Consider the following 60948-nt stretch of genomic DNA (forward strand, 5'->3'; position numbering starts at 1 on the left):
GGCTCTGCACTGCAGGCACAGAGCCCAACATGGGGCTCAAACTCATGAACTGTTAGATCATGACCCGAGCTGAAGTCAAGAGTTGGACACTTAACCAACTGAGACATCCAGGCGCCCTATTTTTATTTTTAATTGATATACCAGAAAAATTTGTTCAGATAATGACAATATATTTGATTATGTATGCCTTTGTATATATGGATTGCTATAGACAGAATGTGTCCTTCTCAAATTCATGTGTGGAAATCCTAACCCCTCAATGTGATGGTATTACAAGGTAGGGCCTTTGGGAGGTGATTAGGTCATGAGGGTAGAGGCCTCCTGAATGGTATTAGTACCCTTATAAAAGAGACCCTAGAGTGTTCCTTTGTTCCTTGTTCCACGTGATGACACAGTGAAAAGATGCTGTCTACGAATCAGGAAATGGGCCTTCATCATACAGCATATCTGCTGATGCCTTGATCTTAGACTTTAAAGCTTCTGGAACTGTGGGAAATACATTTCTGTTGTTTATAAGCCACCCAGTATATGGTATTCTGGTATATAGCCCCTTGAATGGACTAAGACATATGTGCTTATGTATAAGTGAAATTAATGACAGAAATGATATAAGGGACTGGCAGAAGAAATTAGGAGTTTTTTTTTGTACTTGTACACCCCATGAAGTAGTATATTGTTATTTGAAAATGGATGTGGATTAATTGTAAATGTATATTGCAAACTCTAGGGAAACCACTAAAAAGTGTTTGTAAAGAAGTGTGCAGGGGTGCCTGAGTGGCTCAGTTGGTTGTTTCTGACTCTTGGTCTTGGCTCAGGTCATGATCTCATGGTTTGTGGGATCAAGCCCTGCATTATACTCCACGTTGACAGCAAGGAGCCTGCTTGGGATTCTCTCTCTCCCTCTCTCTCTGTCAAAATAAATAAACTTAAAGGAAAAAAGTGCATGGGCTCCTGGCTGGCTCAGTTGGTAGAGCATGTGACTCTTAATCTCAGGGTTGTAAGTTTGAGCATAGGTTGGGTGCAGAGGTTACTTTAAAATCTTAAAGATTTTAACCAACTAAACTAAGAAAAGAGAGAAAATGGAATCATAGAAAATGGTTAATTAAAATCACAAAATACAGGGGCACCTGGGTGGCTCAGTCAGTAGAGCGTGTGTGGGGAATAAGGTTAGGAATTCCCTGAATTTGCACCGATGGGTTAACAAGACATAAAGAAATAGAAAGCCACGGGATGAACACATCCAAGACTAGGCAAACAAGATTAGGTAAACAGGGCAAAGGCCCCCAGTATAGGACAAAGGTATAGGAATAGGAAATCTCAGGATGAAAACATCCAAGATTAGTAAACAAGATTAGGTATTCAGGGCAGAAACACCCCCCAATTTAGTACAATAGCAGAAAGCTTCTTTCACTGGAAGCAAGGACAAAAACAGGTAAACAGGGCTATAGACTGCAGCAGGAGGAAGTTGCCTGGAGAGGAGCTAATTAGCAGAAGAAAGGTGTCTTGTTGACCCTGAGGTAGCATACTCTGTCTTTCTTGTCCCCTAGACCAGTTTAGGTAAACAGAGGTGGTGCCTCATGTCTGCTGTAAACAACCTTCTGCCCAGGATTTAGTTTTGTATTGACCCAAACCCCTAACACTGCATATCTTCAAAACCCCCTTTCCCTCACACCCACAAGTTAATGTTCATGGTTTCATTGTCTCTTTGTGCACGTCCATCATGCTTGTAAGCCTTCTGATCCTAATAAAAACAGAGCAAGGACTCTTACTTGGGACTCTTGTCTCCTCTTGGACATTATTGTCTCTTGCATTTCAATCTTGCATCCGCTCCCTTGCTGGACAAGAGAGAACTCCAGACCCAGAGACTACGACAAGCATGCAACTCTTGATCTTGGGATTGTAAATTCAAGTCCCACCTTGGGTGTAGAGATACTTAGAAATAAAATCTTAAGGCGTGCCTGGGTGGCTCAGTTGGTTAAGCATCCAATTTCAGCTCAGGTCATGATCTCACGTTCATGAGTTTGAGCCCCGCCTCAGGTCTTGTGCTGACAGCCCAGAGCCTAGAGCCTGCTTCGGATTCTGTGTCTTCCTCTCTCTCTGCCCCTCCCCTGCTTGTGCTCTGTCTGTCTGTCTCTCAAAAATAAACATTAAAATAAAATCTTTAAAAAACAGACCCACAAAAGACAGAAAAATAATAGAAGACAAAAATAGGAACAAAGAACAAGGGCAACAAATAGAAAACAGTAATATATATGGTAGATATGAATCCAACTATATAAACAATAATTTTGAATGTCAATGCTCTACATGCACCAATTCAAACAGAGACTGTCAGACTGGATCAAGAAACAAGACCCAACTAAATGCTGTCTACCTGGAACCTACTTTATATATAAAGACACATAAAGATTAAAAGTAAATGGATGGAGAAATATATCATTCTAACATTAATCAAAACAACATAAGAGTAGCTATATTAATTCATACAGAGCCAACTTCAGACCAAGGAAATTTATCAGGGATAAAGAGGAGCATTACATATTGATAAGGTGGTCAATTCTCCTAGAAGACATACTAATCATTAACATGTATGTGTCTAACAACAGAGCACCAAAATACATGAGGCAAAAACTGATAGAACCTCAAGGAGAAATAGATGAATCCACTAACATAGTTGAAGACTTCAACATCTCTCTATCAGAAATGGAGCGATCAAGCAGGTAGAAAATCAGTAAGGACATGGTTGAACTCAACAATCCTATCAGTCAACTGGACATAAGGGACATCTATAAACTACTTCATATAACAACAGAACATACATTCTTCTCAAGCTCACATGGAACATTCATCAAGAGAGACCACATTTGGGGACAAAAAACACTTTATCAAATTTAAAAGAATAGAAATCATACAATGTCTGCTCTCAGACCACAATGAAACTAGAAACCATTAAACAGACAGAAAATTCCAAAATACTCAGAGATTAAAGAATACCCTTCTTTTTTTTTTTTTTTTTAATTTTTGGTGTTTATTTCTGAGAGAGAGAGAGAGAGAGTGCACAAGTGGGGGAGAGACAGAGAGAGAGGGAACACAGAATCCAAAACAGGCTCCAGGCTCTAAGCTGTCAGCACAGAACCCGACACAGGTCTCAAACCCCTGAACCATGAGATCATGACCTGAGCCGAAGTCAGACACTGAACCAACTGAGCCACCCAGGTGCCCCTAAAAAACACCCTTCTAAATATCACACAGGGCAAGTAAAACTCTCAAAAAGAAATTTAAAAATATTTTGAACTAAATGAAAAAACAATTTGTCAAAAGTTGTGGGATACAGTGAAAGCAGTGCTTAGAGGGAAATTTATAGCATGGGATGCATATGTTAGAAAATAAGAAAGATTTAAAATCAATCATCTAAGTTTCCATGCTAGGAAACTAGAAAAAAAGAGCTAATTAAATTCAAAGTAGGCAGAAAAAAAGAAATAATACAAATTAGAACAAAAAAGCCAATGAAATTGAGAATAGGAAATCAATTGAGAAAATTAATGAAACCAAAAGCTGGTTCTTTGAAAAGATCAATGAAATTGATAAGCCTCAAGCCTGGCTAACTAATTAAAAAGAGAGGAGACAGATTATTAATATCAGGAATGAAAGAGGGGAACCTCCTTAACTTGATAAAGACTATCTACAAAAATTCTACTGTTAACATCTTGTTTATGGTAAGAAACTTGAAGCTTTCTCGCTAAGATCAGAAAAAAGGCAAGAATGTCCCCCCTCACCACAGCTTTTTAACATTACACTGGAAGTCCTAGCTAATGCAAATAAAGAAGAAAGGGAAATAAAACTGTTTGTTCTCAGATAACATGATCATCTATGTGGAAAATAGCATGTACAAACAAACAAAAACTCCTGGAACTAATTAGCAATTATAGCAGGGATGCAGGGTAAAAGTTAATGCACAAAAAAGCAATTGCTTTCCTATATACCAGCAATGAACAAATAGGATTTGAAATTTAAAACACAATACTATTAATATTTTATTTTTTATTTGTTTTTTATACCATTACTATTTTAAATAATTCAAGCTTTATTTTTTCTTTTTAAATTTTTATTCAAATTCTAGTTAGTTAACATACAGTGCAATATTGGTTTCAGGAGTAGAATTCAGTGATTCATCACTTATATACAACACCCAGTGCTCATTATAACAAAGCATAATACTATTTATATTAGCATTCCCAAAATGAAAAGTTTAGGTATTAATGTAACAAAACACATACAAGATCTATATGAGGAAAACTATAAAAACTCTGATGAAAGAAATCAAAGAAGAACTAAATGGAAAGATGTTCCATATTCATGGAAAGGAAGACTCAACATTGTCTAGATATCAGTTCTTTCCAGCTTGCTCTATAGATTCAATGCAATATCAATCAAAATCCTAGCTAGTTATTGTGTGGATATTGGCAAACTGATTCTAAAGTTTATATGGAGGAGCTTTTGGTGGCAGGGTCTGGGGAAGGGGTGTCAGGTGCCATGTCTGACCATGAATGTGGCAAGAAGGAGCCCCTGAAGCAGCCCATGAAGCAGGCCAAGGACACAGATGAGGAAGATAAGGCACTCAAGCAGAAACAGAAAGGGGAGCAGAAGAAACTCAAGGAGCTAAAAGCAAAGGCTATGGGGATGGGCCTCCTGGCCACAGGTGGAATTAAGAAAACTGACAAAAAGTAAGCTGTTTTTTTATGCCTGAGACAATGTGATCCTTTTTTTTTTTTTTTTTAACGTTTATTTATTTTTGAGACAGAGACAGAGCATGAACGGGGGAGGGTCAGAGAGAGGGAGACACAGAATCCGAAGCAGGCTCCAGGCTCCGAGCTGTCAGCACAGAGCCGACGTGGGGCTCAAACTCACGGACCGCGAGATCATGACCTGAGCCGAAGTCGGCTGCTTAACCGACTGAGCCACCCAGGCGCCCCGAGACAATGTGATCCTAAATTCCATTCCTGTTCAAACATTTGGATTCCTTGTCATAGTATCTGTTGCCACCTATAGCTAGAATCAAGTGTTGTCTTAGATCCGTTTGTACATTTAAGAATAAACTTTTGTAAAAAAGAATCATAACAAAAATAAAGTTTATATGCAGTGGCAGAAGGCCTAGAATGGCTAACACAATATTGAAAAACAAAGTAGGAAGACTGACACTACCCAACTTCAAGACTTGTTATAAAGCTACTATAATGGAGATAGTGAGAATTGGCAAAAGAATAGATAATACCTAATAGACAGAATACAGAGCCCAGAAATAAATCCACATAAATATAGTCAACTGATTTAAGACCAAGGAGCAAAGGCAATAAAATGGAGCAAAGATAATCTTTAAAAAAAAAATTAATTAATTAATTTTGAGAGAGAGAGAGAGAGAGAGAGTTTGTGCGTGCACATGCAGGGAAGGGCAGAGATAGAGGGAGAGAGAATCCTAAGCAGGATCCATGCTGATGTGGGGCTCCAACCCACAAACCATGAGACCACCATCTGAGCTGAAGTTGAGTCCCATTGCTTAACCCACTGAGCTACCCAGGCACCCCAAAGATAATCTATTCAACAAATGATGCTGGGACAACTGGATATCCATATATATACAAAAGAATGAAGTTGGATCTCCTATCTTATATGATATACAAAGATTAATTCAAAATGGGCCAAAGGCCTAAATGTTGGAGCTGAAATTATAAAACTCTTTGAAGAAAAGAAGGTGTAGGGTAATGGTCTGGCTTGGACAGAGGAAGTCAGCAAATCAGTGTGATGGCAGAGGCCAGGCCACAGACGTTGATGCCCCTAGGCACCCCAAGCCAGCTCTTGAAGAGCTTGGGATTTCTTACCACCAAGTTTGTGTCAATTCTGTAGGAGGCAAAAGAGGGCATGGCATGCTTGACCTCAAGCTTAGGTAGCTGACAGCCTGTGTGTTACCACACAGGAAAATGGGTTGTGACTACTATTGGGTTGATAGGGTGGGTGTTTCCTTTTGGGGTGATAAAGATGTTCTGATATTAGATGTGGTGATAGTTGCACCTTTGTGAATATACTAAAAACCAGTGAAACGTACACTTTACAGGGGTAAAATTTATGGCATATGAATTATATAGCAATTTAAAAATTGGGGCTATAAATGAAGATCCATAGTGTTAACTTTCAATGCACACCTTTTATGTGTCGGGCACTGCAGTATTTATAAATTCTGCCTCACTGAGCTTACAGTTCGGTCAATAGTGCATATTTCACATTGATTTCACTCACTGTGTGAGTACCTACCATGTGAACCTTTCTGACATTCTGGGAGATTCCCAGAAGAATAACATCTGGTCCCTGAATACCTTATTCCAGGTATACACACAGGCGCGTCCATCAAGCTGCTATAGACGATGTTACCTAAAGTGTTAATTTCCGGCTAAAAGCCAAGGCAAAAATCTGTTACCAAGGGAAAGGGGCGCAATTTCATTAAAGGGAGAAGGGGGGAAAAAAAAGCCTACGCATCCATGATGGGGCGGTCCCAGGAAGTGACGCCACGCTCAAGTTCCGGTTCCGCCTGTTCCGGGCCACTGGCGTATCTCGCGTAACCGCGCTGTGCACGTGTGTTCTCCGGGTTCGTGTTGCGGTAGCCATGGACGCTTTGGATCGAGTTGTGTAAGTGCGCTGGGTCCCTTCTCTGGGGGACGTTGGGGAGTGGGACTCGTGTGGTGGGGACGAGTGAAAAAACCTCCTCTCCACCTGGGCTACTCCTCTCGTTCCTCCCGCTGTTTGGCTTGTGGTGGGTCGATCCATCCGCTAGCCTAGGTCTCTAGTAGTGCAGCTCGCTGGGCGATGAAGTGCCGGGAAGCCGGCTGGTGGGAGCTGCCAGGCGGTAGCACGGAGGTGTTCGCCGCTTTTATTCTAGCCAGTTAGAAAAGTCCTGGTTTCCCGAGAAGCGTGAGGAAGGTGGTCGAATGAATGGTTATGAGCACAAGGCCTCGGAATCTGACAGATGTAGGTGACAGTCCGGGCGCGTTCACAAAACTTTGTGACTTTAGGCCATTTAATCCCCCTAAACCTCAGTTTACTTTGTATAATAGCGTTCGTAATAATCGTACTTCATTGAACTGTGAAGATTACTGGCGAGAACGTATGTACGTAAAGCCTTTGCTACAGCACGTAGAAATGTTCATTACTTTTTTGTTCCCTTGAGTTGATGTTTGTTTTAAATGCGTTCAGAAAATATTTATTGGTCTTCTGAATAGTCCTGCTGTTATTTCTTGGGATTTGCCTGGATTAACATCTAATCAAAACAAATTCGTCTTTTAGTCATTCAGAGAATTTTGTGCATCTGCTATGTATTCCTCTAGGTATGGGGACTGCAAAGATGAGTAAGACTATGATCTGATGGGGGAACAAACAGCTGATACAACATAGAGGATGTTATTTGCATTAGTTGGTTAGTGAGAAGTAATAAACCACATGAAATATAGAGCACTGTTTTTTGCCATAAGACATACTAAATATTTTTTGATTTAATAAATAATGTGTATCTTTATCAAACAGTAAGTGATTGGAAGCTTTATTTATATTGCTTAACACTTTGTCTGCAGGAGAATTTTTAAACTCTGCTTGATAAATGAAGTGTGTGTATATTGCGTTTTTCTTTTCCTGCTCAAAGTGTCCACAGGACTGAAAGGAGGATGGTGGGTCGTAGTTATTTAAGAGAGGAGGAATTCTTTCAGTAGATGGCCAAGAACTGTTGGAAAAGCAAGATATAGTGGAAGCAGAACAGAATTTCTCTGAACAGAATTGTATAAAACCATTCTACTCCTGCTGTCACATCATAAAGTCAGAATAATGAATTTGTTTTCCCTTCATATTTTGCACAGTGGTCGAGATGAGTTTTTAAATTTTGCTCATTTTGAAGATTGGCTTACTTGCAAGTTGTGTGACCTTGGCCAAATTTACCTCTCTGGCTTCAGTTGCCTCATCTGTAAAATGAAGATAATAATTTTACCTGTGTGGTAGGGTCTTGGTGAAGATAAGCCTTAGTAAGGTAACTCTATAAAAGTGTCAGTCATTATTATTCCCAGTTGGCGGCAATAATGTTGGACTTTTTCAGCTGTGATGTTGGAGTGGGATAGTGTATACTTCCCGGTAGGTCTACGACCTATAGGAAAGATAAACAATGAGTAGCCTCCCTGTGTTTGGTAACTGTCCACAGATTGATCACTAGTTGGTGTGCAATGCTTTGTGTTAGGGTAAGAGTGCTGTTTGCTCTAAGGCTGAAGGAAAAATGATGGAATAAAAATAGCAACAGTCTTCATTGAGTCTTTTTTTTTTTTTTTATGAAAGGTTTAGAGAAAAAACAGTAATAAAGGAATGTTGGTGATATTAAAAAAATGAAAGCCTTTAAAAAAAATCAAAAATAAAGTTAACACTTACTTAATAGTAATAGCTGAATACCTTTTGTTAATATCTCCCTAAAAAGTGAGATTTTTGTTTAGTGGTGGAATCCTAACTGATAAATGTTATGTAATTGTTGATTTTTAAGAATTTGCATGTTAGTAAAGTCATGATTTTGTACTATGAGGAAAATGTTTTAAGTTGTTACAAATTGTGATTTTCCAAACAGAAAGCCAAAAACAAAACGAGCCAAGAGATTCCTTGAGAAGAGAGAACCGAAACTTAGTGAAAATGTTAAAAATGCTATGCTGATTAAAGGGGGAAATGCAAATTTACTGGTGACACAAGTACTTAGAGATGTGGTATGTATATAATAATTTTTTTATTTTTATTTTTGAAAGATTTTATTTTTTAACTAATCTCTACACCCATTGTGGGGCTCGAACTTACGACCCTGAGATCAGGAGTAGCACACTTTACTGACTGAGCTAGTCAGATGTCCCTATACACTTATTTTTTAAATGGTATTGGAATCATTTTAGGAAATTTTCAGCATACAAGTTTGGGCTGCTGGATACGTGGATAAGTTTGCCTTGCCTTAGAAAAAAGCTCAAGTTGGAGATAATTTGCCATGGCAAGACACTATCCACTGGTTTTCCTTAAAGCAACTACTGTTGTTCCTTTTGTTGTTGTTCCTTTTGAACTGATTTCAATGACTGGACTTTGGTTTACCCACATTTAAGGAACATCTCTAGTTTGTAAAGTGAAATAACTGCATATCACTATCTGTTTATTCCGTCAGCAACGCCAAGCAGTGCGCTAGGTGCTGAGGATTAAGAGTTACATAAGACACGTCTGTCCCTTCAGTGAGCTTAATGAGGGAGACAGGCAAATAAGAAATTATAACACTGAATTAACTGCTGTGCTGGAGGCATGTAGAGGCTAGGATAGGAGGCAGTTAAAATCCCATAGGGGTAGCCATACACAGAATGGGCTTCCCAGAGGAGACACTTCATTTTGAAGGAGGAGTCAGAACAAGGAGGAGGAGAGGAGGAGAAGCAGAAAGTCTTCCAAGGTTGAGGAAAAAACTTGTGCAAAAGGGAACGTGAAGGAGCATATGATGTGTTTGGGGAACTGCAAATAATTGGGGATGGCTAAAGGAAAGTGGGCTTGATGGAGCTAGAAGAACATGCAGGGATCAGGTAGCAACACGGAGTTTGATTGAGCTTTGTTGTAAAAGATCTGAGGAACCGCTGAAAGATTGGAGGTGGCAGGTATGATCAGTCCTTTTAATCAGTTTGACCAGGGAAAACTGAGAGCAAATGTAGCAACTGATTCAACCATTGTTTTCAGCCGGGTAATGAGTACCTGGAATGTGGTGGTGCCAGTGAAAATGAGAGATCATCAGAGAGAGTAGATGATGAGGGTAGAAGAGTTTGGGCATGAGTAAGAAGTATGAACTTCCCAGGTTTCTGGGTTGGGTTCTTGATAAGTGATAATGGCAAGTAGAGAATATATCATGTGGAGCAGGTTTGAAGAGAAAAGTAATATGTTCAGTTAAGTGATGAAGTTAAAAGCTTTATGTTTTTCCTACCTCTGTAGCCTCATGTCTAGCCCTTTGTGTGACACACAGTAGGTGCTCAGTAAATATTTAATCAGTGAATGAAATGCATAGTCCATGGAGATACCTAGTAAGTGGCTGATTATTTAGGCCTTGGATACAGCAGATAGATTCTTTGAGTTAAATCAACTAAATAATTGATTTTTAAACTTGACTAAACTGTTGACGTTTGTTAAACACAATAGTTCAGATAACTGAATAATCTAATACATGCTCATCCTTCTCAGTGTCATTGTGTTGATAGGATTCTGGCCCTGTATTTAAGTAAGTTCCAAGAATAGCACAATGTTACAGGTTATTACAGTAGTTAACATTCATATTGATGATTCTTGAGTTGTCACTGTGCTAGTGTGCATCACACCAAGGCAGGGAAATATTTGGTCAAGAATTACCAAAAAGTTTTCCTACTGAAGGGGTGCCTGGCAGGCTCGGTCAGAAGAACATGTGACTCTTGATCTTAGGGTCATGAATTCAAGCCCCAGTGTGGGTGTAGAGATTACTAAAGCAAATAAATAAACTTAAAAAAAGAAAAAAAAAGTTTTAGTACTTAAAAGATAGGTTTTACTGCTGGATTTCCTTTATCTATCAGCTCTGATAGTCAGTCATTTTCCTTTTCATTGTTTCCCTCATTTACTCCTTTCCCTAATGTAAGGTAATGCCTTAGATCTTTGTTATTCCTTATAGTAGAGCAGAACTGATCATACTGGTAACAACTGATTATTAGTGGATGAATGGAAAGAAATAAGAAAAAAATGAAAAGAGGGCTGAACGACAGGAACTTAAAAAAATTTTTTCTTAATGTTTATGTTTGAGAGAGAGGTACAGCGTGAGCGAGGGAGGGGCAGCGAGGGAGGCACAGAATCTGACACAGGCTTCAGGCTTCGAGCTGTCAGCACAGAGCCCGACACGGGGCTCGAACTCGCCAACTGTGAGATCATAACCTGAGCTGAAGTTGGACACTCAACCAACTGAGCCACCAAGTGCCTCGACAGGAATTTTTTTAAGGGCTGAATTTAAACTCTAGTTCTTATTGCCCTCATTGTAACTGTTTCTCAGCTCTCTCATCTCCAGATAACATTATTTCAATTTTGTCAGCTTTTCTTGATAGGTTTATTTATTTATTAAAAAAATGTTTTTAATGTTTATTTATTTTTGAGAGAGAGAGAGACAGAACTCGAGCAGGGGAGGGGCAGAGAGAGAGGGAGGCACAGAATCCGAAGCAGGCTCCAGGCTCTGAGCTGTCAGCACAAAGCCTGACATGGGTCTGGCTCAAACCCACGAACCATGAGATCATGACCTGAGCCAAAGTCAGACGCTTAACTGACTGAGCCATCTAGGTGCCCCAATAGGATTTGTTTTTATCTGCTTTCTTTTGCTTTTCTTTCTACTCTCAAATTGTTTTCCTGGAAAGAATAGAATAGGTAGAATTTAAAGAAATGAAAGAAATCATTTAAGTTGGATGGATTTTTGAAAGGGCATAGAAACTTTTTTTTTTTTTTTGAGAGACAGGGCACAAGTGAATGAAGGGCAGGGGGGTAGAGAGAGAGAGAGAATCTGGGGGGGTGGGCAGAGAGACGGAAAGAGAGAGAGAGAAGTGGGGCTCATGTTTTTACCTGAAGTGGGGCTTGTGTTCACATCAAGTGGGGGCTTGAGCTCACCTGATGTGGGACTGGAACTCCTGAACTGTGAGATCATGACCTGAGTCAAAGTCAGATGCTTAATCGACTGAGCCACCCAGGTGCTCAGGGCATAGAAACTTTTAATTGGGAAAGTGTAGTCTAAGTCAGAATATTAAGCTTATGTTACAGGTTTAGATAAGTGATCAAAAGAGAGCCAAGCAGAAGACCTCAGAATAGGATTCAGAGACCAGGTAATCTTGTATAATGACTGATATAATACAATTTAATTTTTATCTCTGCTTTTCAGAATGTAATTTATTTTGAAAACTAAATTATGTTTTACAGTATGCATTGAAAAAACCATATGGCGTTCTGTATAAAAAGTAAGTAATGATTTATTTTAACTCCTATTATTCTGTTATAAAGGTAATAATTACTTTATGGGAGATTTAGAAAAGTACTTTGTTTAAGAAATATGACAGGGGCGCCTGGGTGGCTCATTTGTTTAAGCAACCAACTCTTGGTTTCAGCTCAGGCCATGATCTCACGGTTTGAGCTTGCTTGGGATATTCTCTCTCTCTCTCTCTCTCTCTCTCTCTCTCTTCCCCCCCTCCCCCCTCTCTCTCCCCCTCACCTCTCCCCCCCTCCTTCCTCCTCTCTCTCTCCCCCCCTTCTTCTCTCTCTCTATCTCTCTTTGCCCCTCCCTGCTCATGGGCACTGTCTCCCTCTCTGTCTCAAAACGAATAAACATTAAAAAAAAAAAAAAGAGAAAATGACAGTTCCTTAAATACAGCTATTAACATTATTTATTTATTTTATCTATTTATATTTTTATTTAAATTTTTGAACATTTATTATTTGAGAGAGAGCGCATGCATGTGCACGCATGCATGTGAGCAGGGGACGGGCAGAGAGAGGAAGAGAGAGAGAGCGTGCATCCCAAGCAGGCTCCTCAGTATCAGCATGGCCTGACTTGGGGCTTGAACTAACGAATTGTGAGATCATGACCTGAGCCAAAATCAAGAATTGGATACCTAATTGAGCCACCCTGGAGCCCCTATTTTTTTATTTTTTATCATTAGTATTTTTAAAACTTATTTCTTTCTAGTTTGTGTTTTCATTTGTATTGAATATTCTTACATGGTTGTAATCTTACGTATATTATTTTGAGTGATTATAGATTTGAAGAAAAGTTGCAGAAATAGTAGAGTTCTCATATACCCTTCATCCAGCTTCTCTTAGTGTTATGTTTTATGTAACCATAGTACAATTATCAACAGTAAGAAATGAACATTGGTACAATAATGTTTTAACTGCACTATAGACTTGACTTGTTTGACCAGTTTTTCCAATAATATCTTTTTTCTCTTCCAGGATCCTATATTGCATTTAGTTGTCATGTCTCCTTACTCTCCCATTTGTGACAGTTCCTCAGTCCTTCTCTTTTTGATGACTTTGACGTTTTTGATGAGTACTTGTTAATTATTTTGTAAAATATACCTCAGTTTGTATTTGTTTTACATTTCTCATGAATAGATTGAGCCTTATGTGTTTTTGGCAAGGGTACCACAAAAGTGATGTGCTTTTCTCAATAAATGATACCAGGGAGTACAGGATGTCTTATGTTGGTAGCATTAACCTCGGTTAAAGTGATGTCTGCTTGGTTTCTCCACTATAAATTTATTATTTTTCCCTTTGTAACTAGTGAATGTTTGGAGGAAATATTTGGAGACTGTGCAAACACTGTGCAAATAATCCTCTTTCTCATCACACTTTTGCTTATTAATTTTAGCATCCATCAGTGACTGTTGTCTACATAGGGATTACTCTTGGTGTTCTAATGGTGGTTTTCTGTCTCATTCCTTCTACATTTATTAATTGGAATTTTGTAAGGAAAATCTCTCTCTTCTCTGTTGAATTACTCATTTATATTAGTGTGGACTTACAGATACTTACATTCTTTGAGTTATAATCCAATGCTGTCACTATTTTGTTGCTCAAATTATTATACCTTTTGCCATTAAGATCTCTTTCAGGGTGGCTCCTATGTTCTTTCAACATGCCCCTTGTGTTTAAGTCCTCCTTTTTGGTGCCACACGATGCTCCAAGCTCATCTTGTATTTTTCCTTGCAAAAGCTCTGGAATCAATCCCTTCTCTGTGGAGCCCTGTTTCCATATATTGGGGGCTGGTAATTTAGAAAACAGAGATCTGGGCACAAAGTATGCTTAGTTGCTACGGAAGTGTCATTGTCTCTAGATCCTCTTAGCAGACAGAGCTTGAAAATAAGTATTATGCATGTTAACCCATGCATACATGCACATCTAATTTAATTTTATGTATTTAAAAAAAACTCTGAGTTCATACTGATACTTCCTAAAAAAATCATGAGTCTTAATACTACTCCCAATTCCAGTCCACTGCCACAGACTTCATTCCAGCCTTTCTTCTTTTCTTATTTGTAACTGTGCTTCTTCTGACAGTAAGAAACCTGGCTTTCATGATTGATAATATGTTTATTGATTTGTAGGTTTCTAGTACGTGCATACTTTCAGAATGTCTAACCCTGTAAGAAACAAAATTACTAACTAAAGTATAGAATGTGTGTACAGTTCTTTGTCTTTAGCCTTAGGGTGTCCAGTTCAAATACTGTTTTCAAATGTAACTTAGGTTGGGCTTTTTTCTGCCTATTTAATGTGATTGTGTTATTACTTTATTTATTTATTAAAAAAAATTTTTTTAATGTTTTATTTATTTTTGAGACAGGGAGAGACAGAGCATGAACAGGGGAGGGTCAGAGAGAGACACAGAATCTGAAACAGGCTCCAGGCTCTGAGCTGTCAGCACAGAGCCCGATGCGGGGCTCAAACTCACGGACCGCAAGATCATGACCTGAGCCGAAGTCGGCCGCTTAACCAACTGAGCCACCCAGGCGCCCCGATTGTGTTATTACTTTAAACTACAGTTAGGCTCGTTTATTAGATTGTATTCTATTTTGAGTTTTTCTCCACTTTTCTCCCGGTTGTTGTTTGAATTTAAGTATGTAAAATTTACTCTTTGTGGTGTACAGTTTTATGAGTTTTTAAAAATGCATTAGGCTGTGTCTGCCACATGATATGGAAACAGTCATGATACAGAAACCATATCATCATCCTAAAAATTTCTTTGTGCAGTGCTCTTGAGGGCCACTCTTTCCCCTCCCCCCTGTAACCAGTGAACTGTTTCTTATCCTTATAGTTTTTCCTTTTTTAGAATGTTACATAAATGGAATCATACAACATACAGCCTTAGAGTCTATCTTCTTTCTTTAGCAAAATAATAAAATATTATTTGTGTTTTTGCCATACGTTACATTTAAAAAAAAATTTTTTTTTTAAACGTTTATGTAGTATTGAGAGACAGACACAGAGCATGAGCAGGGGAGGGGCTGAGAGATGGAGAGACACAGAATCTGAAGCAGGCTCCAGGCTCTGAGCTGTCAGCACAGAGCCCAGCGTGGGGCTTGAACCCACAAACCGCGAGATCATGACCTGAGCCAAAGTCAGACGCTTAACCGACTAGCCACCCAGGTGCCCCAACATACATTAAATTTTATATCAAGCCTTTTTCATTTATATTATAAACATTTTTCTTTAAAAAAAAATTTTTTTTTAATGTTTATGTGATTTTGAGAGAGATGGAGAGAGAGTGTGAGCAGGGGAGGGGCAGAGAGAGATGGAGACACAGACTATGACGACAGGCTCCAGGCTCTGAGCTGTCAACACAGAGCCCAACATGGGTCTCGAACTCACAAACCGTGAGATCATGTCCTGAGCAGAAGTCGGATGCTTAACTCACTGAGCCACCCAGGTGCCCCTAAAATTTTTCTGTTAGTAAGTGATCCTTTAGGTATTCTTTTCTTTTTTTTTTTTTAATATTTATATTTGAGAGAGAGAGAGAGCGTGCGCAAAAATGGGGGAGGGACAGAGAGAGAGAGAGGGAGACAGAGGATTCATAGCAGGTTCTGTGCTGGCAGCTCAGAGCCTGATGTTAGGGCTTGAACTCATGAACCCTAAGATCATAACCTGAGCCAAAGTTGGACACTTAACGGACTGAGCCACTCAGGTGCCCTAGGTATTATTTTCATTGCCAATATAATATCTATTAAATGGTTATACTAAAATTTATAACTTACCTTAATTTTATGGTTTTTATTTTTTGCTATTCTTATAAATTTTAGCAATTTTATTGCTAAAAATGTAGGTTTTTCTTTTTTGCTATTCTTATAAATTATGCTAAAATGGCCATTTTTACACAAATGAATTATCCTTTTGAATTAATTCCTATGTGAGATTTCTAGACATGAGATTACTTCATGCCCAATAGAGCATATTAATTACCGCTTTTTGGAAAGGTTGTCCTTTTAGCAGAGTGCAATATACAAGTTTCATAGACCATTACCCACTTTTTGTTTATGTTTTTAAGCTAAGAAGTCAAAATCATACTTTGTTTAACTTGCATTTTCCATGTTTTCAACAGGTCATATTTGCTTATTTGTGATTTATAGTTAGCTGATGGTTGTTAATCGTAAATGCTGTAGTTTTTCTTAGTTTGTTTGCCTTGCATCTTTAAAAATAATACTCTTTTTGGGGCGCCTGGGTGGCTCAGTCAGTTGAGCGTCCAACTTCGGCTCAGGTCATGATCTCGCAGTTTGTGAGTTCGAGCCTGCATCGGGCTCTGTGCTGACAGCTCAGAGCCTGGAGCCTGCTTCCAATTCTGTGTCTCCCTCTCTCTCTGCCCCTCTGCCACTCATACTCTGTCTCTCTCTCCTTCAAAAATAAATAAACATTAAAAAAAAATACTCTTTTTACTGATTATAAAAGTAATACATGCTACTCTTAGATAATTGGGATAATAGAATAATCACCCATAGCACTATGTACATTCTGACATGTTTTCCCTGTGTATATACATATTTTAATTGGTTTTATTTGAGTATGGTTGACACACAATGTTACATTAGTTTCAGGTGTAAAACACTGATTTGACAAGTGTCTCCATTATGCTGTGCTCATCATAGGTGTAGCTACCATCTGTCATTATTATGTTATTGGCTGTATTCTTTATTCTGTGTCTTTTATTCCCATGACTTATTGATTCCATTACTGGAAGCCTGTATCTCCCACTCCCTTCACCCATTTTCACATGTGTACAGATATTTTCATGTCTGTATGTTTATTTTATTCTTTGGACAAAATTAAGATCATGTACATTGATTTTGCTTCATAAAAATTATGAACTATTTTATGGAAACTTCATTTACATGATGAGAAATCAGAGATTATAAGTGAAAATATATAGTTTCTTACATGTTTTACCAGATTTTATGCATATTTAAGCAAAGAAAAAATATGTATTTCTCTCCCTTTTGCATGAAAGATAGCATGTTCTACTCCAGCTCCCCTACTAGTGTTCCTGGTCCAATACACCATTTATTTCTTTCTCTCCTGGATTACTGTGATAGCTTCTTGCTAATTCTTTTCTCTCTTGCCATAACTACATTCCCTTTCCACATAGTGGACAGAATAGTCCTTTAAAAAGAAAATTTGAGGGGTGCCTGAGTGGCTCAGTCAGTTGAGCATCCAACTCTTGATTTTGGCTCAGGTCATGATCCCAGGGTCGTGGGATTGAGCCCTGCATCAGGCCCTGTGCTGAGCGGGGAGCCTGGTAGAGATTCTCTAAAATAAAAAAAATTTTAAAATGATTATGATTTTAAAAAAGTAGTAAAAAGAAAATTTGTGTTCAGTCATGTCACTCTCCTGCCTGAAACTCTTTAGTGCTTCCCTTTACTATATTAATATCTACATTCCTTACCTTGACCAACAAGGCCTTACCTTGACCAACATAATCTGGGCCATGCCTACATCTTTGACCTCATGCCCCACCATTTTCCCTTTGCATGCTAAGCTTCAGTGATACTTGCCTTCTTTCCATTTCTTGAATAGTCTAAGCTTGTTTCCATCTCAGAATCTTTGCTTATTGTGTTCCTTCTTCCTAGAATATACCCTTAGCCTCAAAACTTTTTTTTAAAAAAATGTTTATTTATTTTGAGAGAGAGAGTGTGAGTGTGAGTAGGGGAGGGGCAGAAAGAGAAAGAGAGAGAATCCCAAGCAGGCTCTATGCTGAGTGGGGCTCAAACCCACAAACCATGAGATTATGACCCGAGCCAAAATCAAGAGTCAGACGCTTAACTGACTGAGCCACCCAGGCACCTCAGCCTCAAAACTTTTCAATGGCTCATTCCTTATCTATCACATCTCAGCTCAAATAGTCATTTTCCACTGTTCATAACTAACACAATACCCTATTTTATTTTTGTCACTACAATTAATTACTTTTTGAAATTTTTATTTTTCCACTAGAATGTAGGCTGTATGAAAGCAAAGATCTTGTTTGTTTTCTAGTATCCTTAGCTCATACAACAGTGAGTGACACATAATAGGCACTAAATACATATTTGAATGAATGAATATCCCTCTAACTTTATTTTTGATCATCTACTACAAAATTATCTTTTTTTAATATATTACTTAATTGTTATGGGTGAATTGCTAATTAAGATTATTAAAATTAAGGTAATCTTTTAAAAATATTTTTAGGAAAAACATTACAAGACCATTTGAGGATCAGACATCATTGGTGAGTACAAGAAACTCTGATTTAAGACAGCATATACATGATTGGACTAATTACTGTTCCTTTAGTAATTTGTGATTTTTTGAATTCGAAATCATCCTGTATGAGGGAATTTTGTTGTAAAGTGAAAGTGAAGTAAGATTTATTAATTTTTAAAGTTTATTTATTTTGGGGGGCAGGGTGGAAAGGCAGAGTGAGCAGGAGAGCGAGAGAGTCCCAAGCAGGCTCCCCACTGTCAGCACAGTGCCCGATGCAGGGCTGGAACTCCTGAATCAGGAGGTCATGACTTGAGCCAAAGTCAGATGCTTAACCAACTGAGTCATCCAGGCACCCCTGTTTGTTTCTTTTTGAAGTAAGACTTTCATACTTTTAAAACTATGACTAAAGTTTAAAGTTTATTTTGAGAGAGAGGAGAGAGCATGTGCATGTGTGCACGAGCAGGGGAGGGGCAGAGAGAGAGGGAGAGAGAAAATGCCAAGCAGGCTCCTTCACCGTCAGCGCTGAGCTGGATGTGGGGCTCAGTCCTATGAACTGAGATCATGACCTGAGCCAAAAGCAAGAGTTGGACATTTAACCAACTGAGCCACCCAGGTGCCCCCAGAATACAGTTCGTAAAGTTCTTATATTTATGCATTAATTGGGATTTCTTTGGTTTTATAGGAATTCTTTTCAAAGAAGTCAGATTGCTCTTTATTCATGTTTGGCTCCCATAATAAGAAGAGGCCAAATAATCTAGTAATAGGTAAATATAATTTACTTTCTAATGTTTGTGTTTACAGTCTGTTTTGTGACTCAGATTAATTGATGGTGTTGAGATTTCAGGAATAACAAGTAAGCTCTAAGCTAGTTTTAAAAATTTTTCTTGTGCCTTTGAATGAAATTTTTAATCTATCAGACTGCAGGTAGAGAATAGGCATGTAAAAATACTACTTTACCAAAAGTTGCCGATATTTTTCTAAAATATATGTATCTTAAATCAGTGTTAGAGAAAAAAAACAGTAGCATACCTACCCACATAAATTAACCCTTCACCAGTAAGAATTGACGTTTAACTTGGTATCGTCATTGGCTTAGGCAACCCCTTTTACTTCTTGTGGGCCTTTATTTACTCTTCTATAAAATAAGGGAGTTTGGTTAAACGATTTCCAAGATCCTTTCAGGGCCAAGATTGCAACACTGTATTCTAGGTAGAGTTGAAAGTTTAAGAAAGAAGGGGACATGTTTGGTGGGGTATAAGGAGAAAAAAAAAAGGGAGATAATAACATTTTGGACATGCAAATTAGTGGGTACATATAAGGTGTCTCTTTGGGAAAGATAAATGTTTAAAAGAAAATGTATTTTCCTTCTAGGTCGTATGTATGACTACCACGTGCTCGATATGATCGAATTAGGTATTGAGAAGTTTGTCTCTCTAAAAGACATCAAGGTACGATACTAATCATAAAAATAAAAGCATTTTGTAATGTTGTTCTTGGGCAATAGTGACATCTTGTGGTGAAGAGTACTATCACAGTTTGTAGCTTAACTTTGTTTTTATTCTAGTGTGCTCTGAGATAAAAGTAAATTTCATTTTATTTATGTTTTTGAGTGTCACTATTTTGGTGTAAAGACAGGAAGCTGGAAAATACACTATATTTAAAATTTTTTGTTCCTTTTCATGCTGTGGAAACTCCCTCATTTTATTTTTACTTTAAAAAGAGATATAAACATATAACACATATTTGGATCTTCTAGCAGTTAGATTCAGAGTGGTTTTTAACTCTTGTCTAGGCTCATAGTTTAAATGCTATCCTCTCCCTCAATTGTCACAGCACCTATTTTATGGAACCTCAGAAATACTGGAGTTTTCTGGGGCATCTGGGTGGCTTAGTCAGTTAAGTTTCTGACTTTGGCTGAGGTCATGGTCTCGCAGTCCATGGGTTTGAGCCCCGCCTCGGGCTCTGTGCTGACAGCTCGGAACCTGGAGCTGGCTTCAGGTTCTGTCTTCCTCTCTCTCTGCTCCTCCCCCACTGGTACTCTGTCTCTTTCTCAAAAATAATAAACATTGCAAAAATTTTTTTAAATAAATACCAGAGTTTGAAAGCGAGCCTTGTTCTAAACCTACGATACTTTGGCTGGTCCTACAGTATTTTGGCTGCTGGCCACCAAAATGCTAGTTCAGTCTTTCTCTTCAGGACTTACATCTTTGTGTCTCCGTTGTTTGCATGGATTATTAAATAGAAAGTAGTAAATAGGCAAGAAAACTATCCTAATTTAGCTCCTGGGTCCAAACTGGGCTTCTGTTCCCTCAGAACTCTACTTTAGCAGAATCTGTTCCATCAAATGTTCCATCAAGTAATTATTTTATTTAGATTTCATTGCTACCCTGTGTAAGGCTAAAATTACTTTTCCTATTGGATAAAGTTAGAGATTGAGGCCCAGGGGAATTCCATTGGTGATCTGGAGTCATACATATAGAACTTAGAAAGAAAGGATATTGAAGTTTGCAGTGGAAAGTTACATAATTGTTCATGTTTATGGGTCTTTGAAGGTCATGGTATAGTTGAAAGAATTGTAAAATGTGTCATGACTCCTTTTCCTAGTCTCCCCTAAAAAGAGGATATGCTTTCCAAGTTTGTTGTGTGTTTGCAAACAGGCTCTTCCCAGATGTTACTTAGCTACACCAGCTTCTTCAGGTACAGGGTAGAACAGTGGCCTGAGATTGGATTTCGAGACAGAACAATTGGATTGAAGGCCTGTGTTGGCCATTTAGATGACTTTTTTTTTTTTTTTTAAACGTTTTTTATTTATTTTTGAGACAGAGAGAGACAGAGCACGAATGGGGGAGGGGTAGAGAGAGAGGGAGACACAGAATCGGAAGCAGGCTCCAGGCTCTGAACCATCAGCCCAGAGCCCGACGCAGGGCTCGAACTCACGGACCGCGAGATCGTGACCTGAGCTGAAGTCGGATGCTTAACCGACTGAGCCACCCAGGCGCCCCTAGATGACTTTTATGACCTGATAAATTACTTGCCTGACCTTCAGATTGCAATCAAGTATTAAATAGGTATAATAATATCAAATGAGATAATATATGTGAAAATGTTTATCAGTGAATATAATGTTTTGGAAGGTGTTTGGTAAAGTATGTAAACTGTGATGCCTTGTTATGGTGGAGGCTATCATTTTATTACAGTTTGTCTTTAGGGCAGTGTATGAATGCTTGGAGAGGAGCAGCATATCTGGCTTGGTCACCAGGTAGTGGGTGTGAGCACTGGTTGATGCATGCATGCTAGCCCTTGGTGCTTTCCATTTTACTTCCAAAGCAAAGAAGTACTTGCGTTATTGTGTAGCTTCTATAACCACCAGGTCACAAGACCATTATCGTTTGTCAGGTCTCACGCTTAACAAGCACCATTTAAATTGAATACTAAATTTTCACTCATGGAGCATATCCATAACTATAATAATCACTAATTGATGACCATATGCTTACATTGGCAGTCCCTACCTACACTGTTAGCCAGAGCTTCACTTTTACCTCGTTATTCCATTACAACTTGTTTTTAGTTTGTTTTGGAATTGCATGTCTGTTATATTTTCTCTTCATATTTATTTCTTTTCTGCGTCTACCTCCTTATTTTTAAGACCTCTTCGCCAGATGTTTCTTTTCTCACTTGCCTACTTTTATTGCCAAGCCAAGCCTCATCCTCCTGTTTACTCTTAAGTGAGAAGTGATTCAGTTCTACCAGGAAATTGAATGATTATTCTGGGAGCTTATTTTCTAAGATGTGGCCAGACTTTTAGGGATGGTTGTTTTACATAAAATAAGCCTTAATGGATGAAATGATTAAAATTTAAGGCCAATGTTGTTGTTTTTTAAATTTTTATTTACTTTTTCCAATGGTTTTATTTTAGATAGGAAAAGATACATTGCAGGTGCCTTGGAGTATTTTATTTGGAAAGTTTGTTTATAATTTATAAGACATTTCTGGGGTGTCTGGGTGGCTCAGTTGGTTAAGCGTCTGCCTTTGGCTCAGGTCATGACCTCACGGTTCATGAGTTTGAGCCCCACATTGGGCTCTCTGTGGTCAGCACAGAGCCTGCTTCACATCCTCTGTCCCTCACTTTCTTTGCCCCTCCCCCCACTCCCTCTTTCTCTCTCAGAAATAAATACACTTAAAGAAAAGAATTATTTCCTTTCTTTCCCTTTGTTTTAAAAAAAACTTAATTCAGAAATTTAGTTCAAGGACATTACATAATTATAATGTTTTTAGTATAGTGTATAACAGTACTTATGTAATATTTTGAATTTTTAGTGCCTTTTAGATAATTCAAATAAAGCTCATCTGTTGTAGTTTCTTCTAGTTCTGGCTTTACACATTGTGAAAAATATCAGTGACCTACGTGTTAAGTACTGTTTCATATAACTTGTTCAGTTACATATATATATATTAAAAAAATTTTTTTTATTTTTATTATTTTTATTTTTTTTTATTTTTTAATATATGAAATTTACTGTCAAATTGGTTTCCATACAACACCCAGTGCTCATCCCAAAAGGTGCCCTCCTCAATACCCATCACCCACCCTGCCCTCCCTCCCACCCCCCATCAACCCTCAGTTTGTTCTCAGTTTTTAACAGTCTCTTATGCTTTGGCTTTCTCCCACTCTAACCTCTTTTTTTTTTTTTTTTTTTCCTTCCCCTCCCCCATGGGTTTCTGTTATGTTTCTCAGGATCCACATAAGAGTGAAACCATATGGTATCTGTCTTTCTCTGTATGGCTTATTTCACTTAGCATCACACTCTCCAGTTCCATCCATGTTGCTACAAAAGGCCATATTTCATTTTTTCTCATTGCCACGTAGTATTCCATTGTGTATATAAACCACAATTTCTTTATCCATTCATCAGTTGATGGACATTTAGGCTCTTTCCATAATTTGGCTATTGTTGAGAGTGCCGCTATAAACATTGGGGTACAGGTGCCCCTATGCATCAGTACTCCTGTATCCCTTGGATAAATTCCTAGCAGTGCTATTGCTGGGTCATAGGGTAGGTCTATTTTTATTTTTCTGAGGAACCTCCACACTGCTTTCCAGAGCGGCTGCACCAATTTGCATTCCCACCAACAGTGCAAGAGGGTTCCTGTTTCTCCACATCCTCTCCAGCATCTATAGTCTCCTGATTTCTTCATTTTGGCCACTCTGACTGGCGTGAGGTGGTATCTGAGTGTGGTTTTGATTTGTATTTCCCTGATAAGGAGCGACGTTGAACATCTTTTCATGTGCCTGTTGGCCATCCGGATGTCTTCTTTAGAGAAGTGTCTATTCATGTTTTCTGCCCATTTCTTCACTGGGTTATTTGTTTTTCGGGTGTGGAGTTTGATGAGCTCTTTATAGATTTTGGATACTAGCCCTTTGTCCGATGTGTCATTTGCAAATATCTTTTCCCATTCCGTTGGTTGCCTTTTAGTTTTGTTGGTTGTTTCCTTTGCTGTGCAGAAGCTTTTTATCTTCATAAGGTCCCAGTAATTCACTTTTGCTTTTAATTCCCTTGCCTTTGGGGATGTGCCGAGTAAGAGATTGCTACGGCTGAGGTCAGAGAGGTCTTTTCCTGCTTTCTCCTCTAAGGTTTTGATGGTTTCCTGTCTCCCATTCAGGTCCTTTATCCATTTTGAGTTTATTTTTGTGAATGGTGTGAGAAAGTGGTCTAGTTTCAACCTTCTGCATGTTGCTGTCCAGTTCTCCCAGCACCATTTGTTAAAGAGACTGTCTTTTTTCCATTGGATGTTCTTTCCTGCTTTGTCAAAGATGAGTTGGCCATACGTTTGTGGGTCTAGTTCTGGGGTTTCTATTCTATTCCATTGGTCTATGTGTCTGTTTTTATGCCAATACCATGCTGTCTTGATGATGACAGCTTTGTAGTAGAGGCTAAAGTCTGGGATTGTGATGCCTCCTGCTTTGGTCTTCTTCTTCAAAATTACTTTGGCTATTCGGGGCCTTTTGTGGTTCCATATGAATTTTAGGATTGCTTGTTCTAGTTTCGAGAAGAATGCTGGTGCAATTTTGATTGGGATTGCATTGAATGTGTAGATAGCTTTGGGTAGTATTGACATTTTGACAATATTTATTCTTCCAATCCATGAGCAGGGAATGTCTTTCCATTTCTTTATATCTTCTTCAATTACCTGCATAAGCTTTCTATAGTTTTCAGCATACAGATCTTTTACATCTTTGGTTAGATTTATTCCTAGGTATTTTATGCTTCTTGGTGCAATTGTGAATGGGATCAGTTTCTTCATTTGTCTTTCTGTTGCTTCATTGTTAGTGTATAAGAATGCAACTGATTTCTGCACATTGATTTTGTATCCTGCAACTTTGCTGAATTCATGTATCAGTTCTAGCAGACTTTTGGTGGAGTCTATCGGATTTTCCATGTATAATATCATGTCATCTGCAAAAAGCGAAAGCTTGACTTCATCTTTGCCAATTTTGATGCCTTTGATTTCCTTTTGTTGTCTGATTGCTGATGCTAGAACTTCCAGCACTATATTAAACAACAGCGGTGACAGTGGGCATCCCTGTCGTGTTCCTGATCTCAGGGAAAAAGCTCTCAGTTTTTCCCCGTTGAGGATGATGTTAGCTGTGGGCTTTTCATAAATGGCCTTTATGATCTTTAAGTATGTTCCTTCTATCCCGACTTTCTCAAGGGTTTTTATTAAGAAAGGGTGCTGGATTTTGTCAAAGGCCTTTTCTGCATCGATTGACAGGATCATATGGTTCTTCTCTTTTTTTTTGTTAATGTGATGTATCACGTTGATCGATTTGCGAATGTTGAACCAGCCCTGCATCCCAGGAATGAATCCCACTTGATCATGGTGAATAATTCTTTTTATATGCTGTTGAATTCAATTTGCTAGTATCTTATTAAGAATTTTTGCATCCATATTCATCAGGGATATTGGCCTGTAGTTCTCTTTTTTTACTGGGTCTCTGTCTGGTTTAGGAATCAAAGTAATACTGGCTTCATAGAATGAGTCTGGAAGTTTTCCTTCCCTTTCTATTTCTTGGAATAGCTTGAGAAGGATAGGTATTATCTCTGCTTTAAATGTCTGGTAGAACTCCCCTGGGAAGCCATCTGGTCCTGGACTCTGATTTGTTGGGAGATTTTTGATAACCGATTCAATTTCTTCGCTGGTTATGGGTCTGTTCAAGCTTTCTATTTCCTCCTGATTGAGTTTTGGAAGAGTGTGGGTGTTTAGAAATTTGTCCATTTCTTCCAGGTTGTCCAATTTGCTGGCATATAATTTTTCATAGTATTCCCTGATAATTGTTTGTATCTCTGAGGGATTGGTTGTAATCATTCCATTTTCATTCATGATTTTATCTATTTGGGTCGTCTCCCTTTTCTTTTTGAGAAGCCTGGCTAGAGGTTTGTCAATTTTGTTTATTTTTTCAAAAAACCAACTCTTGGTTTCGTTGATCTGCTCTACAGTTTTTTTAGATTCTATATTGTTTATTTCTGCTCTGATCTTTATTATTTCTCTTCTTCTGCTGGGTTGAGGCTGCCTTTGCTGTTCTGCTTCTATTTCCTTTAGGTGTGCTGTTAGGTTTTGTATTTGGGATTTTTCTTGTTTCTTGAGATAGGCCTGGATTGCAATGTATTTTCCTCTCAGGACTGCCTTCGCTGCATCCCAAAGTGTTTGGATTGTTGTATTTTCATTTTCGTTTGTTTCCATATATATTTTAATTTCTTCTCTAATTGCCTGGTTGACCCACTCATTCGTTAGTAGGGTGTTCTTTAACCTCCATGCTTTTGGAGGTTTTCCAGACTTTTTCCTGTGGTTGATTTCAAGCTTCATAGCATTGTGGTCTGAAAGTATGCATGGTATAATTTCAATTCTTGTAAACTTATGAAGGGCTGTTTTGTGACCCAGTATATGATCTATCTTGGAGAATGTTCCATGTGCACTCGAGAAGAAAGTATATTCTGTTGCTTTGGGATGCAGAGTTCTAAATATATCTGTCAAGTCCATCTGATCCAATGTATCATTCAGGGCCCTTGTTTCTTTATTGACCGTGTGTCTAGATGATCTATCCATTTCTGTAAGTGGGAAAAATTTTTTTTTTTAATGTTTATTTATTTTTGACAGAGAGAGAGAGACAGAGCATGAGCAGGGGAGGGGCAGAGAGAGAGGGAGACACAGAATCGGAAGCAGGCTCCAGACTCTGAGCTGTCAGCACAGAGCCTGATGCGGCGCTCGAACTCACAGACCGCGAGATCATGACCTGAGCCGAAGTCAGATGCTCAACCGACTGAGCCCCATTGTTCATTTATATTTTTATGATGTGTGGACTGGGTCATGACGTAACATGATATTTTTTATTATGCATTGTGGTCAGGATGTTGCTTCACTTTCTCTTACCTTCTGTGTACTTTCTTTTTTTAAAATATTTATTTTTTTTGAGAGAGGGAGAGACAGCGTTAGCAGGGGAGGGGCAGAGAGAGAGAGAGAAAAGGAGACACAGAATCTGAACCAGGCTCCAGCTTCTGAGCTGTCCGCACAGAGCCTGATGTGGGGCTCAAATCCACAAACCATTAGATCATGACCTGAACTGAAGTCTGGCGCTTAACCAACTGAGCCACCCAGTGCCCCTTTACCTTCTGTATACTTAAATAGCCTCCATAGACCTAGGGGTAGCAGCAGCAGGGTCAGGGAGGCACAGGTGGAACATGGAAGAGTCATTGGGTCTGGAAGGTCCATTCAGGCCCTAGAGGACACAGATCTTAGGTACACCTCCTAAGTAGAGACAGTTAAGGTTCAGAGTTAGGAAGCAGAGACTGTCAATAAGAGTGAACAGGAAGAGGCAACAGGTGACCTCTGGTCCTAGGGCAGAGGATATTTGTTTTCTTGTCCTGTTTTTTGTTTGTTTGTTTGTTTGTTTCTAGATGTGTACAGTCCTTGATTGATACCAAAATAGAGGTGCTAGAATCAATGGGAAGCTCAGACTAACACTTGTTCACTGTCATAAATTAATCATTCAGTTAAAGAGTGTATTAGATTTTTTCCTTTTATTTTGGTGGCTTTTAAAGGTTATTATTATTCACATCACATTCTTCTTTGTATGGAAAATCCAGAACTGGACAAAATACTTTTTTTAGTGAGAGCCTCAACCATGCTGAGTAAGGATTGCCCATACTTTCTATAGCTTGTATAAAATTCTCTTGTTTCCTGTGTTACTGTGGAGTTGGTAGTTTAATCTAGCTTTCATTTAAATAATGTTTATGTGACACAGTAGGAAAGGCATAGTGGTAGTAAATGATTTAAAGAAATTAAATTTGTTTAGACTCTGGGATGTCGGTTGTTAAAAGGCTGTGTATGTTTTGCAGCAATTTTAGCTTTTTATTCTTTGTACAGAATAACTTTAAAAAATAGCTTACATCATTCTTTGACCACTTATTAATTTGGTGATATGAAGGGAGTGGAACAAAAAATAATTTTTTAGCTTAAAAGTTGCAACTGTAGTTTTAAATCTTTAGATTTTAATCAGTATTCATAAATATAGTTTTAGGACAGTTAAAATATGAAAACTAATCACTGTGTAAGAATTGACTACTTTAAAATCAACTTATAAATAGTTTAGAATTGATAATTTTATAATTATAATTTTTTTTCTGTTTCATAGAATAGTAAATGTCCTGAGGGAACAAAACCTATGTTAATATTTGCTGGTGATGATTTTGATGTAACAGAAGACTACAGAAGGCTAAAAAATCTTCTTATTGGTAAGTATTTTAATACTTCTCCACACGTTTGCTCAAGTAGGCAATCTAAGACTGTCATTGGTGGCACTTTGCCACTTCACTGTATATATACATCTTTTTCTTTTTGATCTCTTTCCTTTCTTCCCCCCTTTTCATTATTTTCTTTTTTAAAAAAAATTTTTTTTAAATTTTTTTTTGAGGTGGGGGTGGGGACAGAGAGAGAGGGAGACAGAATCTGAAGCAGGCTCCAGGCTCTGAGCTGTCAGCATAGAGCCCAACGTATGTCTTGAACTCACGGACCGCGAGATCATGACCTGAGCCGAAGTTGGACGTTTAACCAACTGAGTCACCCAGGCACCCTTTCATTATTTTCTTTATTCCCCACTAGCAGTAAGGGAGAGTTAATGGATGTTATAATGCATTGATCATTTTTATTTTTTGATGCTCTAGTAACTTCATTGTCAACCTATATATGAAACATTTTATGCTTTATAAAATGCTTCCACCCATTTTATGTCATTATTGGCATCATTAAATTTAGAAAATTGAGAACTTAAATTTTCAAGATTGTTGTACATCATCCATTTCCAACTCAAAAACCTCTATTTTTCTTAGTCTTGATAGGGAAGGTTTTTTAGACTCTAACCCCTTATAACTTTTTTTTTTTTTTATCTCTCCCAATTTCCTTCCTCTTTTTTCCATTTAAAGTGGCTTATTAAAAATACATTGTACACATTCCTATTGTCTTTTCTGATTTTTGTTCTCGTTTACCTAGTTTCTTCCATTCTTGCAAGTTTCAGATCAAGTTTCTTTCCCAGAAAACTTTCAGTGACTTCCCAACTCCTTTTTTTTATTATCCTTAATGATCGATCTTTATATGTATTGTTTTATTCTCGCAACCTTGTAAGGTTGTCTTATAGATGAGTTATTCTTGGTGAACTACACTAGTTCCTAAGGACTTATGTAATGACTACATCCTTTCCTATGTGTTCACAAGTCTCCTTCATTTTTTTTCATTTTTTTTTTAATGTTTAATTTTAAGGGGGGCACAAGGGGCAGGGAGAGAGGGAGACACAGAATTCGGAGGCAGGCTCCAGGCTCTGAGCTGTCATAACAGAGCCTGACGCGGGGCCCAAACTCATGAACCACAATATCACGACTTGAGCCGAAGTTGGATGTTTAAGCAAGCCACCCAGGTGCCCCTATTAATTAATTAATTAATTATCTATCTATCTGTTTATCATCCAAGTTAGTTAACATATGAATGCAACAATGATTTCAGGAGTAGATTCCTTAATGCCTCTTATCCATTTAGCCCATCCCCCCTCTCCCAGCCCCTCCAGTAACCCTGTTTGTTGTCCATATTTAGGAGTCTCTTATCTTTTGTTCCTCTCCATGTTTTTATATTATTTTTGCTTCCCTTACGTTCATCTGTTTTGTGTCTTAAAGTCCTCATATAAGTGAAGTCATATCGTGTTTGTCTTTCTCTAATTTCGCTTCGCATAATACCCTCTAGTTCCATCCCCATAGTTGCAAATGGCAAGATTTCATTCTTTTTGATTGCCGAGTAATACTCCATTGTGTGTGTATATATATATATATATATATATATATATATATATATATATACACACCACATCTTTTTTATCCATTCATCAGTCCATGGACATTTGGGCTCTTTCCATACTTTGGCTATTGTCCATAGTGCTGCTATAAACATTGGGGTGCATGTGCCTCTTCGAAGCAGCATACCTGTATCCCTTGCATAAATACCTAGTAGTGCCATTGCTGGGTCATAGGGTAGTTCTATTTTTAATTTTTTGAGGAACCTTCATACTGTTTTCCAGAGTGGCTGCACCAGCTTGCATACCCACCAGCAGTGCAAAAGAGATCCTCTTTCTTTGCCTTCTTTCCAACATCTGTTGTTGCCTGAGTTGTTAATGTTAGCCATTCTGACAGGTGTGAGGTGGTATCTCATTGTGGTTTTGATTTGTATTTCCCTGATGATGAGTGATGTTGAGCATTTTTTCATGTGTCGGTTGGCCATCTGGATGTCTTCCTTGGAGAAGTGTCTGTTCAATTGGCTTATTGGAATCTTTGCTATAGGTTCTTACCTGAATTTTTGATGAGTTAAAAAAAGAAAATCATACATGAAAGACAATGACCAACATTTCCTTTTTTCAAAATTACATACCCCAAAATATCAAGGATGGTTTTTAGCTAAGATTACTTGTATTCCATTGGCCCAGATTTTCTGCCTTTTTCCCTCCAGTTGTTCCGTAATAATTGTTAATTGTCAGTATATATTTGTTATAACAGAAGGCTTTCATTTGCTTTTGTATAATTGGTTTTTATAAAAACTTTATTATTTTGTGCTTCCACTAGAGGGCAAGAATAACCACATAATGCAGTGGTGACGGAGAGGGACTGAAAACCAAAAAAGGAATCTGGGGAAAGAAGGAAGGTAGAGGAGTGAAGTGAGATTGTCAGGTCCCAAGGGCAGTTGTGTTTTTAATGTAAATATGAAGTAAGCCAGCTGCAGACTCCTTGGTGTATGTTTTGTGTTCATATGAAGTAAAGTAGAGCAGTGGGGAAAGAGAATGTTATCAAGGGCTTCCATCCTTTTAGGAAGTTCTCTTTTTTTGGTAATTGGCCAGAAAGAAAAGTGAAGTTATTAACTTCAGTGTTTTGTTTTTTTTTAACGTTTATTTATTTTTGAGACAGAGCATGAATGGGGGAGGGGCAGAGAGAGAGGGAGACACAGAATCGGAAGCAGGTTCCAGGCTCTGAGCCATCAGCCCAGAGCCTGACGCGGGGCTCGAACTCACGGACCGCGAGATCGTGACCTGAGCCAAAGTCGGACGCTTAACCGACTGAGCCACCCAGGCGCCCTTAACTTCAGTGTTTTTATGCCAGGTGCGCATTTAGTTCATGCTGAACTAAATTTTTTTTGCTTCTGTTTTGCTTTCTTAAATACTATCTAGATTTCTATTTAATCTTAGTGGTATTGCTTTTCCTTATAGAAAATCAGTATATCTATTTTTAGATTTAGTGCATCTTTTTTTTTTTTTAATTTTGAGAGAGAGGAGTAGGGAGAGAGGGGGAAAGAGAATCCCAAGCAGGCTCCTTGATGTCAGAGCAGAGCCCGACATGGGGCTCGATCCCAAAACTGTGGGATCATGTAGGTCAGGTAATTTATTAGTTTGACTCTTTCTATAGCTTTACAAAGGCAATCATGTTAGTCTGCTTGGGCTGCTGTAAAAAATACCATGTGCTGGGTGGCTTAAAAAACAAACAGTTCTGGTGGCTGAAAGTGCAAAATCACAATTTTTGATGAGGATTCTTGCCAGCTCTTGCTTTGTGCTCCTGGCTTTTCCTTCAGGGAGGAAGGAAGGGAAGGGAAGAGAGGTGGAGGTGGTGGGGGGCGGTCAGCTTTCTAGGGTCTCTTCTTATAAGGACACTAATTCTATGGGACCAGGACCCCACCCTTATGGCATGCCTCATTTAATCTTAATTTCTTCCTCAGAGGCCCATCTCCAAATTCAAACACATTAAGGGTTAGGACTTTTAACATATGAATTTAGAGTGGCAAGGGGGTAGGGGCAAACATTCAGTATATTATAATATTAGTCCCATATTGTGGATGAAGAAGTTGAGGCCAATTGAAGAGCTAGTAAGTGGCAGAATCAGGATCTGCTGTGTTCTCTAACTGTGGATCCCCTGGTCTTTCCTGTCAACACATGGTAACCTTCTGTCCCCTTTCTCAATGTGTTTACTCGTGGACATAGCCACACGTGAGATCTTATTTTTACTTGGAATTGATCCGCTGAAAAAAAGATCCAAGTTGGGGCTTTCCTTCTGACAGTAGCCAATTTATCTTCCTCTTCTCCACCCCCTTACTTGTATTTAACCAGGTTTTTATGTTTATCATTACTCATTAGTATCTCTCTTGTTACCTTAGCCATCATTCCTGCCCAGTTTCGGGTCAGCTTTTTTGGCAGTGTTCTGAGTTTGCACACATTTTAATTCATTGCCCCTTTGAGGTGAGGTTTCCATGTTTCAGACTCCTCTTACACATTCATTGCTCCAGTCCTGCAACTAGCTGTTTTCTCTAAGCAGCCCTGAACTTTTATTTTTTAATGTTTATTTATTTATTTAGAGAGACAGTGTACACATGTGCAGAGGAGCAGAAAGAGAGGGAAAAGGGAATCCCAAGCAGGCTCTGGGCTGTCAGTGCAGAGCCCGATGCGGGGCTCAAACTCAGAAACTGTGAGATCATGACCTGAGCCAAAGTCAAAGAGTCAGACGCTTAACTGACTGTGCCGCCCAGGTGCCCCAACCCTGAATGAACATTTTTAAAATGAGAAATTATTTTAGAAACCACAGTTTGGGTGCCAGGGATTGTTTTGTGGTTGGTCACTGTAGGCTTTTTTAGAGAATGGAACTGTGAATTAAGATTTGTTTGTTAAGATAAAATGTATCTGAGTTCATACTGAAACTTCTAACTCAAATTTAGGACAAAAGGATCTTAACTTCATTGACTTCACATGCGTACCTTCTTTCGTCCATGAAAAAAATCCAGGTTCTCAATGATCCAACACAAGTATGCATTTCTTTTATACTGTACTACCTACCATACAGTGTTACTACTGATGATGTGAATATTGAGTGCAGTTGAAGGTTTTGTTGTGTTGTTTTTGGGGTTTTTTGCAGTTCTTTTTGTCTATAAAATACATCCTGCTAAGAATATATGGTCAAATCACTGTTTTGAAGTCAATTGAAATAGTTCTTTTCTGTATGATTATGCCTTCAGCTCAGTATGCAGGTTCATTTGTTTTCAGTTTTTAGGGATTACTTTAAATTTTTAAATTTTAAATTATATAACTTTTGAGATCTGCTTTACATAAAAGCAAGTCTGCATATTTAAAGATTTAAAATTTGATGGTTTTTGACATCTGTAATACACCTCTGAAAACACCACTTCTGTCAAGGTATAGAACCTATTACACCCAAAAATTAGCCTGTGTCCCTGTGCAATCTATCCTATTTCTGTATTGTAAGCAAACATTAATCTGCTTTCTGTGATTATGGATTAGTTTGCATTTTATAGAGCGTTAGGTGAATAGAATCACAGTATGTACACTACAGTATGTACTTTTTTTGGTCTGGCTTCTTTCACTCAGCTTGTTTTGAGATTTGTTGGATCTATCAGTAGTTCATTTCTTTTTATTGCCGAACTGTATTCCATTTATAGCTGTTTCACAATTTGTTTATTTTGTCATCTGTCAGTGGACACTTAGGTTGATTCCAGCTTTTGATTAGATCAAAATTTTGGTGAGTAGAGCTGCTATGAACACTTATATTCAGGGGGCACCTGAGTGGCTCAGTCTTAGGTTAACTGTGTGACTTTGGCTCAGGTTATAATTTCATGGTTCGTGAATTCGAGCCCTGAGTCAGGCTCTGTACTGACAGTTCAGAGCCTGGAGCCTGCTTCCCATTCTGTGTCTCCCTCTGTCTCTCTGCCCCTCTCCCTCGCATGCGGTGTCTCTCTGTCTCTCAAAAATAAATAAACATTAAAAAATTAAAACATCTATATACAAATTTTTTGTGAGGGCATATGATTTCATTTCTTGGGGCGCCTGGATGGCTCCATCGATTAAGCATTCAACTCTTGATTTCAGCTCAAGTCATGATCCCAGGGTTGTGAGATTGAGCCCTAACGTTGGGTTCTGGGCTGGGCATGGAGCCTGCTTGAGATTCTCTCTCTCCCTCTCCCCCTCCCTTGCTTGTGCTCGCTTTCAAGAAAATTTTTTTTGATCAGTAGAGCTGCTGTGAGCATTTATATACAGATTTTTGTGAAAGCATATGTTTTCATTTCTTTTGGGTAAATACCTAGCTGGGAATGGAATGGAATGGAATGGTAGGGTCATTTGAATAGCGTATGTTTAACGTTTTAAGAAACTGTTCTCCAATACGGCTGTACCATTTTACATTCCTACCAATGGTGTATGAAAAGCTCCAGTTCCACTGCCTTGCCAATACTTGGTAGACCATTCTTTTTAATTTTAGTTATTCTAACGAATATTGTATGCTGATAGTATGTGTTTCTAAATAATTTCTATAAAATTTCTTAAAAATTTATATAAAATAAAGTAGTGCTATTGTTGAAGTTGTAATTTGCATTTTCTGATTAATGATGTTGAACATCTTTTTGTGTGCTTATTGGCCATTCATATATTTTTGGTGAAGTGTCTATTCAAATCTTTGCCTTATTATTTTTTTTTGGAGGTTATTTGTCTTCTTGAGTAATAAGGTAGGGGTGTTTGTTTGTGTAATAAGGTGTGGCGGGGGGGGGGGGGGAGCAGAGAGGGAGAGGGAAGTCCTTTGTCTCTTTGTCTGATACATAGTCTTTGAATGTTTCCTCCCGATCTGTGGCTTGCCTTTTTTTTCAGTGACGTCTTTCAAAGAACAGAAGGTTTTTGTTTTGTTTTGTTTTGTTTTAAAAGAAGCTTTCCCTGTTTTATTTTTAACGTTTATTTAATTTTGAGAGAGAGAGAGAGAATATGTGAGCGGGGGGAGGGGGGGACAGAGGATCCAAAGCAGACTCTGTGCTGACAGCAGACAACCCAACGTGGGACTCGAACTCACAAACCGTGAGATCATGACCTGAGCTGAAGTCAGACATTAAAGTGATTGTGCCACCCAAGTGTCCTGAGCAGAAGTTTTTGTTTTTTGTGACGTCTGTTTTACATTTTTTTTCTGTAATGGTATGTTCTTCCTGTATTTTAAGAAGCCTTTGCTTACCTCAGCAGCATCACAAAGACTTTTTCTAGTATTTTCTTGTTGAAATCTTAAGAGTTTTAGGTTTTGCATTTAGTTATGATCATGAGTTAATTTTTGTGTATGGTGTGAGGAAAGGGCCAGTGATTTTAAAACTTTCCACTTCAGGGCCCCTGGGTGACTCAGTCAGTTAAACATCCAACTTCAGCTCAGGTCATGATCTTGCGCTTCATGGTTTCGAGCCCCACATCAGACTCTGTGCTGACAGCTCTCAGAGACTGGAGCCTGCTTCGGATTCTGTGTCTCCCTCTTTCTTTGCCCCTCCCTTGCTCACACTCTGTTTCTCTCTCTCAAAAATAAGCATTAAAAAAAAAAATTTTCTACCATCATTTTTTTCCTTTGCATTCTTAAAAGCTTATGGAAGAAACACATATTCCTGCTGTATGATTTGCATTACAAAAGCTGCTTCAGGGAAACTGAAATGTACATATCTTGTTCCCCAGAAAGATTGACTTCACTAGTGCTTCCAACACAATGAGGGGGACTTTATTAACTTGGCCACTGAAGGAGAGTTAGATTTTGACAAAATAATGGGAGCCCTGTTTATTGATTATGATGCAAATTTAGATCAGTTTACTTTGAAAAAGTATATACCTGGTTTATAAAAATATCCTTGAGGGATTTTTGTTGGGGGAGTAGGGAAGGGTGGTGTATACATGTGCATACACACTTGTTCCTCTTTTATACACGTTAGTGATTTTCTTTTAGTTAACCATGAGAAAGAAAAAAGCAAACAACAAAGGATGTGTATGTCCATGCACTGGAGATGTTTCTCATCTGAGCTAATCAGAAGTGAGAAGGACAATGCTGGGTGGCTACAAATTGGGACCCAATGAGCTTTTCTGTTTACTACATCACTTGCCTTGGGCCATTTCTTCCTAATTAAGTTGGATAAACTTTTATGTATAACTTTTCCTTATCTAAATATTATTTGTGTATTTGTTTAGCCTTCTTGGGGTTCAGTCTTCTTGGCTGTAAAATCAGGGGACCAAACTTGTTTTTCAGACTTCTTTCATTCTTGTGCTACCTTCATACCTTTAGCCAAGTCCACATAGTATTATGGTGGTGTTCTCCGAAGAGGTTTCTTTACACTGACTCCTCTTTTTACAAGGAAACTTTATGTCTCTACCGTGAATGGCAAATGGTATCTGATAAAAAGATAAGTAATACATAGTAAATTATTCTGCCTATGTATCATTCAAGATCACTTCATGTGCCACCCGTGGGGAAACAGCCTATTCATGGATCTCAGTGGTTCTTTTCTGGCTTTAACAATTTAGTTTGTTATCTTTGCTCATATAATTGAGATTTCCTGTTAGAATTTTCTTGTGTCTTGGCTTCTACCATAAAACAGAGGCCAGTTTGATTTAACAGTCAAAGTTTGAACAGCTGTTTTTATAGGAATTTGCCATCTTAACCTACCTGTCTCATAGATAAAAAAATTTATGCTTTGATTTACATTTGTAAAAAAGTGAACATGCATGATAAATGTGATGGACTCTTATGCTGAGCATTGGCTTAGAAGGAGAACTTCACAACTGAAAAATTACATGGTTTAGTGAGCTAAACACGGAACAATAGTCATGAGGTTAAATGGTAAAGGGATGAGAGTCTCAGACATTGTTCGGGGACCAGTTTTTGTGCCACCTTTTTATCTTTTTTTGTGAGCAGTGGTACGAAATGGAGCATCGACAGTCCAGCTCTCTGTAACTGAATTTAAAAACATGTTAGTTTTTTGTTTTTTGTTTTTTTAACAACCTAAAATTTGTTTTTAGATTTCTTCAGAGGCCCCACAGTATCAAATATCCGCCTGGCTGGTTTAGAGTATGTTCTGCACTTCACTGCACTGAATGGGAAGATTTACTTTCGAAGCTACAAGTGAGTGCATTTGTTAGTATACTCTTGAATCCAGGGCTACAGCACTTTAGTGTGACTTTTATAGAGTTCGAACTTAGAATTGGCGTTTGGTCCAAAGTTTGTCTGGAGAGTGGGCAGACAAGCAGTGGTAGGCACAGCAGCTCTGTGCTGATCCTCAGATGTGTCATCCCCCTGCTCACGTCTGCCTCTGAAACCCTGCTTTTCCAGGGCCCCAGAGCATCTGGTGCTGCAGTCCTCCGAGCTTAGAACACTAATTCATTGTGCAATATCTCCTTCTTTTTTTTGACTGGATTTAGAACACCGAGTCACAAGTCTTAGACCAGCCAAAGCAAATCTCAAAACTCTGAGTCTTCTGAGCCTAAAAACTGGAGTCTGAATGGAATGAGCACATTCAGTGGCTGTTTTACCTTCTTCAGCCTAGCCCTTCTACCCCTACCACAATATAAATATGAATCCTAATGCTCTGATTTTGTTTTCATTAAAAAGCTTAATGACATGCTACAATTGTGTCTTTTGAGATAAGCATGATTTTTTTTCTTATTTGTAACAGTGTTGGCCCTGGCTGATCAAGCCCACACTTGCCTAGAGAATATATTGACTTCCACAAGCTGCCTTCCTTTGTACATGAAAGTCAGACTGATGCCCGTTTTTGAGCTATGGTATGGAAGTGCAGCCTGAGAGCCACTGACAGTTCAGTGTTGACAGTGACTTGTGTGCATTTGTGCTATATGTGCAGCCACTCGGGGACTTCAGCATTTCATCCATGGTTTAATTTTTTTTTTTTTTTTTTTTTTAAGTAAACTGTACCCACAACGTGGGGCTTGAACTCATGACCCTGAAAGCAAGAGTCATATGCTCTACTGATGAGCCAGCCAGGCACCCCTCATTTTGGTTTTTTTCCTTCATCATGAAATACCTGGTTGACTAGCTTGTATCAATGAACGTCCAAATGAAAGTAAATATTCACCTTTTTTGTTAATAATTTACATCTTTGTCTCAATTGTATTGAGTCAGAGATAACTCCATTCTTCTCACTATACGTTTGGTGTCATCATTTCTGTTTTTCTATTTTCCTTTTGTTTAGATAATAATAATAGGGAAAATGCAGTAAAATATCTACATGATTGCAAGATGTAGTTAGGGATTTTATAATCATTTTTAGCTGGTTGAGTTTGAAAGCCCCTTAAATGTGTTGGAATTTCCCAACTTACTTTGGGGCTATGAAGAATATATTATAAAGTAGATGGCTCCAATTTATAGAACAAGAAAGATGAAAAATCACTAAATAAAAAGAATCTTTTTGGAAACTTGTGTTAAGCAGGCCCTAGGGACATAAAGGAGCTAAAAATATAAAGATCAAAATCTTTGAGGATGAAAAATGGGTAACAGTAATCTAAAACTCTTTCATTGTAAATAGTTTCAAAGAAAGTATTCACTTATATCAGAACTTATATTTAGTGAAGAGAAAGATTAATTTGTAAAGAAAGAAATGCAGAGATAATAAAATGGTCAGAAAATTAGTAAATCAGACTTCGAAACATGGATAAATTAGCAGTGTAACTACACATATCTACCCATCCACTTACTTTAAGAAGAATTAACTGGAATCACTGTTAGGTTAGCATGGCATAACCATTTCCATCCCTTAGTGGAAAAAAAAAAAAGGCTTGAATTTTTCAGATCAGAGACCCTAGAGTAAACTTTTAACCCCAGGTATTTTGTATAGGCCCTGTAATACCTGTTAGCTGTTGATTTAAAATAGAAAGTAGACTGTGGGTGCCTGCCTGGCTGAGTCAGTGGAGCATACAGCTCTTGATCTCGGAGTTGTGAGTTCGAGTCCCATGTTGGGTGTAGAGATTGCTTAAAAATAAGATCTTTAAAAAAAAAAAAAAAAAGTATTGTGTGATTGAGAGCAAGATGCTAGTGGAGAAAAAAAATCACTAGATTAGTTTAGCCTGCAGGGGCTGTGCCCCACTTGGGAGAGGAAGAAAGAAGTGGTCTGAGGAATGAACATCACCTCTGAGCCTAGTGACTTGGCTCAGGGCCAGGCATTAGCCACATGACTTAGGCAGAGCACTTCTCCGGGCCTTTCCTTTGCAAAATGTAGCGATGCTATTTCGGTAATTCTGCAGCCCCTCTGTGATCAACAGTAATTCCTTTATAAGAGGGAAAGAGTTGCAGGTAGAGGTGGGAATATGCTAGAGAAGTGTGCCTGACTTCGTGTGGTTCCTTAGGCATTCTTGCAAGCTACACTTCTGTGTCCTGCCTTTGCTTTTACCTGGAACAGTTGGTACAAGGTAATAGTTAACATTACCACACATTACTTGTGAAGATTAATAAGGTTAATTTTATAAAATGGCTTAGAGTTTCTTGAATGAAAGGAAGTGTAAACATGAAATTGTGTTAATATAACCTTTGATCTGACCTTTTGGGGGAATAAATCATATTGTTATTGGCCTCTTCCTGTATATTGTATAGTAATTAATTCCTCATATGTGAGTGATCATTTGTATTCCTTGGAGAATTTTATTCACTTAGAAAGTTAAAGTTCTGAATATAAAAATTTTTAGTAACTGCCACATTTGCCTTTACGATGGCATTTGTAAGGTTTTATGGGGAGAAACATGCAAAACGAAGTATTAGCATACCTTAAAAAGCAAACAACATTATAGGCAAGAAAACAATATCAGCAGAAGAGACGGATATGGAAGGGAGAAAAGTAAAGAAATTAAACTTGAACAAAAGTGGTAATGGCAGTCTTTCTCAAGAAATAGGCAAACAGTATTTTAAAATATACAGAAATTACCCATCAACATATCTTATAGCTTGAGCCCATCTGAAAGCAAAGGAGCTGGGTTGTCTTTGTGTCTTATAGTATATAACCTTGCGGAATTGAATATCACTTTTGATTACAGGGAGCCAAAACAAAACAAAGCTTGAGGTTAGGATCTGAGATGGAGTTAATAGGCATATTGGTATAACACTTCTTGGCGTAGGTATTTGGCTGGAGACATGATGGCCTAGAATTGAAATGTCTATCTTTAAAAAAATAAAAAAAGCGTGAGATGAATAATAGAACGGGGGTGAAGGAAAAGGGTTTCAGTTGTGTTTTTAACGGGTCAGTGTCAGTCTCTTCTTTTTGCTTAGTGTGATTATAAAAATCATTTATAAATTCTCTATTAATACATTTCCTCAATCATTTTAGATTCTAGATTTCATTGTTAAAAGTTTAATCAAGTTGGGACGCCAGGGTGGCTCAGTCAAATAAGTGTCTGACTTCAGCTCACGTCCTGATCTCGTGGTTTGTGAGTTCAAGCCCCACATTGGGCTCCATGCTGCGTGGAGCCTGCTTGAGATTCTCTCTTTCTCATGCCCTCTCTCTCAAAACAAACTATAAAAAATATTAAAAAATAAAAAGTTTAACAAAGAGAAAGGATTAAAGGTCTATCACCAGCAACCATATGTAGAAAACTGATATCTGGAGAAAGTTTTCTTCTATTTCTGTCCGTTTGATGTGCCAGTAAACCTGCTCAGTGAAGTAATTCAGATAAGATCATCTATACAGACAGTATGGCACTGTAACTTAATTCTTTGGTAAATGGCAACACATGTAGTTATATATATACATGTAGTTATGTAGAAAATCTTAATTATATACACCACTCAAAAGGTTACTCTGTTAGGAGGACACTTTCATAAATTAAAAGGTACTTGGGTAACGTGAATCCGTCAGGCATGCCAGGAGCTGTTCTAGATCTACAAGTCTTCCATTGAGCTGAAAATCAGCATTTTAAGTGGTAGAAACATTTTTAGTTTGACATTTTTATATATACAATGTCCCTGATGTCTTAAATAGTCTGCTGAACACAAGACATTAATCAAGATATTTTGATGGGAGTTCAGCTTTAAATATCCTTTATTGGAGGTACTGAAAGTGTGGATGCAAAAGCAGAAGTATGTGTGTTAGAACTGAGTCAAATGGTCACTGCCACCATATGCTTTGAATTAGCTTTTATGGAAGATGCCCTGATATCACCATTTAGTTTCTAAAAGTATTTTCCCCACAGTGGGCCTGAGGCAGGCATTCTCTCAACTCTCTCCTACTGGAACCAGTATGCAGAGAGTGGCCTGAAGGCTCCTGTTTTGGCTTTTTTTCTCTCTGCTTGCTCCCTTCAAGTCCCATAAAATATTCATGTTACCTTGTACTGTTATTGGAGTTTTTTTTTTTTTTTTTTTAATACTTCTGCTTTTGACATATCCTAGGCTGGTGTTCGTTTTGTTTTCTTTTTGTCTTGTTCAATTGGGTATAAATAACTATCTGATACAGCATATCTATCATTATGACTCTTCTTGCAGCTAGTGGATGTACCTCCCATGGGTGGACTGTCTGCATGTGACGCGTTTAGGGCCCAAAGGGCTGTTAATGAGCTTATTATGCACATTCACTTCTGCTTCCTGGTGTTTTCTTGCTCTTGGGTATTCCTTGCTGTACTCTACTCTTAACGTTCTTTCTCTTCTCTCATGTCATTTGTTGTCTCTCTCTCATTCCACCTTTGGTGTGAAAAGTTTGACCTTTTATAAATATTGTTTTCATTCAGTTCTTTTAGTCCATGTGGAGATCTGGCCACTATAACAAATTGAGTCAGCTCAAATAATTGCCGGGTCTTTGAGCTGTTCTTGACTGTTCTGTGACTCACAAAAAGAATTTGTTAGTCTCCCTTCCTCCGGTTTCCACATTCCTCATCTGTTTCCACATCCATAGCTATTTGGACATATATTATCTAGAAAGTTGTGGTTTTGTTATATTAAGCTTTTAAAATTCATTCCAGTGTATGGAGATCAGTAAATGTCTGTACTATGGACAAAAGTGGATTCTGAATGGATCTTTAAAGAAATAAGAATTGTTGGGGCACCTGGGTGGCTCATTTGGTTGAGCGTCTGAGTTTAGCTCAGATCATGATCTCACAGTTTGTAGGTTCGAGCCCCACATCAGGCTGTGTGCTGACAGCTCAGAGCCTGGAGCCTGCTTTGGATTCTGTGTCTCCATCTCTCTCAGCCTCTCCCCCGCTCATGCCCTGTCTCTCTTTCTGTCTCAAAAATAAACATTAAAGAAATAAGAATTGTTAATCATGGAAGCATAACATTTCAAAGGGCCAACTGAAAATGTTTTTGTAATTATGTAAATCTGTAAGTAAGATGAAGAAGTCAAATCAAAGGATTCCATTTCTTAAAACAGTTGTCTGTCTCACTTGCTGTTTCTCAACAGTATTGTATACTTTTGTGTTTGATTTTTAAAAACCAGCAAGCCAAAGAATATACTTGGCCTAAATGTGTAAAGCATTTAAGAAGTTTAGGCTCCTAGAGGCACCTGAGTGTCTCAGTTGGCTGGGCATCTGACTTTGGCTCAGGTCATGGTCTCACACTCCGTGGGTTCGAGGCCCGCATCGAGCTCTGTGCTGACAGTTCAGACCCTGGAGCTTGCTTCCGATTCTGTGTCTCCCTCTCTCTCTGCCCCTCCCCTGCTCATGCTCTGTCTCTCTCTGTCTTAAAAATAAATAAAAACATTTAAAAAAAGAAGTTTAGCCTCCTAAAGACGGTGTCATTTTATGGAACTGTAGTTCTCTTGAACAAAAATATTTGAGGGGATAAGGATTCCATCAAAGTCAAAGCAACATTTTTCTTTCTTTCTTTTTTTTTTTTTTTTTTCTATTTCACAAAGGTTGCTGTTGAAGAAGTCTGGTTGTAAAACACCAAGGATTGAATTGGAAGAGATGGGGCCCTCATTGGATCTGGTTCTGAGGAGGACACATCTGGCGTCAGATGATCTTTACAAATTATCTATGAAAATGCCAAAAGCCCTCAAGGTTTATAACTTGCAGATTGGTGCCATATTTATTTGTATATTCCACTCTTCTTTCCAAAAGAGATTAGCAGCATAGTACATTAAAGAACATACAGAAAGAGATCGATAAAATAGATAAAATTAGACTCTCAGAACAAAGAAAAGGAGGAAGAAGCACATAAGCCAACCATAAAGGATAATAAAAGAGCTGTAGAAACCATGCATCAACTATGGCTGAGAGCTTTCTGGTAGCCAAGACTGCCAGTTTTCAGCAAGAAAGAATTGTGTGGGGCGTTGTGGAGATGGAGGATTTAGAGCACAGGATGTGTAACTCATATTGTTTAAAATGTGTTTTGACTTTTGAATGGTTTTGAAAAACAAGTAGAAATGGCTTCTCTGGAATGCCAATAAAGATTGACTAGATAGTCACAATTCCTTAAGCTAAACACAGGAAATTCTCTCACTGGATGACAATGGTTAGTGTAGTCTATAGTATTGCTTTTCAAATGTTGTCTGACAGTTTACCTGGGAGTTGTTAGAAATGCTGAGTCTCAGGTCCCTAGGCCTTTTGAATTATAATATGCATTTTAACAAGATCCTTAAGTGATTTGTATGTACTTAAGTTTGGGAAGAAAAGTCTGTAGGCTTATAGACTATATTATTGAGTAGGAGCTCACGAATGGAAATTGTTAGTAAGACCTTTGTTGTACACTAGATTTTTACCAGTTTATGGTAGTAGAGACCATTACCTATATATATATGTATATATGTATATATATATGTATATTCTTGTTTCATAGCCAAAGAAGAAGAAAAATGTCTCCCATGACACTTTTGGCACAACTTATGGAAGGATTCATATGCAGAAGCAAGACCTAAGCAAACTACAAACCAGGAAAATGAAGGGGTTGAAGAAGCGACCTGCAGAAAGGATAACAGAAGACCAGGAGAAAAAATCAAAGAGAATTAAAAAAAATTGATGGAACTAGCCAATAACTGCAGTGTTATTATAGTCTGTTTACCTAATAGAGTTATCAAGCATCAGTCATTTCAGAGTTTCTTACAAGATTTTATTGTATATTTTTATAACATGGTAATTTACCTAAACTATATATAAATTTACCTAAACTTAAAAATATTATGAATTAGGTTGAAAGTAAGCCTCTTTATATATATATGTATATATATATATATATATATATGTGTGTATATATATATATATATATATACATATATATATATATATTTTAAATTTTTTAAAATTTATTTTGAAAGAGCACAAGTGGAGAAGGGGCAGAGAGAGAGAGGAAGAGAGAGAGAATTCCAAGCAGGCTGTGCACTGTCAGTGCGGAGCCTGATGCAGGGCTCGAACCCACAAACCGTGAGATCATGACCTGAGCCGAAATCAAGAGTCAGATGCTCAACCAACTGAGCCACCCAGCTGCCCCCTTTTAAATATTTTTTTTAACGTTCGTTTAGTTTTGAGAGGGAGAGAGAAAGCATGTGCGTGGGGCAGGGGCATAAAGGGCGGGAAGAACAATCCCAAGCAGGCCCTGCACTGCCAACACAGAACCCCATGTGGTGCTCAAACCCATGAACTGCGAGATCATGACCCAAACTGAAATAAGAATCAGATGCGCAACCAACTGAGCCACCCAAGCATCCCAAGCCTCTTACTTGAGACTTATCCTAGTGGGCATTTTCTTTGAATGTTATGGTATTCCCTTTGCCCTCTACCCACCCCCCCTCCTGCAAAGTCTCCTGTCTCATTGGATTGGTAGGTGAGGAGGGATCTCCAGAACAAGGATTGGTATTTTAAAGAATTTCTGGATTAAGCTTTCAATAAAGGGAGGAAGCCATGGAAAGTAGAATTGGCCCAAAGGAACTGTATACACGCTCAGTATGAACTACCTGGAAAGTTAACCCCATCTTCCAGCACAGACCTACAGTCTGACTTTTGTTTTTTTACCTTTCTGTTATTTTATTTTGCCTGTTTGAGATTCATTTGAGATTTTTAACTTTGCGTCTTAAAACATTTCTCTAAGAGCATGTCCGGTACCTGATCATTGACATATTACCATACTATTGGGTTTTTTTGTTTCAAGTTTTTATTTAAATTCCAGTTCATTTACATACATACAGTATAATACTAATTTTAGGTTGTACTATTGGTTATCTGAAGAGATTCTGCCACTAAGCCCTATCCCCACTCCTGTGAAAGAAAGGCAGTGTTAGTAGGGCTAGAAGTGAGAGAGGAGAGAATGGGTAAGTTTTGAGACAGCACTTTAGGTACTGAGTAGCCCTGGGTAGCTAAAGGTCACATAAAGGCCCTGGGTGTTTGCCCAGCAAGTGGGAATAAGCCAAAGCCAAACAGCTTGTTTTGAAATTTTCTTCAAGATGGGCCTTGTGCCTAGGAAATGGGAAGAAACTGTCCACTTCCTCCTCCTAGTGTTGCATACTTGTTTTCCTTAAATGTCGAATTTAGGTTCCTGGTAAAGAAGCTCCTTCATGCAAGTGCAAACCTACCATGTTGTAAAAACACAAACCTCTATAAACTATCATTGTTCTAGGAAGTGGAAATGTTTTGTTTTTGATTCCATGTCAGGGGCCTGTGTGTACATTTATGGGAGTTTGCTGATACTAAGCCAAAGCTAGAGCCTCAGTTTTACCTTCCATATGTTTTCCCTTGTAAACCTATTCCTTGGCCTTCCCTCTCCCCTTCCCTTTCCAGATGGCTGATACCTCTCATAAGAAAGGAGCTGTTATTATTCATTTACACTTATTGCTTGATTATACATTTAACCAAAGACCATAGAGTTTTAGATCTGAAGCAGATGTTTACATTTTATATTTTACATCTGAATGGGGAGAAAAAGTTAAAATAATTCATATCCAGCCATCTATAAGTAAATGGATAATAGGTGGGGAGAAGGGGAGTCATGAAAGGGGCATCAGAAATAGTGAATGCAGAGTTCTTCCCCAGTGCCTGACCCCCGACTTCCAGCTACTGACACTTTGGGTAATTGTGATGCAGCAAAGCAATGGGTCACATTAGCCACCTACAGGAAGGATCCTGTCATACGTTGACCTCTATCCCAGCAATTCAACTGATTTTAATGTACAGATGGCCACATTTTTGGTATGTGGGTCATTATCTTGGAGTGTTTAAAAAATTTTCGAGATTTGGTAATGCATCCTTTTGTTTCCTATGTAATTTTTTTTTAATGTTTTATTTTTGAGAGAGAGCATGAGCAGGGGAAGGACAGAGAGGGGGGAGTCACAGAATATGAAGCAGGCTCCAGGCTCTGAGCTGTCAGCACAGAGCCCAATGCGGGGCTTGAACCCATGGACTGCAAGATCATGACCTGAGCAAAAGATGGATGCTTAATGACTTAGCCATCCAGGTGCCTCTCTTATGTAATTTTTATCTCAGATTATAGAGTGTCTAGTAAGTATTTGCATCCTGTTCAGTAAGAGAAGTATATAGTATTACTGAAATGTAGTTGGAAGCCTTTTTTTCTCTTTCTCTTTTTTTTTTTTTAGGAATCTTTGTCGTAGTTGTTGAGCCATCTGGAACCCTTGATCCACCATTTATATCACCATTTCTGTGGAAGGTACACTTTAATTTCCACTTGTCCTTGAACGTAGGACACAGCATACATAAATTGGAGAGGTGGTAAACTGCCTGTCTTACTTCGTTTTTACTTAACCAAGTTTTACTTAACACTTTGGATTTTGGTAGATGAAGAATTTTTTTTTTAATACCAAATTCTTTTTTCTAGGTTGTTAATACTGATACCAAGCTATATATAATTTCATGAAATTTGGTTCCTTTTTATAACCTAAATGCTACTATTTGTTTTCTTGGTATTGAACATAATCCAAAGTAGAGATGTTATTACTCAGGAAAGGAAGAAAATAATTCACCCCAAGTCAGTTTTCAGTTATCTGATTACCTAGCTTCTTCTGAACCCCCATGTGGGGCCGGGAGAAAAGCTTTATTTATAATGGAAGAAGTTAAAACTATTGCTAACATTTGACCAAGGAAAGGCTTGTTTTTAAACCGAATTTCAGGGGCACCTGGGTGGCTCATTCGGTTGAATGTCAGACTTAGGCTCAGGTCATGATCATGTGGTTCATGGATCGAGCTCTGCATCGGGCTCTGTGCTGACGGCTCAGAGCCTGGATGGAGCCTGCTTTGGATTGCACCTGCTTTGGATTGCGCGTGTGTCTCTCCCTCTGCCCCTCCCCTGCTTGCTCTCTGTCTCTCTGAAAAATAAACATTAAAAATTCCTAAAAATAATAATAAACTGAATTTCAGTTATTGGTGCTTTGTCCATCATAAAATTCAGTGCATTCAAATAAATATACAGGGTCTTCGTTATATCAACAGTATTTTTAATAGATCATCAACATGGTCAAAATATCCCCAAGCCGCATTAAAGGCAAATGTATCCTACCATATATTCTACACAATTGAATAATGTTTTACACAATTTCATTATGTATATAATGAAATATATATGAATAATACTCTACACATTCATTGAAATAAGTTACTATGGACCAGGAGGTAAAATGGGCTCACTGGCTTGAGGTTTATACTAGCTGGGACAAAGTCAACTTGCTTTTAAATGTATATTGTTTTTCTCTTAAACCAACAACTTGAGTTCAAGTTTAAAAATAGCAAAACTGTCACTATGTTTCCTGTATCACCCAGAGTGGCCCATGTTAGGATTTAACTGTGCTTAGGTTGAATTGGAGCCATTTGCACTTTTTCCATTTGAAAGCTCTTTGGGAAAGTTTTAAAATAAGGGGAAAATATAAGGTAAGCCTTTCTTTTTAGATAACATATGCATTTTAAATCAATTTTTGTTCTTTTAAACAACTTTCCCTCCTCCCTCCCCAAATCCATTTCCCGCCCACCTCCACCTTCACACCCACTCTAGGGCATCAGAAAATGGGTTCCAAATACGGGAGAAATGGCTGGCACCACAAGCTCCTGCTGAGCAGGGTTGGGGCTTGTATGAAAGATGGCAGATCATGGGGAAATGACAAAGCTTGTAGAACTCAGCAGTTAGCATTTTTGCCAAGCAAAGATGAAAGCCCCTGAACTTTACTGGGTTTGGATTGGTTCTTCAAACTGAAAGCCAGGGTTCTGAGGGCTCAGCAAGAAGCAGAGTGGCGGGTGTTGGCTCTGGGAGGCACACCCTCCCATTCAGCTGCAGAGGCACCACGTCTGGATGCCTGATCAGGGTAAGGGGCTTGAAGCCAGGCCTTGTTCAGGTAACCCCTCTGTCCATCTCAGAATGCTGGAAGTGAGCGCAGGGGTTCTTGGAAGCAAAGTGCAAACTAGTAGGTGCATTTGAAATAGATTGGAAGATTCACATTCATCAACTTGAGGAATTTACTACCTCAGTCCCTTAGCTAGTTCCCCAGAGTCCTCTGACAGCAGATGGCAAGGGGACCTAACAGACCTCACTTTAGATGACAACCTGTGACAGCATGTCTGGTTCAGCCTCTCAGAGGCAGCTTTCAGGTTTATGACCCTGGAGGAAAGAGCATGAGAATTCATTGTCCCCATTAGGCCCCATTTCCATCCATTTAGCTCATCACTTAAAGCTAGCCCAGGTCACAAATGTGTTTTGAGTTTTACCCCCAGCACCTTTCTCCATATAAGGGGACCTTAGGGAAGGATTAGATGGAATCTTGAAAAATCAATAAAGCCCAAATGGCATGGGAGCTCCTTAAAAGAATTCTGACTAGAATACATGGGAGGGAGGCAGTGCAGTGTGGGGTTTGGGGAAAGTTGTGGCATTAAAAGAAACTGACTCCTGATGCTGAGAGCTCAGCTGAGATTTAAAAGGTCAGGAATCTGGGGTGCCTGGGTGCCTCAGTCAAGCGTCTGACTCTTGATTTCTGTTCAGGTCACAACCTCATGGTTTGTGAGTTTGAGCCCTGTGTTGGGCTCTGTGCTGACAATGCAGAGCCTGCTTGGTATTCTCACTCTCCTCTCTCTGCCCCTCCCCTGCTCGTTCTCTCTCTTGCTCCCAAAATAAATAAACTTTAAAAAATGAAAAGGACAAGGATCCAGTTAAAGAGAGCATAAAATGATGGGCAGCACCATTTAGTAGTATGGTTTTCTAAGAGTAATGTTGGAGTGGTTAGTTCCCAGCATTTTCCCCAGAAATACAAAGGAAACAAACGAGGTTTTGTTTTGTTGTGGTGGTAGTATGAAAGAATTTTTAAGTGCCTAATAAGGCAGGTGGTATGATACTAGCTGACAGAATTCTTACGTTATTTCCATGCTTGAATATGAGAGGAGTAAAGCCATCATGGTTGAGAGGCAGAGTTCCAGAGAGTAATCCTTGTGACATCAAGGGGGGTTAAGCATGGGTATGGAAAGCTCTTGGCTGATTGAAATGATTTGGAATCTCAATCCCAGACAGGGACAATCAGTTAATCTCAGAGGAATTGTGGGGAGTTGTGGCATTGGGTAGAGGTAGTTATCTTCTAGAACTGGCCTTGGTAACATTTGGGGAAGAATCATGTAGGTGGCTTATGAGCTCTTATGCAGAAATGGAGATAGTCAATGCTGGGAGCCGGCCTGGGTTCCGTGGGGACTAAGAGTGTCAACCGTTCTCCCCAACCTTTTTAAAAAATGTTTATTTATTTTTGAGAGTGCAAGCAGGGGAGGGGCAGAGAGAGGGAGACAGAGGATCTTGAAGCGGGATCTGTACTGACAGCAACGAGCCCAACGTGGGGCTCAAAGTCACCAAATGCAAGATTATGACCTGAGCTGAAGTCAGAAACTCAACCGACTGAGCCACCCTGGGGCCCAATCCCCTTTATTTTTGGAAAAGAGTTGACTCTTGAACAACACAGGGGTTAGGGGAATCCCCTTCCTGTGCAGTAAGAAATCCATGTCTAATATTTGAGCTCCCCAAACCTTAGCTACTGATAGCTACTGTTGACCAGAAGGCTTACTGGTAACAATTAACACATATTTTGTATGTTATATGTATTAAATGCCATGTTCTTATAATAAAGTAAAGGAAAAAGAAAACATTATTAAGAAAATCATAAGAGAAAATACATTTATAACACTGTCCTGTGTTTATAAAAAAAAAAAATCCATGTGTGGGGCGCCTGGATAGCTCAGTCGGTTGAGCGTCCGACTTTGGCTCAGGTCGTGATCTCACAGTTTGTGAGTTTGAGCCCCGCGTCAAGCTCTGTGCTGACAGCTGGGAGCCAGGAGCCTGCTTCAGATTCTGTGTCTCCCTCTCTCTACCCCTTCCCTGCTCATGCTCTGTCTCTCTCTGTCTCTCAAAGATGAATAAACGTTAAAAAATTTTTTTTAAAAATCCATGCATAAGTGGACCCGAGCAGTTCAGAACTGTGATGTTCAAGGGTCAACTGACCTTGCATGGTTGATAGGGGAGTAATCATTCACTCCACATGTACCAAGTATGATTATTTTGCAGCTGCCTTCATTATATATAGTTAGAATTTAAAAAGCATTTTTCTTAAAATACAGGTTTGATTTTTTTCCCTAATTATAAAAAAGAAAAACCAAGTCATTTTTCTAATTACCAAAGAGAAAGCTGTCTTCTAATTTCTAGTCTAGTGGATCCTCAACAAAACATTTAAATCTCTCCAAGTATTCTTGTGAATCAAATGGTGAAATGTGATATAACTAACACATTTAGGCTGCTTCATAGCAATTTGAAGGGCTACTGTACACAAAAAATATTGATGAATGATGAATAAATCTGTGGCATCTGCAAAGGAAATCTTTATTGGCAAGCCACAGGGCTCTGTCCTTGGCCTTTGTCTCCTAAACAGTTTTACTTTCCATTTGAATGATGACAAAGTGACACACTTACTAAATTTGTGGATGACATAAAGCAAGGAGAATATTAGATGACATAATTGTAAAGTATCTTGGGCTAGAAAATATATTGGCTAAAAAATATATTTTGACTGAAGCCAAAAGGAGAAATTTAGTAAGATAAGTGAGAAATTCCATACCAAGGGGGGAAAATATAAATATAGTTAGGATAGGGGTGCCTGGCTGGCTTGGTTGGTAGAGCATACAACTTTTTTTTTAACTTTTAAAAATGTTTTATTTATTTGTTTTTGAGAGAGAGAGGGCCTGTGCCAGCAAGGGAGGGGCAAAGAGAGAAAGAATCCTAAGTGCAGAGCCCAACTGATGTGGGGCTAGAACTCATGAACTGCGAGAGATCATGATCTGAGTGGAAGTTGGACACTTAACTGACTGAGCCATCCAGGGTCCCCATCAACTCCTGATCTTGGGGTCATGAGTTCCAATCCCATGTTGGGCATAGAGATTACTTAAGTTAAAAAAAAATAAATGAGGGGCGCCTGGGTGGCTCAGTCGGTTAAGCGTCCGACTTCAGCTCAGGTCATGATCTCGCGGCCCGTGAGTTCGAGCCCCGCGTCGGGCTCTGTGCTGACCGCTCAGAGCCTGGAGCCTGTTTCAGATTCTGTGTCTCCCTCTCTCTCTGACCCTCCCCTGTTCATGCTCTGTCTCTCTCTGTCTCAAAAATAAATAAACGTTAAAAAAAAAATTAAAAAAAAAATGAAAAAACATAAGGGAGATGTGGTTCTATAGTTGAGAAACAACCCAGGAAACAAACCCATTGTCAGTCATCAGTGTTAAGTAGACTTCCAGAAAGTTCCACAAAAATGTAAGTTGCATTGACAGAAGTAGAACATTCAGGCTGACTGAAATAGTATACATGAGATAGAAAAGCAAGTCTGAAAATAGCACTGGCTGATATGAATATATAGTAAAAAGGTAGAGGCAACAGAGACCCAGTGTCTCTAATTTGCCCAAACCACATCTACAGTATTGGTTCCAGTTCTGGGGACCACCTTTGGAGGAACTTGAGCTACCTGGAGTGTGTTCAGAAGATGATGATGAGGGCAATGAGAATCTCCAAACCTTGCCAGATGAGGCCGAAATAATTTCCCAGGGGAAAAAGGCATTCACTGAACAAAATTTGTTTTTATCAGCTTAGTTGGAATATAATTTATTTATAAAAGGGTACATCCATTTATTTTTTTAAATTTATTTTGAGGGGCAGAGAGGGAGAGAGAGAGAATTCCAAGCAGGTTCCATGCTGTCAGTGCAGGGCCTGATGCAGGACTTGAACCCATGAACCATGAGATCATGACCTGAGCTGAAACCAGGAGTCAGACACTCAACCAACTGAGCCACCCAGGCACCCCTGTATAATAAAGTGCATCCATTTAAAGTATATAATTTGGTGAGTTTTGATGTTTGTATATATCCACGAAAGCACTGGCACGTTAAAGACAGGAACATTTTCATTACCCCAGAAAGATTTTTCACCCTTCTTTGTAGTCCATTATCCCTTTATCCCAAGGCCAGGCAATCACTGACCTACTTCCTGTCACTACAGATTAATGAAGATATTCTAGAATTGCATATAGTAAATGGAATAGAAAAGGACATCTCCTGTGACTGGCTTCTTTAACTCAGCATGAAGATTTTGAGGTTCACACATCTCGCTGCATCTATCAGTAGTTCATTGTTGAGTAGCATTCCCTTGTATGGATGTACCACCTGATTTGCTTCTCATTCATCTGTTTGGGAACATGTATGTTTCCAGTTTGGGGCTATTATGAAAAAAGCTGCTATGAACACAGATGTTACAAGTTTCTGTTGATAGATGTTTTCATTTCTTTTGGTTAAATACCTAGGAGTGAGATGGTTGGGTTATTTTGCACATACAGTTCCATTAGAAACTGAGTGAATGACAGAGAAGTTCCCAGATGCCATGAAGCTCACATTCTAGTTGAGGGAAGGAGGCAGTAAAACACATGAACAAATAGGATAAGTTTAGAAAATGGTAAGTGATAAAAGGACAATAATGCAAAATAGGTGAAGAATGACTAAGAAGGGTCTACTTTAACTAGAATGACAAGGAAAGATCTCTCTGTAAAGGTGACACAGGAGTTGAACTGAGTTCTGAGTTGAGAAGGAAGCAGTGTATGGAGATTTGGGGGTGCGCATTCCAGGAACTGGGAACTTCTGGTGCAAAGTGTTTGTGAAATGAAAGATGGATGAATTAGGGGTGTAATAGTTATCTCCAGGTACCTGAAAAGTAATCAGGAAGAAAAGGGATTACACTTGTTCTGGGAAATGTCAGAGTCATAAATATGACCTTCGAGTTTGGAAGTTAGATGGAGACAAGTTTTGGTTTAGTCCAACCTTTTAATAGTGGGACATGCAGGGATAGGAAAATGACCAAGTTCTAAGTTCTTTTTTGTTGCTATTGAGGTTTTGCTTTCTCTCTTTTTTCTGTTTTATTTTTAAAAAATTTTTTGAAGTTTATTCATTTTTGAGAGACTGAGAGAGACGGAGCATAAGTGGGGAAGGGGCGGACAGAGAGGGAGACACAGAATCCAAAGCAGGCTCCAGGCTCTGAGCTGTCTGCACAGAGCCCGATGTGGGGCTCAAACTCACTGACCACGAGATCATAACCTGAGCTGAAGTCGGACACTTAACCAACTAAGCCATCCAGACGCCTCAGTTTTTTTCTTTTTTAAAAACCACATTTCCTACTAATGTGAATCACAACTACGACTAGAAGGACCTGAAACTAAACTTGTGACTTTGGTCCCTCAACGTGAATTATAGAGCAAATAGAAATCTAGCTTATAAACCAACTGCAGTAATTTGCACTACTTCGTAAGGCCACTGATAGAAGAAATATTTCTTTTTCTTACTAAGTCTGGGTTTAACAATAGACCGTTAGAAAACATTCAAGTGTGCCCTGAAAGCCTGGGAAAGGAAGGATGTGTTGTCTTCCTTCAGTCAAATGACATCTTCTGTGGTTGGTGTATAGGAAGTGTGAGCACATGTTAATAATAAACATGAGGGGGATTCTTTAGCATTTAACTACATCTGTCCATTTATTTTTAACTTTTTTAACGTTGATTTATTTTTGAGAGATGGAGAGAGACAGAGCACAAGTTGGGGAGGGGCAGAGAGAGAAGGCAACACAGAATCCAAAGCAGGCTCCAGGCTCTGAGCTGTCAGCACAGAGCCCAACATGGGGCTCGAACTCACAAACCGCAAGTTCATGACCTGAGCCAAAGTCAGACACTCAACCAACTGAGCCACCCAGGTGTCCCTATATCTGTCCATTAAAAGTAATAATATATCTGTCCATTAAAAAATGTTGCACCTGGGTGGTTCAGTTGGTTGAGCATCCAACTCTTGATTTTGGCTCAGGTCATGATCTCACAGTTCAAAGTTGAGCCCTGTGTGGGGCTCTGTGTTGACATTGAGAAGCCTGTTTGGGACTCTCTCTCCCTGTCTCTCTGCCCCTCCCTCACTCTCTCTCATTCTCAAAATAAGTAAATAAACTTTCAAAAAAATAAATAAAAGTAAAAATAATGATTTCAAATGATGTCTACCGAGGTTTTAACCCAGACAAAAGATGTAATTATAAAATTGGAAAATGTATTAGAGGACAGAGTTATATAATTATTATTGTGCGAACTTAAGAACAATAAAGGAACAGAAGAAGGGAGCGGAGGAGGAGGAAATGGAAGAGGAGAGAGAGAGAGAGAAGGAAAAGGGGAAAATAGCCCTGTCAAGAAACCGCTGCTTTCATTCTTCCGTGATCTCCTTCAGTCCTTGCCTATATGCTTCTGGAATCGTCAGGAAAGAGTGCAGGCATAATTTTAGGACTATATTACTTTGTGGAATTTTAATTCAATAAGGTAGATCATTAATTATCAACTTCTTATATAGAAGAACAGTATATTTAGAGTCTTTTGCCAGAGAAACTTATTGGTAGTTTCTCTGGATGGGAGGGGTGCATAATGGATAGGAGTAAGATACAACTCCCCAAGCGGGGCTCCTCAAGCTATGGTCTGTGGCTCCTTGTCACCTCCAGAGAATGTGATAAGGGCTACTTTCTAGCCCTAGTCATCCTCAGGGTCCTCAGTTTGTACAGAAAGATCATTTACTAGTGGCAGAGAATGGCTGTTCTCCATGAACTTATCAGGGAGTATAATCTTTATTGAGATGTCATTCATATACCATAAAATTCACCCTTTCAAGGTATACAATTGATGGTTTTAGTATATTCACAGAGTTTTGAAACTGTCACCACCATCTGGTTCCAGAACAATTGAATTACCCAAGAAGAAATCCCGTACTCATCAACAGTCACTGCTCATTCTCTATTTCTTGGACTAATCTACTCCTGTCTCTATGGATTTGCTTATTTGGGAAATTTCACATATGTGGAGTGATACAGTATGTGGTCTTTGGTGTTTGGTCTTTCACTTAGCATAATGTTTTCAAGGTTCATCCGTGTTGTAGCATGTGTCAGTACTTTACTCCTTTTTTTTTTTTTTTTTTCCCCAAGTAGGTTTCACAGCCTGCACAGAACCCAGCGTGGGGGGTTGAACTCACCACTGTGAGATCAAGACCTGAGCTGAGGGCTGCTTGGGTGGATCAGTCAGTTAAATGTCTGACTCTTGGTTTTGGCTCAGGTCATGATCTCATGGTTCATGTGCTGACAGCACAGAGCCTGCTTGGCATTTTCTCTAGGCTTCTTTCTCTCTCTCTCTCTGTCCCTCCCCCACTTCGGCTTTCTGTCTCCCTGAAAATAAATGAAAAAACATTAGGGTAGCATGGGTGGCTCGATCAGTTAAATGTCTGACTTCAGCTTAGGTCATGATCTTGCGGGTTTGTGAGTTTGAGTCCCGCATCGGGCTCTGTGCTAACAGCTCAGAGCCTGGAACCTGCTTCAGATTCGGTGTCTCCCTCTCTCTCTCTGCCCCTCCCCTGCTCATGTTCTGTCTGTCTGTCTCTCTCTCTCTCAAAAATAAATAAACATTAAAAAAAAACATTAAAAAAAAAAGACCTGAGCTGAAATCAAGAGTCGGGCATCTAACTGACTGAGCCACCCATGTGCCCCAATACTTTACTCCTCTTTATGGCTGAATAATATTCCATTGTATGGATATACCAGTGAGTGTAATCTTGAACTCACTGTCACTCTGTATTTAGCAAAGATAAGCCAGGCCCTTGGAAAATGGACATAATTCTCAAATATATTTGTAAAAACAACATTGTTTATGGAATTGTACTGCAAAGGTCAAACAATGAAATGAAGGCTATCCAACCAGGCTATTAAACAAATATAGTCATAAAATCTCACATTTCTTAAAAGTTTGATTCACTCACACTTGCAAAAACAATATAAATTGTGTACATTTTCTTTTTTTTTTTTAAATTTTTTTAACGTTTATTTATTTTATTTTTGGGACAGAGAGAGACAGAGCATGAACTGGGGAGGGGCAGAGAGAGAGGGAGACACAGAATCGGAAGCAGGCTCCAGGCTCTGAGCCATCAGCCCAGAGACCGACGTGGGGCTCGAACTCACGGACTGTGAAATCGTGACCTGAGCTGAAGTCGGACGCTTAACCGACTGAGCCACCCAGGCGCCCCTAAATTGTGTACATTTTCATAAATTTTAGTTTTATTTTTCCAGATAGAATCCAAATCAAACCTTCTCCTCCCTACCCCAAACACTATTCACTATGTAATATTGATTCTTGTTTTAAGTGGATTTCTTTTCAACAACTTTTTTCTGTAATTTTTCTTTTAATGTTTATTTATTTTTGAAAGAGACAGAGACAGAGCATGAGCAGGGGGAAGGCAGAGAGAGGGAGATACAGAATCTGAAGCAGGCTCCAGGCTCTGAGCTGTCAGCACAGAGCCGGACGTGGGGCTTGAACTCGTGAACCACAATATCATGGCCTGAGCCGAAGTCGGATGCTTAACTGACTGAGCCGCCCAGGCACCCCTCAACAACTTTTTTCCAATACTACTTATCTCCAACTTCAAGGATCAGAATGCTAACAGTGATCATTACTAGGTGATGAGATTATGGGTGATTTTCATTTCCTTCCCTCAACAAGCATGCTTTATATTTGTAAATAAGAGGAGGAGGAAAGAAAAAGAAATAGGCTGAGAGAAACAGTTACGGAAGTTCTGTAAAATGTGCAGTCTGTCCATTTCCCTAGAGTCCAGAGTGCATTCTTTGTTGAAGCCAGAGGTGGGTTGCATTTACTTTGGTGCCCTAACCTGTGTTAAAGAGTATTCTACGAATATCTTCATTTCAGTTGTTGCTGCATTTATTGAAGGATATCCACGGGACTGTCTTACTACATTTCACAGGATCCTCTTTATAAACATCTGTAGAAGAAACATCTCTTTGACCTCAGTACCGGGAATAGTATTAGCATTTCCCCCAAGGAAGTAGTTTGCTTTGTTGTTGTTTTTTAAGTGTTACTGTTCATTTTTTAAGTAGCTTTATTGAGATCTAACTCATATACCATATAATTCACACATTTAAAATGTATCATTCAGTGGCTTTTGGAATATTCACAGAGTTGTGTAACTATTACTACAATCAATTTTATAACGTTTTTATTATCCCCAAAGAAAGCACCTCCCCTGAGCCACCATCCTTCGGTTTCTCCTTCACCAGTTCAAGACAACTACTATTCAATTTGCTCTCTGTGACTTTGCCTAAGCTGATATTTCATATAACAGAGTGATACAATGTGATCCTTTGTGACTGCCTCTTTCACTTAGCATGTTCGCTTGTTTGTTTTTAATTTAAATTCAAGTTGGTCAACATACAGTGTAGTGTTGGTTCCAGGAGGAGAACTCAGTGATTCATCACGTACACACAACACCCAGTGCTCATCCCAACAAGTGCCCTTCCTAATACCCACCACTCACCTCACCCATCCCCCCACCCCTCTCCCTTCCAGCAAACTCCAGTCCGTTCTCTGTATTTAAGAGTCTCCAACGGTTTGCCTCCTTCTTTGATTTTATCTTATTTTTCCTTCCCTTCCCATATGTTTATCTGTTGTGGTTCTTAAATTCCACATGAGTGAAATAACATATTTGTTTTTCCCTGCCTGACTTATTTCGCTTAGCATAATGCACTCTAGTTCCATCCACGTTGTTACAAATGGCAAGAATTCATACTTTTTTCAAAAAAAATTTTTTAATGTTTATTTATTTTTGAGAGACAGCATGAGGAGGGGAGGGGCAGAGAGAGAGGGGGACACAGAATTCGAAGCAGGCTCGAGGCTCTGCGCTGTCAGCACTGAGCCTAACGCAGGGCTCTAACTCATGAGCTGTGAGATCATGACCTGAGCTGAAGTTGGACACTTAAGCAACTGAGCCACCCAGGCACTGCAAGATTTCATACTTTTTGATTGCCGAGTAGTATTCCATTACACACACACACACACACACACACACACACACACACACCCCACATTTTCTTTATCCATTCATCAGTCAATGGACATTTGGGCTCTTTCCATAATTTGGCTATTGTTGATAGTGCTGCTATAAACATTGGGGTGCATGTGCCCCTTCAAATCAGCATTTTTGTATCCTTTGGATAAATACCTGGTAGTGCAATTGCTGGATCATAGGGTAGTTCTAGTTTTAATTTTTTGAGGAAACTCCATACTGTTTTCCAGAGTGGCTACACCAGTTGCATTCCCACTGACAGTGCAGTGCGGTTCCCCTTTATCCGCATCCTTGCCAACATCTGTTGTTTCCTGTGTTGTTAATTTTAGTCATTCTGACAGGTGTGAGGTGGTATCTCATTGTGTTTTGATTTGTATTTCTCTTTTGATGAGTGATGTTGAGCATCTTTTCATGTGTCTGTTAGCTATCTGGATGTCTTCTATGGAAAAGTGTCTATTCAGGTCTTCTGCCCATTTCATCATTGGATTATTTGTTTTTTGGGTGTTGAGTTTAGTAAGTTCTTTATAGATTTTGGATACTAACCCATTATCTGATACATCATTTGCAGATGTCTTCTCCCATTCCATCGGTTGCCTTTTAGATTTGTTGTTTCCTTCACTGTGCAGATGATTTTTATCTTGATGATGTCTCATAGTTCATTTTTGCTTTTATTTCCTTTGCCTCCTGAGACAAGTCTAGTAAGAAGTTGCTGCAGCTGAGGTCAAAGAGATTGCTGCCTGTGTTTTCCTTAGGATTTTGATCGTTTTCTGTCTTACATTTAGGTCTTCCATCCATTTTTAACTTAGTTGTTTTTTCTTTAATTTTTTTTTAAACATTTATTTATGTTTGAGAGATAGAGACAGAGTGAAAGCAGGGAAGATGCAGAGAGAGAGTGAGATAAGAATCCAAAGCAGGCTCCAGGCTCTGAGCTGTCAGCACAGAGCCCACTGAGGGGCTTGAACCCACGAACTGTGAGATCATAACCTGGGCTGAAGTTGGATGTTCAACGACTGAGTCCCCCAGGCACCCCTTGAACTTAGTTTTGTAAAAATATGGAATGCTTCATGAATTTGTATGCCATCCTTGCACAGGGGCCCTAGCATAATGTTTTTGAAGTTCATCCATTCTGTGCAATGTATCAACACTTCATTAATGTTTATTGCCAAATAATATTCCATTGTATGGATTTACCCCATTTTATTTACCTATTCATCTGTTGATGAACATTTGAATTGTTTTCACCACTCAGCTATTGGGAACAACGTGGCTATGAATATTCATGTACGTGTATTTGTTTGAATACCTGTTTTTAATTCTTCTGAGTTAAGGAGTGGGACAAATGAATCCTTGATCGTGTGGTTAATTCTCTGTTTAACTTTTTGAGACATCTCCGCACTATTGCCACAGCCATTGTACTATTTTATTTTACATTCTCACCAGCAATGTACCAGGGTTTCAATTTCCCACCTTCTCACCAACACTTGTTGTCTTACTTTTTTGTTATAGCCATCCTAACAGATGTGAAATGCTGTTTCATTGTGTGTTTTCTGGATGCCTTTTATTTCATCTGCCAACTAAAAGGGATACTTCTTTGTCAGTAAATAACAGGTTGTCATGTGCTGTTTTCAGGCAGATTTGCTTTTCATTGTTGTTCCGATTAGCATTTCCCTGATGACCAGTGATGTTAAGCATCTTTTCATGCACATATTGGCTATTTGTATATCTTCCTTAGAGAAATGTCTATTGTGTGGGGGTTTTTTGGATGCTTTTTATTTTATACACTTTAAATTGGGTTATTTGTCTTTTTTTACTGAGTTGTAAAGTTTTTAAAAATATATCCTAGATACACAAGTCCTTTATGAGATATATGACTTGCAAATATTTTCTCATATTCTGTGAGTTGTCTTTTCAGTTTCTTGATGATATCCTTTGAAGTACGAAAAATTTACATTTTGATGAAGTCCAATTTATCAGTTTTTTCTTTTGCTGTGTTTTGGTGTCAAATCTAAGAGACCGTTGCCTATTCCAATGTCACAAAGACCTACTCCTATGTTTTCTTTGAAGACTTGTAGAGTTTTAACTCTTACATTTAGGTCTTTGATCCATTTGAGTTAATTTTTGTATGGTGTGAGGTAGGGGGTCCAACTTCATTCTTTTGCATATGGATATCCAGTATCCCAGCATCATTTGTGGAAAAGATTATTCCTTTCCAATTGAATGGTCTTTCACCCTAGTAAAAAATCAATTGGCAGTTAGTATGAGGGTTTATCTCTAGACTCTTGATTCTATTCCATTGGCCTCTATGTCTTTCCTTATGCCAGTACCACAAATGTCTTGACTACTATAGCTTTGTAGTAAGTTTTGAAATGGAGAAATGTGAGTCTTCCAACCTTGTTCTTCTTCAGGATTATTTTGGTCATTCTGGGTCTTTTGAATTTTTACGTGAATTTTAGTAGCTTGCCAATTTCTGAAAAGAACTCAGCTGTGATTTTGATAGGGTCTGTGCTGAATCTGTAGATGAGTTTGAAGTGTATTTCCATCTTAACAATTTTAAGGGTTTTTTGTCTGCCTGTTTGTTTCTCCAAGATTTGGTTTAAGTTCCAGGTAGTTAACATACAGTGTAATATTAGTTTCAGATGCAGAATTTAGTGATTCAATACTTACATACAACACCGGACGCTTATCACAATAAGTGCCCTCCTTAATCCTCATCACCTATTTAACACTGCCCTCCCCCCAACCCCACCTTTTGTCTGGTAACCATCACTTTGTTTTCTGTAGTTAAGAGTCTGTTTCCTGGGGAATTCTGGGTGGCTCAGTCAGTTAAGCATTCAACTCTTGATTTCAGCTCACAGTTGTGAGACTGCATCAGGCTTCGTGCTGGGCATGGAGCCTGCTTAAGATTCTCTCTCCCTCTTTCTCTGCCCCTCCCTGCCTCAAAAAAATAAAAATAAAATAAAGTT

At 38.8% G+C, this 60948-nt stretch overlaps 2 protein-coding genes across 2 annotated transcripts; both read left to right on the plus strand.

Moving 5' to 3' along the window:
* Positions 1 to 4533: 4533 nt before the first annotated feature.
* LOC122220279 (translation machinery-associated protein 7-like) lies at positions 4534 to 4728 on the plus strand. Its single transcript, XM_042939604.1, has one exon. The coding sequence runs from the start codon at positions 4534 to 4536 to the stop codon at positions 4726 to 4728; it is 195 nt and encodes a 64-aa protein (XP_042795538.1).
* Positions 4729 to 6566: 1838 nt separating this feature from the next.
* Positions 6567 to 46248, plus strand: RPF2 (ribosome production factor 2 homolog). Its single transcript, XM_042939603.1, has 11 exons — positions 6567 to 6678; positions 8642 to 8774; positions 11998 to 12035; positions 18289 to 18328; positions 18986 to 19067; positions 19675 to 19751; positions 27995 to 28094; positions 36689 to 36791; positions 42511 to 42655; positions 43434 to 43726; positions 46177 to 46248. Exons 1-10 carry the CDS (start codon positions 6656 to 6658, stop codon positions 43611 to 43613), a joined length of 921 nt encoding a protein of 306 aa, XP_042795537.1. The 5' UTR covers positions 6567 to 6655; the 3' UTR covers positions 43614 to 43726; positions 46177 to 46248.
* Positions 46249 to 60948: the final 14700 nt, after the last annotated feature.

Source organism: Panthera leo, chromosome B2 (assembly GCF_018350215.1).
Source record: "Panthera leo isolate Ple1 chromosome B2, P.leo_Ple1_pat1.1, whole genome shotgun sequence".
Lineage (NCBI taxonomy): Eukaryota > Metazoa > Chordata > Mammalia > Carnivora > Felidae > Panthera > Panthera leo.

Coding starts and splice junctions, on each gene's coding strand:
- LOC122220279 (XM_042939604.1), top strand. CDS start 4,534: ATGTCTGACCATGAATGTGGCAAGAAGGAGCCCCTGAAGCAGCCCATG.
- RPF2 (XM_042939603.1), top strand. CDS start 6,656: ATGGACGCTTTGGATCGAGTTGT. Junction 36,792..42,510: donor ATTTACTTTCGAAGCTACAA/GTGAGTGCATTT, acceptor TATTTCACAAAG/GTTGCTGTTGAAGAAGTCTG. Junction 42,656..43,433: donor AAATGCCAAAAGCCCTCAAG/GTTTATAACTTG, acceptor CTTGTTTCATAG/CCAAAGAAGAAGAAAAATGT.